The following is a 72,089-nucleotide window of genomic DNA, read 5'->3' as shown; positions in this document are numbered from 1 at the left end:
GGGAGTTAACATCAAAATTACATTTCTCGGCCATATCGCATAGATCTCACTGTGAAAAGGCTTAAATGGCTTTTTTGACCTAAGTTTGAGGATTGCGCTCAAATCAAATGTCCTAGAACCGAATTTCCACATGTAACTACTAGATTGTGATACAATACACTAATGGGTGAAGTTTGGTTGACTTCTGCGCAGCGGTTTGGGAGTTAACATCAAAATTACATTTCTCGGCCATATCGCATAGATCTCACTGTGAAAAGGCTTAAATGACTTTTTTAATTAAGTTTGATGATTGCGCTCAAACAAAATGTCCTAGAACAAAATTTTTAAATGTAACTACTAGATTGTGATACAATACACTATTGGGTGAAGTTTGGTTGACTTCTGCGCAGCGGTTTGGGAGTTAACATCAAAATTACATTTCTCGGCCATATCGCATAGATCTCACTGTGAAAAGGCTTAAATGGCTTTTTTGACCTAAGTTTGAGGATTGCGCTCAAATCAAATGTCCTAGAACCAAATTTCCACATGTAACTACTAGATTGTGATACAATACACTAATGGTTGAAGTTTGGTTGACTTCTGCGCAGCGGTTTGGGAGTGAACATCAAAATTACATTTCTCGGCCATATCGCATAGATCTCACTGTGAAAAGGCTTAAATGACTTTTTTTAATTAAGTTTGAAGATTGCGCTCAAATCAAATGTCCTAGAACTAAATTTCCAAATGTAACTACTAGATTGTGATAAAATACACTATTGGGTGAAGTTTGGTTGACTTCTGCGCAGCGGTTTGGGAGTTAACATCAAAATTACATTTCTCGGCCATATCGCATAGATCTCACTGTGAAAAGGCTTAAATGACTTTTTTAATTAAGTTTGATGATTGCGTTCAAACAAAATGTCCTAGAACAAAATTTTCAAATGTAACTACTAGATTGTGATACAATACACTATTGGGTGAAGTTTGGTTGACTTCTGCGCAGCGGTTTGGGAGTTAACATCAAAATTACATTTCTCGGCCATATCGCATAGATCTCACTGTGAAAAGGCTTAAATGGCTTTTTTGACCTAAGTTTAAAGATTGCGCTCAAACCAAATGTCCTAGAACGAAATTTTCAAATGTAACTACTAGAATGTGATACAATACACTATTGGGTGAAGTTTGGTTGACTTCTGCGCAGCGGTTTGGGAGTTAACATCAAAATTACATTTCTCGGCCATATCGCATAGATCTCACTGTGAAAAGGCTTAAATGGCTTTTTTGACCTTAGTTTAATGATTGCGCTCAAACCAAATGTCCTAGAACGAAATTTTCAAATGTAACTACTAGAATGTGATACAATACACTATTGGGTGAAGTTTGGTTGACTTCTGCGCAGCGGTTTGGGAGTTAACATCAAAATTACATTTCTCGGCCATATCGCATAGATCTCACTGTGAAAAGGCTTAAATGACTTTTTTAATTAAGTTTGATGATTGCGCTCAAACAAAATTTCCTAGAACAAAATTTTCAAATGTAACTACTAGATTGTGATACAATACACTATTGGGTGAAGTTTGGTTGACTTCTGCGCAGCGGTTTGGGAGTTAACATCAAAATTACATTTCTCGGCCATATCGCATAGATCTCACTGTGAAAAGGCTTAAATGGCTTTTTTGACCTAAGTTTGAGGATTGCGCTCAAATCAAATGTCCTAGAACCAAATTTTCACATGTAACTACTAGATTGTGATACAATACACTAATGGGTGAAGTTTGGTTGACTTCTGCGCAGCGGTTTGGGAGTTAACATCAAAATTACATTTCTCGGCCATATCGCATAGATCTCACTGTGAAAGGGCTTAAATGACTTTTTTAATTAAGTTTGATGATTGCGCTCAAACAAAATTTCCTAGAACAAAATTTTCAAATGTAACTACTAGATTGTGATACAATACACTATTGGGTGAAGTTTGGTTGACTTCTGCGCAGCGGTTTGGGAGTTAACATCAAAATTACATTTCTCGGCCATATCGCATAGATCTCACTGTGAAAAGGCTTAAATGGCTTTTTTGACCTAAGTTTAATGATTGCGCTCAAACCAAATGTCCTAGAACGAAATTTTCAAATGTAACTACTAGAATGTGATACAATACACTATTGGGTGAAGTTTGGTTGACTTCTGCGCAGCGGTTTGGGAGTTAACATCAAAATTACATTTCTCGGCCATATCGAATAGATCTCACTGTGAAAAGGCTTAAATGGCTTTTTTGACCTAAGTTTGAGGATTGCGCTCAAATCAAATGTCCTAGAACCAAATTTCCACATGTAACTACTAGATTGTGATACAATACACTAATGGGTGAAGTTTGGTTGACTTCTGCGCAGCGGTTTGGGAGTTAACATCAAAATTACATTTCTCGGCCATATCGCATAGATCTCACTGTGAAAAGGCTTAAATGGCTTTTTTTAATTAAGTTTGAAGATTGCGCTCAAATCAAATGTCCTAGAACTAAATTTCCAAATGTAACTACTAGATTGTGATAAAATACACTATTGGGTGAAGTTTGGTTGACTTCTGCGCAGCGGTTTGGGAGTTAACATCAAAATTACATTTCTCGGCCATATCGCATAGATCTCACTGTGAAAAGGCTTAAATGACTTTTTTAATTAAGTTTGATGATTGCGTTCAAACAAAATGTCCTAGAACAAAATTTTCAAATGTAACTACTAGATTGTGATACAATACACTATTGGGTGAAGTTTGGTTGACTTCTGCGCAGCGGTTTGGGAGTTAACATCAAAATTACATTTCTCGGCCATATCGCATAGATCTCACTGTGAAAAGGCTTAAATGGCTTTTTTGACCTAAGTTTAAAGATTGCGCTCAAACCAAATGTCCTAGAACGAAATTTTCAAATGTAACTACTAGAATGTGATACAATACACTATTGGGTGAAGTTTGGTTGACTTCTGCGCAGCGGTTTGGGAGTTAACATCAAAATTACATTTCTCGGCCATATCGCATAGATCTCACTGTGAAAAGGCTTAAATGGCTTTTTTGACCTTAGTTTAATGATTGCGCTCAAACCAAATGTCCTAGAACGAAATTTTCAAATGTAACTACTAGAATGTGATACAATACACTATTGGGTGAAGTTTGGTTGACTTCTGCGCAGCGGTTTGGGAGTTAACATCAAAATTACATTTCTCGGCCATATCGCATAGATCTCACTGTGAAAAGGCTTAAATGACTTTTTTAATTAAGTTTGATGATTGCGCTCAAACAAAATTTCCTAGAACAAAATTTTCAAATGTAACTACTAGATTGGTATACAATACACTATTGGGTGAAGTTTGGTTGACTTCTGCGCAGCGGTTTGGGAGTTAACATCAAAATTACATTTCTCGGCCATATCGCATAGATCTCACTGTGAAAAGGCTTAAATGGCTTTTTTGACCTAAGTTTGAGGATTGCGCTCAAATCAAATGTCCTAGAACCAAATTTTCACATGTAACTACTAGATTGTGATACAATACACTAATGGGTGAAGTTTGGTTGACTTCTGCGCAGCGGTTTGGGAGTTAACATCAAAATTACATTTCTCGGCCATATCGCATAGATCTCACTGTGAAAAGGCTTAAATGACTTTTTTAATTAAGTTTGATGATTGCGCTCAAACAAAATTTCCTAGAACAAAATTTTCAAATGTAACTACTAGATTGTGATACAATACACTATTGGGTGAAGTTTGGTTGACTTCTGCGCAGCGGTTTGGGAGTTAACATCAAAATTACATTTCTCGGCCATATCGCATAGATCTCACTGTGAAAAGGCTTAAATGGCTTTTTTGACCTAAGTTTAATGATTGCGCTCAAACCAAATGTCCTAGAACGAAATTTTCAAATGTAACTACTAGAATGTGATACAATACACTATTGGGTGAAGTTTGGTTGACTTCTGCGCAGCGGTTTGGGAGTTAACATCAAAATTACATTTCTCGGCCATATCGCATAGATCTCACTGTGAAAAGGCTTAAATGACTTTTTTGACCTAAGTTTGAGGATTGCGCTCAAATCAAATGTCCTAGAACCAAATTTCCACATGTAACTACTAGATTGTGATACAATACACTAATGGGTGAAGTTTGGTTGACTTCTGCGCAGCGGTTTGGGAGTTAACATCAAAATTACATTTCTCGGCCATATCGCATAGATCTCACTGTGAAAAGGCTTAAATGGCTTTTTTGACCTAAGTTTAAAGATTGCGCTCAAACCAAATGTCCTAGAACGAAATTTTCAAATGTAACTACTAGAATGTGATACAATACACTATTGGGTGAAGTTTGGTTGACTTCTGCGCAGCGGTTTTGGAGTTAACATCAAAATTACATTTCTCGGCCATATCGCATAGATCTCACTGTGAAAAGGCTTAAATGGCTTTTTTGACCTTAGTTTAATGATTGCGCTCAAACCAAATGTCCTAGAACGAAATTTTCAAATGTAACTACTAGAATGTGATACAATACACTATTGGGTGAAGTTTGGTTGACTTCTGCGCAGCGGTTTGGGAGTTAACATCAAAATTACATTTCTCGGCCATATCGCATAGATCTCACTGTGAAAAGGCTTAAATGGCTTTTTTGACCTAAGTTTGAGGATTGCGCTCAAATCAAATGTCCTAGAACCAAATTTTCACATGTAACTACTAGATTGTGATACAATACACTAATGGGTGAAGTTTGGTTGACTTCTGCGCAGCGGTTTGGGAGTTAACATCAAAATTACATTTCTCGGCCATATCGCATAGATCTCACTGTGAAAGGGCTTAAATGACTTTTTTAATTAAGTTTGATGATTGCGCTCAAACAAAATTTCCTAGAACAAAATTTTCAAATGTAACTACTAGATTGTGATACAATACACTATTGGGTGAAGTTTGGTTGACTTCTGCGCAGCGGTTTGGGAGTTAACATCAAAATTACATTTCTCGGCCATATCGCATAGATCTCACTGTGAAAAGGCTTAAATGGCTTTTTTGACCTAAGTTTAATGATTGCGCTCAAACCAAATGTCCTAGAACGAAATTTTCAAATGTAACTACTAGAATGTGATACAATACACTATTGGGTGAAGTTTGGTTGACTTCTGCGCAGCGGTTTGGGAGTTAACATCAAAATTACATTTCTCGGCCATATCGAATAGATCTCACTGTGAAAAGGCTTAAATGGCTTTTTTGACCTAAGTTTGAGGATTGCGCTCAAATCAAATGTCCTAGAACCAAATTTCCACATGTAATTACTAGATTGTGATACAATACACTAATGGGTGAAGTTTGGTTGACTTCTGCGCAGCGGTTTGGGAGTTAACATCAAAATTACATTTCTCGGCCATATCGCATAGATCTCACTGTGAAAAGGCTTAAATGACTTTTTTAATTAAGTTTAATGATTGCGCTCAAACCAAATGTCCTAGAACAAAATTTTCAAATGTAACTACTAGAATGTGATACAATACACTATTGGGTGAAGTTTAGTTGACTTCTGCGCAGCGGTTTGGGAGTTAACATCAAAATTACATTTCTCGGCCATATCGCATAGATCTCACTGTGAAAAGGCTTAAATGGCTTTTTTGACCTAAGTTTAATGATTGCGCTCAAACCAAATGTCCTAGAACAAAATTTTCAAATGTAACTACTAGAATGTGATACAATACACTATTGGGTGAAGTTTGGTTGACTTCTGCGCAGCGGTTTGGGAGTTAACATCAAAATTACATTTCTCGGCCATATCGCATAGATCTCACTGTGAAAAGGCTTAAATGGCTTTTTTGACCTAAGTTTGAGGATTGCGCTCAAATCAAATGTCCTAGAACCGAATTTCCACATGTAACTACTAGATTGTGATACAATACACTAATGGGTGAAGTTTGGTTGACTTCTGCGCAGCGGTTTGGGAGTTAACATCAAAATTACATTTCTCGGCCATATCGCATAGATCTCACTGTGAAAAGGCTTAAATGACTTTTTTAATTAAGTTTGATGATTGCGTTCAAACAAAATGTCCTAGAACAAAATTTTCAAATGTAACTACTAGATTGTGATACAATACACTATTGGGTGAAGTTTGGTTGACTTCTGCGCAGCGGTTTGGGAGTTAACATCAAAATTACATTTCTCGGCCATATCGCATAGATCTCACTGTGAAAAGGCTTAAATGGCTTTTTTGACCTAAGTTTAAAGATTGCGCTCAAACCAAATGTCCTAGAACGAAATTTTCAAATGTAACTACTAGAATGTGATACAATACACTATTGGGTGAAGTTTGGTTGACTTCTGCGCAGCGGTTTGGGAGTTAACATCAAAATTACATTTCTCGGCCATATCGCATAGATCTCACTGTGAAAAGGCTTAAATGGCTTTTTTGACCTTAGTTTAATGATTGCGCTCAAACCAAATGTCCTAGAACGAAATTTTCAAATGTAACTACTAGAATGTGATACAATACACTATTGGGTGAAGTTTGGTTGACTTCTGCGCAGCGGTTTGGGAGTTAACATCAAAATTACATTTCTCGGCCATATCGCATAGATCTCACTGTGAAAAGGCTTAAATGACTTTTTTAATTAAGTTTGATGATTGCGCTCAAACAAAATTTCCTAGAACAAAATTTTCAAATGTAACTACTAGATTGGTATACAATACACTATTGGGTGAAGTTTGGTTGACTTCTGCGCAGCGGTTTGGGAGTTAACATCAAAATTACATTTCTCGGCCATATCGCATAGATCTCACTGTGAAAAGGCTTAAATGGCTTTTTTGACCTAAGTTTGAGGATTGCGCTCAAATCAAATGTCCTAGAACCAAATTTTCACATGTAACTACTAGATTGTGATACAATACACTAATGGGTGAAGTTTGGTTGACTTCTGCGCAGCGGTTTGGGAGTTAACATCAAAATTACATTTCTCGGCCATATCGCATAGATCTCACTGTGAAAAGGCTTAAATGACTTTTTTAATTAAGTTTGATGATTGCGCTCAAACAAAATTTCCTAGAACAAAATTTTCAAATGTAACTACTAGATTGTGATACAATACACTATTGGGTGAAGTTTGGTTGACTTCTGCGCAGCGGTTTGGGAGTTAACATCAAAATTACATTTCTCGGCCATATCGCATAGATCTCACTGTGAAAAGGCTTAAATGGCTTTTTTGACCTAAGTTTAATGATTGCGCTCAAACCAAATGTCCTAGAACGAAATTTTCAAATGTAACTACTAGAATGTGATACAATACACTATTGGGTGAAGTTTGGTTGACTTCTGCGCAGCGGTTTGGGAGTTAACATCAAAATTACATTTCTCGGCCATATCGCATAGATCTCACTGTGAAAAGGCTTAAATGACTTTTTTGACCTAAGTTTGAGGATTGCGCTCAAATCAAATGTCCTAGAACCAAATTTCCACATGTAACTACTAGATTGTGATACAATACACTAATGGGTGAAGTTTGGTTGACTTCTGCGCAGCGGTTTGGGAGTTAACATCAAAATTACATTTCTCGGCCATATCGCATAGATCTCACTGTGAAAAGGCTTAAATGGCTTTTTTGACCTAAGTTTAAAGATTGCGCTCAAACCAAATGTCCTAGAACGAAATTTTCAAATGTAACTACTAGAATGTGATACAATACACTATTGGGTGAAGTTTGGTTGACTTCTGCGCAGCGGTTTTGGAGTTAACATCAAAATTACATTTCTCGGCCATATCGCATAGATCTCACTGTGAAAAGGCTTAAATGGCTTTTTTGACCTTAGTTTAATGATTGCGCTCAAACCAAATGTCCTAGAACGAAATTTTCAAATGTAACTACTAGAATGTGATACAATACACTATTGGGTGAAGTTTGGTTGACTTCTGCGCAGCGGTTTGGGAGTTAACATCAAAATTACATTTCTCGGCCATATCGCATAGATCTCACTGTGAAAAGGCTTAAATGGCTTTTTTGACCTAAGTTTGAGGATTGCGCTCAAATCAAATGTCCTAGAACCAAATTTTCACATGTAACTACTAGATTGTGATACAATACACTAATGGGTGAAGTTTGGTTGACTTCTGCGCAGCGGTTTGGGAGTTAACATCAAAATTACATTTCTCGGCCATATCGCATAGATCTCACTGTGAAAGGGCTTAAATGACTTTTTTAATTAAGTTTGATGATTGCGCTCAAACAAAATTTCCTAGAACAAAATTTTCAAATGTAACTACTAGATTGTGATACAATACACTATTGGGTGAAGTTTGGTTGACTTCTGCGCAGCGGTTTGGGAGTTAACATCAAAATTACATTTCTCGGCCATATCGCATAGATCTCACTGTGAAAAGGCTTAAATGGCTTTTTTGACCTAAGTTTAATGATTGCGCTCAAACCAAATGTCCTAGAACGAAATTTTCAAATGTAACTACTAGAATGTGATACAATACACTATTGGGTGAAGTTTGGTTGACTTCTGCGCAGCGGTTTGGGAGTTAACATCAAAATTACATTTCTCGGCCATATCGAATAGATCTCACTGTGAAAAGGCTTAAATGGCTTTTTTGACCTAAGTTTGAGGATTGCGCTCAAATCAAATGTCCTAGAACCAAATTTCCACATGTAATTACTAGATTGTGATACAATACACTAATGGGTGAAGTTTGGTTGACTTCTGCGCAGCGGTTTGGGAGTTAACATCAAAATTACATTTCTCGGCCATATCGCATAGATCTCACTGTGAAAAGGCTTAAATGACTTTTTTAATTAAGTTTAATGATTGCGCTCAAACCAAATGTCCTAGAACAAAATTTTCAAATGTAACTACTAGAATGTGATACAATACACTATTGGGTGAAGTTTAGTTGACTTCTGCGCAGCGGTTTGGGAGTTAACATCAAAATTACATTTCTCGGCCATATCGCATAGATCTCACTGTGAAAAGGCTTAAATGGCTTTTTTGACCTAAGTTTAATGATTGCGCTCAAACCAAATGTCCTAGAACAAAATTTTCAAATGTAACTACTAGAATGTGATACAATACACTATTGGGTGAAGTTTGGTTGACTTCTGCGCAGCGGTTTGGGAGTTAACATCAAAATTACATTTCTCGGCCATATCGCATAGATCTCACTGTGAAAAGGCTTAAATGGCTTTTTTGACCTAAGTTTGAGGATTGCGCTCAAATCAAATGTCCTAGAACCGAATTTCCACATGTAACTACTAGATTGTGATACAATACACTAATGGGTGAAGTTTGGTTGACTTCTGCGCAGCGGTTTGGGAGTTAACATCAAAATTACATTTCTCGGCCATATCGCATAGATCTCACTGTGAAAAGGCTTAAATGACTTTTTTAATTAAGTTTGATGATTGCGCTCAAACAAAATGTCCTAGAACAAAATTTTTAAATGTAACTACTAGATTGTGATACAATACACTATTGGGTGAAGTTTGGTTGACTTCTGCGCAGCGGTTTGGGAGTTAACATCAAAATTACATTTCTCGGCCATATCGCATAGATCTCACTGTGAAAAGGCTTAAATGGCTTTTTTGACCTAAGTTTGAGGATTGCGCTCAAATCAAATGTCCTAGAACCAAATTTCCACATGTAACTACTAGATTGTGATACAATACACTAATGGTTGAAGTTTGGTTGACTTCTGCGCAGCGGTTTGGGAGTGAACATCAAAATTACATTTCTCGGCCATATCGCATAGATCTCACTGTGAAAAGGCTTAAATGACTTTTTTTAATTAAGTTTGAAGATTGCGCTCAAATCAAATGTCCTAGAACTAAATTTCCAAATGTAACTACTAGATTGTGATAAAATACACTATTGGGTGAAGTTTGGTTGACTTCTGCGCAGCGGTTTGGGAGTTAACATCAAAATTACATTTCTCGGCCATATCGCATAGATCTCACTGTGAAAAGGCTTAAATGACTTTTTTAATTAAGTTTGATGATTGCGTTCAAACAAAATGTCCTAGAACAAAATTTTCAAATGTAACTACTAGATTGTGATACAATACACTATTGGGTGAAGTTTGGTTGACTTCTGCGCAGCGGTTTGGGAGTTAACATCAAAATTACATTTCTCGGCCATATCGCATAGATCTCACTGTGAAAAGGCTTAAATGGCTTTTTTGACCTAAGTTTAAAGATTGCGCTCAAACCAAATGTCCTAGAACGAAATTTTCAAATGTAACTACTAGAATGTGATACAATACACTATTGGGTGAAGTTTGGTTGACTTCTGCGCAGCGGTTTGGGAGTTAACATCAAAATTACATTTCTCGGCCATATCGCATAGATCTCACTGTGAAAAGGCTTAAATGGCTTTTTTGACCTTAGTTTAATGATTGCGCTCAAACCAAATGTCCTAGAACGAAATTTTCAAATGTAACTACTAGAATGTGATACAATACACTATTGGGTGAAGTTTGGTTGACTTCTGCGCAGCGGTTTGGGAGTTAACATCAAAATTACATTTCTCGGCCATATCGCATAGATCTCACTGTGAAAAGGCTTAAATGGCTTTTTTGACCTAGGTTTGAGGATTGCGCTCAAATCAAATGTCCTAGAACCAAATTTTCACATGTAACTACTAGATTGTGATACAATACACTAATGGGTGAAGTTTGGTTGACTTCTGCGCAGCGGTTTGGGAGTTAACATCAAAATTACATTTCTCGGCCATATCGCATAGATCTCACTGTGAAAAGGCTTAAATGGCTTTTTTAATTAAGTTTAATGATTGCGCTCAAACCAAATGTCCTAGAACGAAATTTCCACATGTAACTACTAGAATGTGATACAATACACTAATGGGTGAAGTTTGGTTGACTTCTGCGCAGCGGTTTGGGAGTTAACATGAAAATTACATTTCTCGGCCATATCGCATAGATCTCACTGTGAAAAGGCTTAAATGGCTTTTTTGACATAAGTTTGAGGATTACGCTCAAATCAAATGTCCTAGAACCAAATTTCCACATGTAACTACTAGATTGTGAAACAATACACTAATGGTTAAAGTTTGGTTGACTTCTGCGCAGCGGTTTGGGAGTGAACATCAAAATTACATTTCTCGGCCATATCGCATAGATCTCACTGTGAAAAGGCTTAAATGACTTTTTTTAATTAAGTTTGAAGATTGCGCTCAAATCAAATGTCCTAGAACTAAATTTCCAAATGTAACTACTAGATTGTGATAAAATACACTATTGGGTGAAGTTTGGTTGACTTCTGCACAGCGGTTTGGGAGTTAACATCAAAATTACATTTCTCGGCCATATCGCATAGATCTCACTGTGAAAAGGCTTAAATGACTTTTTTAATTAAGTTTGATGATTGCGTTCAAACAAAATGTCCTAGAACAAAATTTTCAAATGTAACTACTAGATTGTGATACAATACACTATTGGGTGAAGTTTGGTTGACTTCTGCGCAGCGGTTTGGGAGTTAACATCAAAATTACATTTCTCGGCCATATCGCATAGATCTCACTGTGAAAAGGCTTAAATGGCTTTTTTGACCTAAGTTTGAGGATTGCGCTCAAATCAAATGTCCTAGAACCAAATTTCCACATGTAACTACTAGATTGTGATACAATACACTAATGGGTGAAGTTTGGTTGACTTCTGCGCAGCGGTTTGGGAGTAAACATCAAAATTACATTTCTCGGCCATATCGCATAGATCTCACTGTGAAAAGGCTTAAATGACTTTTTTAATTAAGTTTGATGATTGCGCTCAAACAAAATGTCCTAGAACAAAATTTTCAAATGTAACTACTAGATTGTGATACAATACACTATTGGGTGAAGTTTGGTTGACTTCTGCGCAGCGGTTTGGGAGTTAACATCAAAATTACATTTCTCGGCCATATCGCATAGATCTCACTGTGAAAAGGCTTAAATGGCTTTTTTGACCTAAGTTTGAGGATTGCGCTCAAATCAAATATCCTAGAACCAAATTTCCACATGTAACTACTAGATTGTGATACAATACACTAATGGGTGAAGTTTGGTTGACTTCTGCGCAGCGGTTTGGGAGTTAACATCAAAATTACATTTCTCGGCCATATCGCATAGATCTCACTGTGAAAAGGCTTAAATGACTTTTTTAATTAAGTTTGATGATTGCGCTCAAACAAAATGTCCTAGAACAAAATTTTCAAATGTAACTACTAGATTGTGATACAATACACTATTGGGTGAAGTTTGGTTGACTTCTGCGCAGCGGTTTGGGAGTTAACATCAAAATTACATTTCTCGGCCATATCGCATAGATCTCACTGTGAAAAGGCTTAAATGGCTTTTTTGACCTAAGTTTGAGGATTGCGCTCAAATCAAATATCCTAGAACCAAATTTCCACATGTAACTACTAGATTGTGATACAATACACTAATGGGTGAAGTTTGGTTGACTTCTGCGCAGCGGTTTGGGAGTTAACATCAAAATTACATTTCTCGGCCATATCGCATAGATCTCACTGTGAAAAGGCTTAAATGACTTTTTTAATTAAGTTTGATGATTGCGCTCAAACCAAATGTCCTAGAACAAAATTTTCAAATGTAACTACTAGATTGTGATACAATACACTATTGGGTGAAGTTTGGTTGACTTCTGCGCAGCGGTTTGGGAGTTAACATCAAAATTACATTTCTCGGCCATATCGCATAGATCTCACTGTGAAAAGGCTTAAATGGCTTTTTTGACCTAAGTTTGAGGATTGCGCTCAAATCAAATGTCCTAGAACCAAATTTCCACATGTAACTACTAGATTGTGATACAATACACTAATGGGTGAAGTTTGGTTGACTTCTGCGCAGCGGTTTGGGAGTTAACATCAAAATTACATTTCTCGGCCATATCGCATAGATCTCACTGTGAAAAGGCTTAAATGACTTTTTTAATTAAGTTTGATGATTGCGTTCAAACAAAATGTCCTAGAACAAAATTTTCAAATGTAACTACTAGATTGTGATACAATACACTATTGGGTGGTTTGGTTGACTTCTGCGCAGCGGTTTGGGAGTTAACATCAAAATTACATTTCTCGGCCATATCGCATAGATCTCACTGTGAAAAGGCTTAAATGACTTTTTTAATTAAGTTTGATGATTGCGTTCAAACAAAATGTCCTAGAACAAAATTTTCAAATGTAACTACTAGATTGTGATACAATACACTATTGGGTGAAGTTTGGTTGACTTCTGCGCAGCGGTTTGGGAGTTAACATCAAAATTACATTTCTCGGCCATATCGCATAGATCTCACTGTGAAAAGGCTTAAATGGCTTTTTTGACCTAAGTTTGAGGATTGCGCTCAAATCAAATGTCCTAGAACCAAATTTCCACATGTAATTACTAGATTGTGATACAATACACTAATGGGTGAAGTTTGGTTGACTTCTGCGCAGCGGTTTGGGAGTTAACATCAAAATTACATTTCTCGGCCATATCGCATAGATCTCACTGTGAAAAGGCTTAAATGACTTTTTTAATTAAGTTTAATGATTGCGCTCAAACCAAATGTCCTAGAACAAAATTTTTAAATGTAACTACTAGATTGTGATACAATACACTATTGGGTGAAGTTTGGTTGACTTCTGCGCAGCGGTTTGGGAGTTAACATCAAAATTACATTTCTCGGCCATATCGCATAGATCTCACTGTGAAAAGGCTTAAATGGCTTTTTTGACCTAAGTTTGAGGATTGCGCTCAAATCAAATGTCCTAGAACCAAATTTCCACATGTAACTACTAGATTGTGATACAATACACTAATGGTTGAAGTTTGGTTGACTTCTGCGCAGCGGTTTGGGAGTGAACATCAAAATTACATTTCTCGGCCATATCGCATAGATCTCACTGTGAAAAGGCTTAAATGACTTTTTTTAATTAAGTTTGAAGATTGCGCTCAAATCAAATGTCCTAGAACTAAATTTCCAAATGTAACTACTAGATTGTGATAAAATACACTATTGGGTGAAGTTTGGTTGACTTCTGCGCAGCGGTTTGGGAGTTAACATCAAAATTACATTTCTCGGCCATATCGCATAGATCTCACTGTGAAAAGGCTTAAATGACTTTTTTAATTAAGTTTGATGATTGCGTTCAAACAAAATGTCCTAGAACAAAATTTTCAAATGTAACTACTAGATTGTGATACAATACACTATTGGATGAAGTTTGGTTGACTTCTGCGCAGCGGTTTGGGAGTTAACATCAAAATTACATTTCTCGGCCATATCGCATAGATCTCACTGTGAAAAGGCTTAAATGGCTTTTTTGACCTAAGTTTAAAGATTGCGCTCAAACCAAATGTCCTAGAACGAAATTTTCAAATGTAACTACTAGAATGTGATACAATACACTATTGGGTGAAGTTTGGTTGACTTCTGCGCAGCGGTTTGGGAGTTAACATCAAAATTACATTTCTCGGCCATATCGCATAGATCTCACTGTGAAAAGGCTTAAATGGCTTTTTTGACCTTAGTTTAATGATTGCGCTCAAACCAAATGTCCTAGAACGAAATTTTCAAATGTAACTACTAGAATGTGATACAATACACTATTGGGTGAAGTTTGGTTGACTTCTGCGCAGCGGTTTGGGAGTTAACATCAAAATTACATTTCTCGGCCATATCGCATAGATCTCACTGTGAAAAGGCTTAAATGGCTTTTTTGACCTAGGTTTGAGGATTGCGCTCAAATCAAATGTCCTAGAACCAAATTTTCACATGTAACTACTAGATTGTGATACAATACACTAATGGGTGAAGTTTGGTTGACTTCTGCGCAGCGGTTTGGGAGTTAACATCAAAATTACATTTCTCGGCCATATCGCATAGATCTCACTGTGAAAAGGCTTAAATGGCTTTTTTAATTAAGTTTAATGATTGCGCTCAAACCAAATGTCCTAGAACGAAATTTCCACATGTAACTACTAGAATGTGATACAATACACTAATGGGTGAAGTTTGGTTGACTTCTGCGCAGCGGTTTGGGAGTTAACATGAAAATTACATTTCTCGGCCATATCGCATAGATCTCACTGTGAAAAGGCTTAAATGGCTTTTTTGACATAAGTTTGAGGATTACGCTCAAATCAAATGTCCTAGAACCAAATTTCCACATGTAACTACTAGATTGTGAAACAATACACTAATGGTTAAAGTTTGGTTGACTTCTGCGCAGCGGTTTGGGAGTGAACATCAAAATTACATTTCTCGGCCATATCGCATAGATCTCACTGTGAAAAGGCTTAAATGACTTTTTTTAATTAAGTTTGAAGATTGCGCTCAAATCAAATGTCCTAGAACTAAATTTCCAAATGTAACTACTAGATTGTGATAAAATACACTATTGGGTGAAGTTTGGTTGACTTCTGCACAGCGGTTTGGGAGTTAACATCAAAATTACATTTCTCGGCCATATCGCATAGATCTCACTGTGAAAAGGCTTAAATGACTTTTTTAATTAAGTTTGATGATTGCGTTCAAACAAAATGTCCTAGAACAAAATTTTCAAATGTAACTACTAGATTGTGATACAATACACTATTGGGTGAAGTTTGGTTGACTTCTGCGCAGCGGTTTGGGAGTTAACATCAAAATTACATTTCTCGGCCATATCGCATAGATCTCACTGTGAAAAGGCTTAAATGGCTTTTTTGACCTAAGTTTGAGGATTGCGCTCAAATCAAATGTCCTAGAACCAAATTTCCACATGTAACTACTAGATTGTGATACAATACACTAATGGGTGAAGTTTGGTTGACTTCTGCGCAGCGGTTTGGGAGTAAACATCAAAATTACATTTCTCGGCCATATCGCATAGATCTCACTGTGAAAAGGCTTAAATGACTTTTTTAATTAAGTTTGATGATTGCGCTCAAACAAAATGTCCTAGAACAAAATTTTCAAATGTAACTACTAGATTGTGATACAATACACTATTGGGTGAAGTTTGGTTGACTTCTGCGCAGCGGTTTGGGAGTTAACATCAAAATTACATTTCTCGGCCATATCGCATAGATCTCACTGTGAAAAGGCTTAAATGGCTTTTTTGACCTAAGTTTGAGGATTGCGCTCAAATCAAATATCCTAGAACCAAATTTCCACATGTAACTACTAGATTGTGATACAATACACTAATGGGTGAAGTTTGGTTGACTTCTGCGCAGCGGTTTGGGAGTTAACATCAAAATTACATTTCTCGGCCATATCGCATTGATCTCACTGTGAAAAGGCTTAAATGACTTTTTTAATTAAGTTTGATGATTGCGCTCAAACCAAATGTCCTAGAACAAAATTTTCAAATGTAACTACTAGATTGTGATACAATACACTATTGGGTGAAGTTTGGTTGACTTCTGCGCAGCGGTTTGGGAGTTAACATCAAAATTACATTTCTCGGCCATATCGCATAGATCTCACTGTGAAAAGGCTTAAATGGCTTTTTTGACCTAAGTTTGAGGATTGCGCTCAAATCAAATGTCCTAGAACCAAATTTCCACATGTAACTACTAGATTGTGATACAATACACTAATGGGTGAAGTTTGGTTGACTTCTGCGCAGCGGTTCGGGAGTTAACATCAAAATTACATTTCTCGGCCATATCGCATAGATCTCACTGTGAAAAGGCTTAAATGACTTTTTTAATTAAGTTTGATGATTGCGCTCAAACAAAATTTCCTAGAACAAAATTTTCAAATGGAACTACTAGATTGTGATACAATACACTATTGGGTGAAGTTTGGTTGACTTCTGCGCAGCGGTTTGGGAGTTAACATCAAAATTACATTTCTCGGCCATATCGCATAGATCTCACTGTGAAAAGGCTTAAATGACTTTTTTAATTAAGTTTGATGATTGCGTTCAAACAAAATGTCCTAGAACAAAATTTTCAAATGTAACTACTAGATTGTGATACAATACACTATTGGGTGGTTTGGTTGACTTCTGCGCAGCGGTTTGGGAGTTAACATCAAAATTACATTTCTCGGCCATATCGCATAGATCTCACTGTGAAAAGGCTTAAATGACTTTTTTAATTAAGTTTGATGATTGCGTTCAAACAAAATGTCCTAGAACAAAATTTTCAAATGTAACTACTAGATTGTGATACAATACACTATTGGGTGAAGTTTGGTTGACTTCTGCGCAGCGGTTTGGGAGTTAACATCAAAATTACATTTCTCGGCCATATCGCATAGATCTCACTGTGAAAAGGCTTAAATGGCTTTTTTGACCTAAGTTTGAGGATTGCGCTCAAATCAAATGTCCTAGAACCAAATTTCCACATGTAATTACTAGATTGTGATACAATACACTAATGGGTGAAGTTTGGTTGACTTCTGCGCAGCGGTTTGGGAGTTAACATCAAAATTACATTTCTCGGCCATATCGCATAGATCTCACTGTGAAAAGGCTTAAATGACTTTTTTAATTAAGTTTAATGATTGCGCTCAAACCAAATGTCCTAGAACAAAATTTTCAAATGTAACTACTAGAATGTGATACAATACACTATTGGATGAAGTTTAGTTGACTTCTGCGCAGCGGTTTGGGAGTTAACATCAAAATTACATTTCTCGGCCATATCGCATAGATCTCACTGTGAAAAGGCTTAAATGGCTTTTTTGACCTAAGTTTAATGATTGCGCTCAAACCAAATGTCCTAGAACGAAATTTTCAAATGTAACTACTAGAATGTGATACAATACACTATTGGGTGAAGTTTGGTTGACTTCTGCGCAGCGGTTTGGGAGTTAACATGAAAATTACATTTCTCGGCCATATCGCATAGATCTCACTGTGAAAAGGCTTAAATGGCTTTTTTGACATAAGTTTGAGGATTACGCTCAAATCAAATGTCCTAGAACCAAATTTCCACATGTAACTACTAGATTGTGAAACAATACACTAATGGGTGAAGTTTGGTTGACTTCTGCGCAGCGGTTTGGGAGTGAACATCAAAATTACATTTCTCGGCCATATCGCATAGATCTCACTGTGAAAAGGCTTAAATGACTTTTTTTAATTAAGTTTGAAGATTGCGCTCAAATCAAATGTCCTAGAACTAAATTTCCAAATGTAACTACTAGATTGTGATAAAATACACTATTGGGTGAAGTTTGGTTGACTTCTGCACAGCGGTTTGGGAGTTAACATCAAAATTACATTTCTCGGCCATATCGCATAGATCTCACTGTGAAAAGGCTTAAATGACTTTTTTAATTAAGTTTGATGATTGCGTTCAAACAAAATGTCCTAGAACAAAATTTTCAAATGTAACTACTAGATTGTGATACAATACACTATTGGGTGAAGTTTGGTTGACTTCTGCGCAGCGGTTTGGGAGTTAACATCAAAATTACATTTCTCGGCCATATCGCATAGATCTCACTGTGAAAAGGCTTAAATGGCTTTTTTGACCTAAGTTTGAGGATTGCGCTCAAATCAAATGTCCTAGAACCAAATTTCCACATGTAACTACTAGATTGTGATACAATACACTAATGGGTGAAGTTTGGTTGACTTCTGCGCAGCGGTTTGGGAGTAAACATCAAAATTACATTTCTCGGCCATATCGCATAGATCTCACTGTGAAAAGGCTTAAATGACTTTTTTAATTAAGTTTGATGATTGCGCTCAAACAAAATGTCCTAGAACAAAATTTTCAAATGTAACTACTAGATTGTGATACAATACACTATTGGGTGAAGTTTGGTTGACTTCTGCGCAGCGGTTTGGGAGTTAACATCAAAATTACATTTCTCGGCCATATCGCATAGATCTCACTGTGAAAAGGCTTAAATGGCTTTTTTGACCTAAGTTTGAGGATTGCGCTCAAATCAAATATCCTAGAACCAAATTTCCACATGTAACTACTAGATTGTGATACAATACACTAATGGGTGAAGTTTGGTTGACTTCTGCGCAGCGGTTTGGGAGTTAACATCAAAATTACATTTCTCGGCCATATCGCATAGATCTCACTGTGAAAAGGCTTAAATGACTTTTTTAATTAAGTTTGATGATTGCGCTCAAACCAAATGTCCTAGAACAAAATTTTCAAATGTAACTACTAGATTGTGATACAATACACTATTGGGTGAAGTTTGGTTGACTTCTGCGCAGCGGTTTGGGAGTTAACATCAAAATTACATTTCTCGGCCATATCGCATAGATCTCACTGTGAAAAGGCTTAAATGGCTTTTTTGACCTAAGTTTGAGGATTGCGCTCAAATCAAATGTCCTAGAACCAAATTTCCACATGTAACTACTAGATTGTGATACAATACACTAATGGGTGAAGTTTGGTTGACTTCTGCGCAGCGGTTCGGGAGTTAACATCAAAATTACATTTCTCGGCCATATCGCATAGATCTCACTGTGAAAAGGCTTAAATGACTTTTTTAATTAAGTTTGATGATTGCGCTCAAACAAAATTTCCTAGAACAAAATTTTCAAATGGAACTACTAGATTGTGATACAATACACTATTGGGTGAAGTTTGGTTGACTTCTGCGCAGCGGTTTGGGAGTTAACATCAAAATTACATTTCTCGGCCATATCGCATAGATCTCACTGTGAAAAGGCTTAAATGACTTTTTTAATTAAGTTTGATGATTGCGTTCAAACAAAATGTCCTAGAACAAAATTTTCAAATGTAACTACTAGATTGTGATACAATACACTATTGGGTGGTTTGGTTGACTTCTGCGCAGCGGTTTGGGAGTTAACATCAAAATTACATTTCTCGGCCATATCGCATAGATCTCACTGTGAAAAGGCTTAAATGACTTTTTTAATTAAGTTTGATGATTGCGTTCAAACAAAATGTCCTAGAACAAAATTTTCAAATGTAACTACTAGATTGTGATACAATACACTATTGGGTGAAGTTTGGTTGACTTCTGCGCAGCGGTTTGGGAGTTAACATCAAAATTACATTTCTCGGCCATATCGCATAGATCTCACTGTGAAAAGGCTTAAATGGCTTTTTTGACCTAAGTTTGAGGATTGCGCTCAAATCAAATGTCCTAGAACCAAATTTCCACATGTAATTACTAGATTGTGATACAATACACTAATGGGTGAAGTTTGGTTGACTTCTGCGCAGCGGTTTGGGAGTTAACATCAAAATTACATTTCTCGGCCATATCGCATAGATCTCACTGTGAAAAGGCTTAAATGACTTTTTTAATTAAGTTTAATGATTGCGCTCAAACCAAATGTCCTAGAACAAAATTTTCAAATGTAACTACTAGAATGTGATACAATACACTATTGGATGAAGTTTAGTTGACTTCTGCGCAGCGGTTTGGGAGTTAACATCAAAATTACATTTCTCGGCCATATCGCATAGATCTCACTGTGAAAAGGCTTAAATGGCTTTTTTGACCTAAGTTTAATGATTGCGCTCAAACCAAATGTCCTAGAACGAAATTTTCAAATGTAACTACTAGAATGTGATACAATACACTATTGGGTGAAGTTTGGTTGACTTCTGCGCAGCGGTTTGGGAGTTAACATGAAAATTACATTTCTCGGCCATATCGCATAGATCTCACTGTGAAAAGGCTTAAATGGCTTTTTTGACATAAGTTTGAGGATTACGCTCAAATCAAATGTCCTAGAACCAAATTTCCACATGTAACTACTAGATTGTGAAACAATACACTAATGGTTGAAGTTTGGTTGACTTCTGCGCAGCGGTTTGGGAGTGAACATCAAAATTACATTTCTCGGCCATATCGCATAGATCTCACTGTGAAAAGGCTTAAATGACTTTTTTTAATTAAGTTTGAAGATTGCGCTCAAATCAAATGTCCTAGAACTAAATTTCCAAATGTAACTACTAGATTGTGATAAAATACACTATTGGGTGAAGTTTGGTTGACTTCTGCACAGCGGTTTGGGAGTTAACATCAAAATTACATTTCTCGGCCATATCGCATAGATCTCACTGTGAAAAGGCTTAAATGACTTTTTTAATTAAGTTTGATGATTGCGTTCAAACAAAATGTCCTAGAACAAAATTTTCAAATGTAACTACTAGATTGTGATACAATACACTATTGGGTGAAGTTTGGTTGACTTCTGCGCAGCGGTTTGGGAGTTAACATCAAAATTACATTTCTCGGCCATATCGCATAGATCTCACTGTGAAAAGGCTTAAATGGCTTTTTTGACCTAAGTTTGAGGATTGCGCTCAAATCAAATGTCCTAGAACCAAATTTCCACATGTAATTACTAGATTGTGATACAATACACTAATGGGTGAAGTTTGGTTGACTTCTGCGCAGCGGTTTGGGAGTTAACATCAAAATTTGATTTCTCGGCCATATCGCATAGATCTCACTGTGAAAAGGCTTAAATGACTTTTTTAATTAAGTTTAATGATTGCGCTCAAACCAAATGTCCTAGAACAAAATTTTCAAATGTAACTACTAGAATGTGATACAATACACTATTGGGTGAAGTTTGGTTGACTTCTGCGCAGCGGTTTGGGAGTTAACATGAAAATTACATTTCTCGGCCATATCGCATAGATCTCACTGTGAAAAGGCTTAAATGGCTTTTTTGACCTAAGTTTGAGGATTGCGCTCAAATCAAATGTCCTAGAACCAAATTTCTACATGTAACTACTAGATTGTGATACAATACACTAATGGGTGAAGTTTAGTTGACTTCTGCGCAGCGGTTTGGGAGTTAACATCAAAATTACATTTCTCGGCCGTATCGCATAGATCTCACTGTGAAAAGGCTTAAATGGCTTTTTTGACCTAAGTTTAATGATTGCGCTCAAACCAAATATCCTAGAACGAAATTTTCAAATGTAACTACTAGAATGTGATACAATACACTATTGGGTGAAGTTTGGTTGACTTCTGCGCAGCGGTTTGAGAGTTAACATGAAATTTACATTTCTCGGCCATATCGCATAGATCTCACTGTGAAAAGGCTTAAATGGCTTTTTTGACCTAAGTTTGAGGATTGCGCTCAAATCAAATGTCCTACAACCAAATTTCCACATGTAACTACTAGATTGTGATACAATACACTAATGGTTGAAGTTTGGTTGACTTCTGCGCAGCGGTTTGGGAGTTAACATCAAAATTACATTTCTCGGCCATATCGCATAGATCTCACTGTGAAAAGGCTTAAATGGCTTTTTTGACCTAAGTTTAATGATTGCGCTCAAGCCAAATGTCCTAGAACGAAATTTTCAAATGTAACTACTAGAATGTGATACAATACACTATTGGGTGAAGTTTGGTTGACTTCTGCGCAGCGGTTTGGGAGTTAACATAAAATTACATTTCTCGGCCATATCGCATAGATCTCACTGTGAAAAGGCTTAAATGGCTTTTTTGACCTAAGTTTGAGGATTGCGCTCAAATCAAATGTCCTAGAACCAAATTTCTACATGTAACTACTAGATTGTGATACAATACACTAATGGGTGAAGTTTGGTTGACTTCTGCGCAGCGGTTTGGGAGTTAACATCAAATTTACATTTCTCGGCCATATCGCATAGATCTCACTGTGAAAAGGCTTAAATGGCTTTTTTGACCTAAGTTTGAGGATTGCGCTCAAATCAAATGTCCAATAACCAAATTTCCACATGTAACTACTAGATTGTGATACAATACACTAATGGGTGAAGTTTGGTTGACTTCTGCGCAGCGGTTTGGGAGTTAACATCAAAATTACATTTCTCGGCCATATCGCATAGATCTCACTGTGAAAAGGCTTAAATGACTTTTTTAATTAAGTTTAATGATTGCGCTCAAACCAAATGTCCTAGAACAACATTTTCAAATGTAACTACTAGAATGTGATACAATACACGATTGGATGAAGTTTAGTTGACTTCTGCGCAGCGGTTTGGGAGTTAACATCAAAATTACATTTCTCGGCCATATCGCATAGATCTCACTGTGAAAAGGCTTAAATGGCTTTTTTGACCTAAGTTTAATGATTGCGCTCAAACCAAATGTCCTAGAACGAAATTTTCAAATGTAACTACTAGAATGTGATACAATACACTATTGGGTGAAGTTTGGTTGACTTCTGCGCAGCGGTTTGGGAGTTAACATGAAAATTACATTTCTCGGCCATATCGCATAGATCTCACTGTGAAAAGGCTTAAATGGCTTTTTTGACCTAAGTTTGAGGATTGCGCTCAAATCAAATGTCCTAGAACCAAATTTCCACATGTAATTACTAGATTGTGATACAATACACTAATGGGTGAAGTTTGGTTGACTTCTGCGCAGCGGTTTGGGAGTTAACATCAAAATTACATTTCTCGGCCATATCGCATAGATCTCACTGTGAAAAGGCTTAAATGACTTTTTTAATTAAGTTTAATGATTGCGCTCAAACCAAATGTCCTAGAACAAAATTTTCAAATGTAACTACTAGAATGTGATACAATACACTATTGGATGAAGTTTAGTTGACTTCTGCGCAGCGGTTTGGGAGTTAACATCAAAATTACATTTCTCGGCCATATCGCATAGATCTCACTGTGAAAAGGCTTAAATGGCTTTTTTGACCTAAGTTTAATGATTGCGCTCAAACTAAATGTCCTAGAACGAAATTTTCAAATGTAACTACTAGAATGTGATACAATACACTATTGGGTGAAGTTTGGTTGACTTCTGCGCAGCGGTTTGGGAGTTAACATGAAAATTACATTTCTCGGCCATATCGCATAGATCTCACTGTGAAAAGGCTTAAATGGCTTTTTTGACATAAGTTTGAGGATTACGCTCAAATCAAATGTCCTAGAACCAAATTTCCACATGTAACTACTAGATTGTGAAACAATACACTAATGGTTGAAGTTTGGTTGACTTCTGCGCAGCGGTTTGGGAGTGAACATCAAAATTACATTTCTCGGCCATATCGCATAGATCTCACTGTGAAAAGGCTTAAATGACTTTTTTTAATTAAGTTTGAAGATTGCGCTCAAATCAAATGTCCTAGAACTAAATTTCCAAATGTAACTACTAGATTGTGATAAAATACACTATTGGGTGAAGTTTGGTTGACTTCTGCACAGCGGTTTGGGAGTTAACATCAAAATTACATTTCTCGGCCATATCGCATAGATCTCACTGTGAAAAGGCTTAAATGACTTTTTTAATTAAGTTTGATGATTGCGTTCAAACAAAATGTCCTAGAACAAAATTTTCAAATGTAACTACTAGATTGTGATACAATACACTATTGGGTGAAGTTTGGTTGACTTCTGCGCAGCGGTTTGGGAGTTAACATCAAAATTACATTTCTCGGCCATATCGCATAGATCTCACTGTGAAAAGGCTTAAATGGCTTTTTTGACCTAAGTTTGAGGATTGCGCTCAAATCAAATGTCCTAGAACCAAATTTCCACATGTAATTACTAGATTGTGATACAATACACTAATGGTTGAAGTTTGGTTGACTTCTGCGCAGCGGTTTGGGAGTGAACATCAAAATTACATTTCTCGGCCATATCGCATAGATCTCACTGTGAAAAGGCTTAAATGACTTTTTTTAATTAAGTTTGAAGATTGCGCTCAAATCAAATGTCCTAGAACTAAATTTCCAAATGTAACTACTAGATTGTGATAAAATACACTATTGGGTGAAGTTTGGTTGACTTCTGCACAGCGGTTTGGGAGTTAACATCAAAATTACATTTCTCGGCCATATCGCATAGATCTCACTGTGAAAAGGCTTAAATGGCTTTTTTGACCTAAGTTTGAGGATTGCGCTCAAATCAAATGTCCAATAACCAAATTTCCACATGTAACTACTAGATTGTGATACAATACACTATTGGGTGAAGTTTGGTTGACTTCTGCGCAGCGGTTTGGGAGTTAACATCAAAATTACATTTCTCGGCCATATCGCATAGATCTCACTGTGAAAAGGCTTAAATGGCTTTTTTGACCTAAGTTTGAGGATTGCGCTCAAATCAAATGTCCTAGAACCAAATTTCCACATGTAACTACTAGATTGTGATACAATACACTATTGGGTGAAGTTTGGTTGACTTCTGCGCAGCGGTTTGAGAGTTAACATGAAATTTACATTTCTCGGCCATATCGCATAGATCTCACTGTGAAAAGGCTTAAATGGCTTTTTTGACCTAAGTTTGAGGATTGCGCTCAAATCAAATGTCCTACAACCAAATTTCCACATGTAACTACTAGATTGTGATACAATACACTAATGGTTGAAGTTTGGTTGACTTCTGCGCAGCGGTTTGGGAGTTAACATCAAAATTACATTTCTCGGCCATATCGCATAGATCTCACTGTGAAAAGGCTTAAATGGCTTTTTTGACCTAAGTTTAATGATTGCGCTCAAGCCAAATGTCCTAGAACGAAATTTTCAAATGTAACTACTAGAATGTGATACAATACACTATTGGGTGAAGTTTGGTTGACTTCTGCGCAGCGGTTTGGGAGTTAACATAAAATTACATTTCTCGGCCATATCGCATAGATCTCACTGTGAAAAGGCTTAAATGGCTTTTTTGACCTAAGTTTGAGGATTGCGCTCAAATCAAATGTCCTAGAACCAAATTTCTACATGTAACTACTAGATTGTGATACAATACACTAATGGGTGAAGTTTGGTTGACTTCTGCGCAGCGGTTTGGGAGTTAACATCAAATTTACATTTCTCGGCCATATCGCATAGATCTCACTGTGAAAAGGCTTAAATGGCTTTTTTGACCTAAGTTTGAGGATTGCGCTCAAATCAAATGTCCAATAACCAAATTTCCACATGTAACTACTAGATTGTGATACAATACACTAATGGGTGAAGTTTGGTTGACTTCTGCGCAGCGGTTTGGGAGTTAACATCAAAATTACATTTCTCGGCCATATCGCATAGATCTCACTGTGAAAAGGCTTAAATGACTTTTTTAATTAAGTTTAATGATTGCGCTCAAACCAAATGTCCTAGAACAACATTTTCAAATGTAACTACTAGAATGTGATACAATACACGATTGGATGAAGTTTAGTTGACTTCTGCGCAGCGGTTTGGGAGTTAACATCAAAATTACATTTCTCGGCCATATCGCATAGATCTCACTGTGAAAAGGCTTAAATGGCTTTTTTGACCTAAGTTTAATGATTGCGCTCAAACCAAATGTCCTAGAACGAAATTTTCAAATGTAACTACTAGAATGTGATACAATACACTATTGGGTGAAGTTTGGTTGACTTCTGCGCAGCGGTTTGGGAGTTAACATGAAAATTACATTTCTCGGCCATATCGCATAGATCTCACTGTGAAAAGGCTTAAATGGCTTTTTTGACCTAAGTTTGAGGATTGCGCTCAAATCAAATGTCCTAGAACCAAATTTCCACATGTAATTACTAGATTGTGATACAATACACTAATGGGTGAAGTTTGGTTGACTTCTGCGCAGCGGTTTGGGAGTTAACATCAAAATTACATTTCTCGGCCATATCGCATAGATCTCACTGTGAAAAGGCTTAAATGACTTTTTTAATTAAGTTTAATGATTGCGCTCAAACCAAATGTCCTAGAACAAAATTTTCAAATGTAACTACTAGAATGTGATACAATACACTATTGGATGAAGTTTAGTTGACTTCTGCGCAGCGGTTTGGGAGTTAACATCAAAATTACATTTCTCGGCCATATCGCATAGATCTCACTGTGAAAAGGCTTAAATGGCTTTTTTGACCTAAGTTTAATGATTGCGCTCAAACTAAATGTCCTAGAACGAAATTTTCAAATGTAACTACTAGAATGTGATACAATACACTATTGGGTGAAGTTTGGTTGACTTCTGCGCAGCGGTTTGGGAGTTAACATGAAAATTACATTTCTCGGCCATATCGCATAGATCTCACTGTGAAAAGGCTTAAATGGCTTTTTTGACATAAGTTTGAGGATTACGCTCAAATCAAATGTCCTAGAACCAAATTTCCACATGTAACTACTAGATTGTGAAACAATACACTAATGGTTGAAGTTTGGTTGACTTCTGCGCAGCGGTTTGGGAGTGAACATCAAAATTACATTTCTCGGCCATATCGCATAGATCTCACTGTGAAAAGGCTTAAATGACTTTTTTTAATTAAGTTTGAAGATTGCGCTCAAATCAAATGTCCTAGAACTAAATTTCCAAATGTAACTACTAGATTGTGATAAAATACACTATTGGGTGAAGTTTGGTTGACTTCTGCACAGCGGTTTGGGAGTTAACATCAAAATTACATTTCTCGGCCATATCGCATAGATCTCACTGTGAAAAGGCTTAAATGACTTTTTTAATTAAGTTTGATGATTGCGTTCAAACAAAATGTCCTAGAACAAAATTTTCAAATGTAACTACTAGATTGTGATACAATACACTATTGGGTGAAGTTTGGTTGACTTCTGCGCAGCGGTTTGGGAGTTAACATCAAAATTACATTTCTCGGCCATATCGCATAGATCTCACTGTGAAAAGGCTTAAATGGCTTTTTTGACCTAAGTTTGAGGATTGCGCTCAAATCAAATGTCCTAGAACCAAATTTCCACATGTAATTACTAGATTGTGATACAATACACTAATGGGTGAAGTTTGGTTGACTTCTGCGCAGCGGTTTGGGAGTTAACATCAAAATTACATTTCTCGGCCATATCGCATAGATCTCACTGTGAAAAGGCTTAAATGACTTTTTTAATTAAGTTTAATGATTGCGCTCAAACCAAATGTCCTAGAACAAAATTTTCAAATGTAACTACTAGAATGTGATACAATACACTTTTGGGTGAAGTTTAGTTGACTTCTGCGCAGCGGTTTGGGAGTTAACATCAAAATTACATTTCTCGGCCATATCGCATAGATCTCACTGTGAAAAGGCTTAAATGGCTTTTTTGACCTAAGTTTGAGGATTGCGCTCAAATCAAATGTCCTAGAACCAAATTTCCACATGTAACTACTAGATTGTGATACAATACACTAATGGGTGAAGTTTGGTTGACTTCTGCGCAGCGGTTTGGGAGTTAACATCAAAATTACATTTCTCGGCCATATCGCATAGATCTCACTGTGAAAAGGCTTAAATGACTTTTTTAATTAAGTTTGATGATTGCGCTCAAACAAAATGTCCTAGAACAAAATTTTCAAATGTAACTACTAGATTGTGATACAATACACTATTGGGTGAAGTTTGGTTGACTTCTGCGCAGCGGTTTGGGAGTTAACATCAAAATTACATTTCTCGGCCATATCGCATAGATCTCACTGTGAAAAGGCTTAAATGGATTTTTTGACCTAAGTTTGAGGATTGCGCTCAAATCAAATGTCCTAGAACCAAATTTCCACATGTAACTACTAGATTGTGATACAATACACTAATGGTTGAAGTTTGGTTGACTTCTGCGCATCGGTTTGGGAGTGAACATCAAAATTACATTTCTCGGCCATATCGCATAGATCTCACTGTGAAAAGGCTTAAATGACTTTTTTTAATTAAGTTTGAAGATTGCGCTCAAATCAAATGTCCTAGAACTAAATTTCCAAATGTAACTACTAGATTGTGATAAAATACACTATTGGGTGAAGTTTGGTTGACTTCTGCACAGCGGTTTGGGAGTTAACATCAAAATTACATTTCTCGGCCATATCGCATAGATCTCACTGTGAAAAGGCTTAAATGACTTTTTTAATTAAGTTTGATGATTGCTTTCAAACAAAATGTCCTAGAACAAAATTTTCAAATATAACTACTAGATTGTGATACAATACACTATTGGGTGAAGTTTGGTTGACTTCTGCGCAGCGGTTTGGGAGTTAACATCAAAATTACATTTCTCGGCCATATCGCATAGATCTCACTGTGAAAAGGCTTAAATGGCTTTTTTGACCTAAGTTTGAGGATTGCGCTCAAATCAAATGTCCTAGAACCAAATTTCCACATGTAATTACTAGATTGTGATACAATACACTAATGGGTGAAGTTTGGTTGACTTCTGCGCAGCGGTTTGGGAGTTAACATCAAAATTACATTTCTCGGCCATATCGCATAGATCTCACTGTGAAAAGGCTTAAATGACTTTTTTAATTAAGTTTAATGATTGCGCTCAAACCAAATGTCCTAGAACAAAATTTTCAAATGTAACTACTAGAATGTGATACAATACACTATTGGGTGAAGTTTAGTTGACTTCTGCGCAGCGGTTTGGGAGTTAACATCAAAATTACATTTCTCGGCCATATCGCATAGATCTCACTGTGAAAAGGCTTAAATGGCTTTTTTGACCTAAGTTTAATGATTGCGCTCAAACCAAATGTCCTAGAACGAAATTTTCAAATGTAACTACTAGAATGTGATACAATACACTATTGGGTGAAGTTTGGTTGACTTCTGCGCAGCGGTTTGGGAGTTAACATGAAAATTACATTTCTCGGCCATATCGCATAGATCTCACTGTGAAAAGGCTTAAATGGCTTTTTTGACCTAAGTTTGAGGATTGCGCTCAAATCAAATGTCCTACAACCAAATTTCCACATGTAACTACTAGATTGTGATACAATACACTAATGGTTGAAGTTTGGTTGACTTCTGCGCAGCGGTTTGGGAGTTAACATCAAAATTACATTTCTCGGCCATATCGCATAGATCTCACTGTGAAAAGGCTTAAATGGCTTTTTTGACCTAAGTTTAATGATTGCGCTCAAGCCAAATGTCCTAGAACGAAATTTTCAAATGTAACTACTAGAATGTGATACAATACACTATTGGGTGAAGTTTGGTTGACTTCTGCGCAGCGGTTTGGGAGTTAACATGAAAATTACATTTCTCGGCCATATCGCATAGATCTCACTGTGAAAAGGCTTAAATGGCTTTTTTGACCTAAGTTTGAGGATTGCGCTCAAATCAAATGTCCTAGAACCAAATTTCTACATGTAACTACTAGATTGTGATACAATACACTAATGGGTGAAGTTTGGTTGACTTCTGCGCAGCGGTTTGGGAGTTAACATGAAAATTACATTTCTCGGCCATATCGCATAGATCTCACTGTGAAAAGGCTTAAATGGCTTTTTTGACCTAAGTTTGAGGATTGCGCTCAAATCAAATGTCCTACAACCAAATTTCCACATGTAACTACTAGATTGTGATACAATACACTAATGGTTGAAGTTTGGTTGACTTCTGCGCAGCGGTTTGGGAGTTAACATCAAAATTACATTTCTCGGCCATATCGCATAGATCTCACTGTGAAAAGGCTTAAATGGCTTTTTTGACCTAAGTTTAATGATTGCGCTCAAGCCAAATGTCCTAGAACGAAATTTTCAAATGTAACTACTAGAATGTGATACAATACACTATTGGGTGAAGTTTGGTTGACTTCTGCGCAGCGGTTTGGGAGTTAACATGAAAATTACATTTCTCGGCCATATCGCATAGATCTCACTGTGAAAAGGCTTAAATGGCTTTTTTGACCTAAGTTTGAGGATTGCGCTCAAATCAAATGTCCTAGAACCAAATTTCTACATGTAACTACTAGATTGTGATACAATACACTAATGGGTGAAGTTTGGTTGACTTCTGCGCAGCGGTTTGGGAGTTAACATCAAAATTACATTTCTCGGCCATATCGCATAGATCTCACTGTGAAAAGGCTTAAATGGCTTTTTTGACCTAAGTTTGAGGATTGCGCTCAAATCAAATGTCCAATAACCAAATTTCCACATGTAACTACTAGATTGTGATACAATACACTAATGGGTGAAGTTTGGTTGACTTCTGCGCAGCGGTTTGGGAGTTAACATCAAAATTACATTTCTCGGCCATATCGCATAGATCTCACTGTGAAAAGGCTTAAATGACTTTTTTAATTAAGTTTAATGATTGCGCTCAAACCAAAGTCCTAGAACAAAATTTTCAAATGTAACTACTAGAATGTGATACAATACACTATTGGATGAAATTTAGTTGACTTCTGCGCAGCGGTTTGGGAGTTAACATCAAAATTACATTTCTCGGCCATATCGCATAGATCTCACTGTGAAAAGGCTTAAATGGCTTTTTTGACCTAAGTTTAATGATTGCGCTCAAACCAAATGTCCTAGAACGAAATTTTCAAATGTAACTACTAGAATGTGATACAATACACTATTGGGTGAAGTTTGGTTGACTTCTGCGCAGCGGTTTGGGAGTTAACATGAAAATTACATTTCTCGGCCATATCGCATAGATCTCACTGTGAAAAGGCTTAAATGGCTTTTTTGACCTAAGTTTGAGGATTGCGCTCAAATCAAATGTCCTAGAACCAAATTTCCACATGTATTTACTAGATTGTGATACAATACACTAATGGGTGAAGTTTGGTTGACTTCTGCGCAGCGGTTTGGGAGTTAACATCAAAATTACATTTCTCGGCCATATCGCATAGATCTCACTGTGAAAAGGCTTAAATGACTTTTTTAATTAAGTTTAATGATTGCGCTCAAACCAAATGTCCTAGAACAAAATTTTCAAATGTAACTACTAGAATGTGATACAATACACTATTGGATGAAGTTTAGTTGACTTCTGCGCAGCGGTTTGGGAGTTAACATCAAAATTACATTTCTCGGCCATATCGCATAGATCTCACTGTGAAAAGGCTTAAATGGCTTTTTTGACCTAAGTTTAATGATTGCGCTCAAACCAAATGTCCTAGAACGAAATTTTCAAATGTAACTACTAGAATGTGATACAATACACTATTGGGTGAAGTTTGGTTGACTTCTGCGCAGCGGTTTGGGAGTTAACATGAAAATTACATTTCTCGGCCATATCGCATAGATCTCACTGTGAAAAGGCTTAAATGGCTTTTTTGACATAAGTTTGAGGATTACGCTCAAATCAAATGTCCTAGAACCAAATTTCCACATGTAACTACTAGATTGTGAAACAATACACTAATGGTTGAAGTTTGGTTGACTTCTGCGCAGCGGTTTGGGAGTGAACATCAAAATTACATTTCTCGGCCATATCGCATAGATCTCACTGTGAAAAGGCTTAAATGACTTTTTTTAATTAAGTTTGAAGATTGCGCTCAAATCAAATGTCCTAGAACTAAATTTCCAAATGTAACTACTAGATTGTGATAAAATACACTATTGGGTGAAGTTTGGTTGACTTCTGCACAGCGGTTTGGGAGTTAACATCAAAATTACATTTCTCGGCCATATCGCATAGATCTCACTGTGAAAAGGCTTAAATGACTTTTTTAATTAAGTTTGATGATTGCGTTCAAACAAAATGTCCTAGAACAAAATTTTCAAATGTAACTACTAGATTGTGATACAATACACTATTGGGTGAAGTTTGGTTGACTTCTGCGCAGCGGTTTGGGAGTTAACATCAAAATTACATTTCTCGGCCATATCGCATAGATCTCACTGTGAAAAGGCTTAAATGGCTTTTTTGACCTAAGTTTGAGGATTGCGCTCAAATCAAATGTCCTAGAACCAAATTTCCACATGTAATTACTAGATTGTGATACAATACACTAATGGGTGAAGTTTGGTTGACTTCTGCGCAGCGGTTTGGGAGTTAACATCAAAATTTGATTTCTCGGCCATATCGCATAGATCTCACTGTGAAAAGGCTTAAATGACTTTTTTAATTAAGTTTAATGATTGCGCTCAAACCAAATGTCCTAGAACAAAATTTTCACATGTAACTACTAGAATGTGATACAATACACTATTGGATGAAGTTTAGTTGACTTCTGCGCAGCGGTTTGGGAGTTAACATCAAAATTACATTTCTCGGCCATATCGCATAGATCTCACTGTGAAAAGGCTTAAATGGCTTTTTTGACCTAAGTTCAATGATTGCGCTCAAACCAAATGTCCTAGAACGAAATTTTCAAATGTAACTACTAGAATGTGATACAATACACTATTGGGTGAAGTTTGGTTGACTTCTGCGCAGCGGTTTGAGAGTTAACATGAAAATTACATTTCTCGGCCATATCGCATATATCTCACTGTGAAAAGGCTTAAATGGCTTTTTTGACCTAAGTTTGAGGATTGCGCTCAAATCAAATGTCCTACAACAGAATTTCCACATGTAACTACTAGATTGTGATACAATACACTAATGGTTGAAGTTTGGTTGACTTCTGCGCAGCGGTTTGGGAGTTAACATCAAAATTACATTTCTCGGCCATATCGCATAGATCTCACTGTGAAAAGGCTTAAATGGCTTTTTTGACCTAAGTTTAATGATTGCGCTCAAGCCAAATGTCCTAGAACGAAATTTTCAAATGTAACTACTAGAATGTGATACAATACACTATTGGGTGAAGTTTGGTTGACTTCTGCGCAGCGGTTTGGGAGTTAACATGAAAATTACATTTCTCGGCCATATCGCATAGATCTCACTGTGAAAAGGCTTAAATGGCTTTTTTGACCTAAGTTTGAGGATTGCGCTCAAATCAAATGTCCTAGAACCAAATTTCTACATGTAACTACTAGATTGTGATACAATACACTAATGGGTGAAGTTTGGTTGACTTCTGCGCAGCGGTTTGGGAGTTAACATCAAAATTACATTTCTCGGCCATATCGCATAGATCTCACTGTGAAAAGGCTTAAATGGCTTTTTTGACCTAAGTTTGAGGATTGCGCTCAAATCAAATGTCCTAGAACCAAATTTCTACATGTAACTACTAGATTGTGATACAATACACTAATGGGTGAAGTTTGGTTGACTTCTGCGCAGCGGTTTGGGAGTTAACATCAAAATTACATTTCTCGGCCATATCGCATAGATCTCACTGTGAAAAGGCTTAAATGGCTTTTTTGACCTAAGTTTGAGGATTGCGCTCAAATCAAATGTCCAATAACCAAATTTCCACATGTAACTACTAGATTGTGATACAATACACTAATGGGTGAAGTTTGGTTGACTTCTGCGCAGCGGTTTGGGAGTTAACATCAAAATTACATTTCTCGGCCATATCGCATAGATCTCACTGTGAAAAGGCTTAAATGACTTTTTTAATTAAGTTTAATGATTGCGCTCAAACCAAATGTCCTAGAACAAAATTTTCAAATGTAACTACTAGAATGTGATACAATACACTATTGGATGAAGTTTAGTTGACTTCTGCGCAGCGGTTTGGGAGTTAACATCAAAATTACATTTCTCGGCCATATCGCATAGATCTCACTGTGAAAAGGCTTAAATGGCTTTTTTGACCTAAGTTTAATGATTGCGCTCAAACCAAATGTCCTAGAACGAAATTTTCAAATGTAACTACTAGAATGTGATACAATACACTATTGGATGAAGTTTAGTTGACTTCTGCGCAGCGGTTTGGGAGTTAACATCAAAATTACATTTCTCGGCCATATCGCATAGATCTCACTGTGAAAAGGCTTAAATGGCTTTTTTGACCTAAGTTTAATGATTGCGCTCAAACCAAATGTCCTAGAACGAAATTTTCAAATGTAACTACTAGAATGTGATACAATACACTATTGGGTGAAGTTTGGTTGACTTCTGCGCAGCGGTTTGGGAGTTAACATGAAAATTACATTTCTCGGCCATATCGCATAGATCTCACTGTGAAAAGGCTTAAATGGCTTTTTTGACATAAGTTTGAGGATTACGCTCAAATCAAATGTCCTAGAACCAAATTTCCACATGTAACTACTAGATTGTGAAACAATACACTAATGGTTGAAGTTTGGTTGACTTCTGCGCAGCGGTTTGGGAGTGAACATCAAAATTACATTTCTCGGCCATATCGCATAGATCTCACTGTGAAAAGGCTTAAATGACTTTTTTTAATAAAGTTTGAAGATTGCGCTCAAATCAAATGTCCTAGAACTAAATTTCCAAATGTAACTACTAGATTGTGATAAAATACACTATTGGGTGAAGTTTGGTTGACTTCTGCACAGCGGTTTGGGAGTTAACATCAAAATTACATTTCTCGGCCATATCGCATAGATCTCACTGTGAAAAGGCTTAAATGACTTTTTTAATTAAGTTTGATGATTGCGTTCAAACAAAATGTCCTAGAACAAAATTTTCAAATGTAACTACTAGATTGTGATACAATACACTATTGGGTGAAGTTTGGTTGACTTCTGCGCAGCGGTTTGGGAGTTAACATCAAAATTACATTTCTCGGCCATATCGCATAGATCTCACTGTGAAAAGGCTTAAATGGCTTTTTTGACCTAAGTTTGAGGATTGCGCTCAAATCAAATGTCCTAGAACCAAATTTCCACATGTAATTACTAGATTGTGATACAATACACTAATGGTTGAAGTTTGGTTGACTTCTGCGCAGCGGTTTGGGAGTGAACATCAAAATTACATTTCTCGGCCATATCGCATAGATCTCACTGTGAAAAGGCTTAAATGACTTTTTTTAATTAAGTTTGAAGATTGCGCTCAAATCAAATGTCCTAGAACTAAATTTCCAAATGTAACTACTAGATTGTGATAAAATACACTATTGGGTGAAGTTTGGTTGACTTCTGCACAGCGGTTTGGGAGTTAACATCAAAATTACATTTCTCGGCCATATCGCATAGATCTCACTGTGAAAAGGCTTAAATGGCTTTTTTGACCTAAGTTTGAGGATTGCGCTCAAATCAAATGTCCAATAACCAAATTTCCACATGTAACTACTAGATTGTGATACAATACACTAATGGGTGAAGTTTGGTTGACTTCTGCGCAGCGGTTTGGGAGTTAACATCAAAATTACATTTCTCGGCCATATCGCATAGATCTCACTGTGAAAAGGCTTAAATGACTTTTTTAATTAAGTTTGATGATTGCGTTCAAACAAAATGTCCTAGAACAAAATTTTCAAATGTAACTACTAGATTGTGATACAATACACTATTGGGTGAAGTTTGGTTGACTTCTGCGCAGCGGTTTGGGAGTTAACATCAAAATTACATTTCTCGGCCATATCGCATAGATCTCACTGTGAAAAGGCTTAAATGGCTTTTTTGACCTAAGTTTGAGGATTGCGCTCAAATCAAATGTCCTAGAACCAAATTTCCACATGTAACTACTAGATTGTGATACAATACACTAATGGGTGAAGTTTGGTTGACTTCTGCGCAGCGGTTTGGGAGTTAACATCAAAATTACATTTCTCGGCCATATCGCATAGATCTCACTGTGAAAAGGCTTAAATGGCTTTTTTGACCTAAGTTTGAGGATTGCGCTCAAATCAAATGTCCTAGAACCAAATTTCCACATGTAACTACTAGATTGTGATACAATACACTAATGGGTGAAGTTTGGTTGACTTCTGCGCAGCGGTTTGGGAGTTAACATCAAAATTACATTTCTCGGCCATATCGCATAGATCTCACTGTGAAAAGGCTTAAATGACTTTTTTAATTAAGTTTGATGATTGCGCTCAAACAAAATGTCCTAGAACAAAATTTTCAAATGTAACTACTAGATTGTGATACAATACACTATTGGGTGAAGTTTGGTTGACTTCTGCGCAGCGGTTTGGGAGTTAACATCAAAATTACATTTCTCGGCCATATCGCATAGATCTCACTGTGAAAAGGCTTAAATGGCTTTTTTGACCTAAGTTTGAGGATTGCGCTCAAATCAAATGTCCTAGAACCAAATTTCCACATGTAACTACTAGATTGTGATACAATACACTATTGGGTGAAGTTTGGTTGACTTCTGCGCAGCGGTTTGGGAGTTAACATGAAAATTACATTTCTCGGCCATATCGCACTGTGAAAAGGCTTAAATGGCTTTTTTGACATAAGTTTGAGGATTACGCTCAAATCAAATGTCCTAGAACCAAATTTCCACATGTAACTACTAGATTGTGAAACAATACACTAATGGTTGAAGTTTGGTTGACTTCTGCGCAGCGGTTTGGGAGTGAACATCAAAATTACATTTCTCGGCCATATCGCATAGATCTCACTGTGAAAAGGCTTAAATGACTTTTTTTAATAAAGTTTGAAGATTGCGCTCAAATCAAATGTCCTAGAACTAAATTTCCAAATGTAACTACTAGATTGTGATAAAATACACTATTGGGTGAAGTTTGGTTGACTTCTGCACAGCGGTTTGGGAGTTAACATCAAAATTACATTTCTCGGCCATATCGCATAGATCTCACTGTGAAAAGGCTTAAATGACTTTTTTAATTAAGTTTGATGATTGCGTTCAAACAAAATGTCCTAGAACAAAATTTTCAAATGTAACTACTAGATTGTGATACAATACACTATTGGGTGAAGTTTGGTTGACTTCTGCGCAGCGGTTTGGGAGTTAACATCAAAATTACATTTCTCGGCCATATCGCATAGATCTCACTGTGAAAAGGCTTAAATGGCTTTTTTGACCTAAGTTTGAGGATTGCGCTCAAATCAAATGTCCTAGAACCAAATTTCCACATGTAATTACTAGATTGTGATACAATACACTAATGGTTGAAGTTTGGTTGACTTCTGCGCAGCGGTTTGGGAGTGAACATCAAAATTACATTTCTCGGCCATATCGCATAGATCTCACTGTGAAAAGGCTTAAATGACTTTTTTTAATTAAGTTTGAAGATTGCGCTCAAATCAAATGTCCTAGAACTAAATTTCCAAATGTAACTACTAGATTGTGATAAAATACACTATTGGGTGAAGTTTGGTTGACTTCTGCACAGCGGTTTGGGAGTTAACATCAAAATTACATTTCTCGGCCATATCGCATAGATCTCACTGTGAAAAGGCTTAAATGGCTTTTTTGACCTAAGTTTGAGGATTGCGCTCAAATCAAATGTCCAATAACCAAATTTCCACATGTAACTACTAGATTGTGATACAATACACTAATGGGTGAAGTTTGGTTGACTTCTGCGCAGCGGTTTGGGAGTTAACATCAAAATTACATTTCTCGGCCATATCGCATAGATCTCACTGTGAAAAGGCTTAAATGACTTTTTTAATTAAGTTTGATGATTGCGTTCAAACAAAATGTCCTAGAACAAAATTTTCAAATGTAACTACTAGATTGTGATACAATACACTATTGGGTGAAGTTTGGTTGACTTCTGCGCAGCGGTTTGGGAGTTAACATCAAAATTACATTTCTCGGCCATATCGCATAGATCTCACTGTGAAAAGGCTTAAATGGCTTTTTTGACCTAAGTTTGAGGATTGCGCTCAAATCAAATGTCCTAGAACCAAATTTCCACATGTAACTACTAGATTGTGATACAATACACTAATGGGTGAAGTTTGGTTGACTTCTGCGCAGCGGTTTGGGAGTTAACATCAAAATTACATTTCTCGGCCATATCGCATAGATCTCACTGTGAAAAGGCTTAAATGATTTTTTAATTAAGTTTGATGATTGCGCTCAAACAAAATGTCCTAGAACAAAATTTTCAAATGTAACTACTAGATTGTGATACAATACACTATTGGGTGAAGTTTGGTTGACTTCTGCGCAGCGGTTTGGGAGTTAACATCAAAATTACATTTCTCGGCCATATCGCATAGATCTCACTGTGAAAAGGCTTAAATGGCTTTTTTGACCTAAGTTTGAGGATTGCGCTCAAATCAAATGTCCTAGAACCAAATTTCCACATGTAACTACTAGATTGTGATACAATACACTAATGGTTGAAGTTTGGTTGACTTCTGCGCAGCGGTTTGGGAGTGAACATCAAAATTACATTTCTCGGCCATATCGCATAGATCTCACTGTGAAAAGGCTTAAATGACTTTTTTTAATTAAGTTTGAAGATTGCGCTCAAATCAAATGTCCTAGAACTAAATTTCCAAATGTAACTACTAGATTGTGATAAAATACACTATTGGGTGAAGTTTGGTTGACTTCTGCACAGCGGTTTGGGAGTTAACATCAAAATTACATTTCTCGGCCATATCGCATAGATCTCACTGTGAAAAGGCTTAAATGACTTTTTTAATTAAGTTTGATGATTGCTTTCAAACAAAATGTCCTAGAACAAAATTTTCAAATATAACTACTAGATTGTGATACAATACACTATTGGGTGAAGTTTGGTTGACTTCTGCGCAGCGGTTTGGGAGTTAACATCAAAATTACATTTCTCGGCCATATCGCATAGATCTCACTGTGAAAAGGCTTAAATGGCTTTTTTGACCTAAGTTTGAGGATTGCGCTCAAATCAAATGTCCTAGAACCAAATTTCCACATGTCATTACTAGATTGTGATACAATACACTAATGGGTGAAGTTTGGTTGACTTCTGCGCAGCGGTTTGGGAGTTAACATCAAAATTACATTTCTCGGCCATATCGCATAGATCTCACTGTGAAAAGGCTTAAATGGCTTTTTTGACCTAAGTTTGAGGATTGCGCTCAAATCAAATGTCCTAGAACCAAATTTCCACATGTAATTACTAGATTGTGATACAATACACTAATGGGTGAAGTTTGGTTGACTTCTGCGCAGCGGTTTGGGAGTTAACATCAAAATTTGATTTCTCGGCCATATCGCATAGATCTCACTGTGAAAAGGCTTAAATGACTTTTTTAATTAAGTTTAATGATTGCGCTCAAACCAAATGTCCTAGAACAAAATTTTCAAATGTAACTACTAGAATGTGATACAATACACTATTGGATGAAGTTTAGTTGACTTCTGCGCAGCGGTTTGGGAGTTAACATCAAAATTACATTTCTCGGCCATATCGCATAGATCTCACTGTGAAAAGGCTTAAATGGCTTTTTTGACCTAAGTTCAATGATTGCGCTCAAACCAAATGTCCTAGAACGAAATTTTCAAATGTAACTACTAGAATGTGATACAATACACTATTGGGTGAAGTTTGGTTGACTTCTGCGCAGCGGTTTGAGAGTTAACATGAAAATTACATTTCTCGGCCATATCGCATAGATCTCACTGTGAAAAGGCTTAAATGGCTTTTTTGACCTAAGTTTGAGGATTGCGCTCAAATCAAATGTCCTACAACCAAATTTCCACATGTAACTACTAGATTGTGATACAATACACTAATGGTTGAAGTTTGGTTGACTTCTGCGCAGCGGTTTGGGAGTTAACATCAAAATTACATTTCTCGGCCATATCGCATAGATCTCACTGTGAAAAGGCTTAAATGGCTTTTTTGACCTAAGTTTAATGATTGCGCTCAAGCCAAATGTCCTAGAACGAAATTTTCAAATGTAACTACTAGAATGTGATACAATACACTATTGGGTGAAGTTTGGTTGACTTCTGCGCAGCGGTTTGGGAGTTAACATGAAAATTACATTTCTCGGCCATATCGCATAGATCTCACTGTGAAAAGGCTTAAATGGCTTTTTTGACCTAAGTTTGAGGATTGCGCTCAAATCAAATGTCCTAGAACCAAATTTCTACATGTAACTACTAGATTGTGATACAATACACTAATTGGTGAAGTTTGGTTGACTTCTGCGCAGCGGTTTGGGAGTTAACATCAAAATTACATTTCTCGGCCATATCGCATAGATCTCACTGTGAAAAGGCTTAAATGGCTTTTTTGACCTAAGTTTGAGGATTGCGCTCAAATCAAATGTCCTAGAACCAAATTTCTACATGTAACTACTAGATTGTGATACAATACACTAATGGGTGAAGTTTGGTTGACTTCTGCGCAGCGGTTTGGGAGTTAACATCAAAATTACATTTCTCGGCCATATCGCATAGATCTCACTGTGAAAAGGCTTAAATGGCTTTTTTGACCTAAGTTTGAGGATTGCGCTCAAATCAAATGTCCAATAACCAAATTTCCACATGTAACTACTAGATTGTGATACAATACACTAATGGGTGAAGTTTGGTTGACTTCTGCGCAGCGGTTTGGGAGTTAACATCAAAATTACATTTCTCGGCCATATCGCATAGATCTCACTGTGAAAAGGCTTAAATGACTTTTTTAATTAAGTTTAATGATTGCGCTCAAACCAAATGTCCTAGAACAAAATTTTCAAATGTAACTACTAGAATGTGATACAATACACTATTGGGTGAAGTTTAGTTGACTTCTGCGCAGCGGTTTGGGAGTTAACATCAAAATTACATTTCTCGGCCATATCGCATAGATCTCACTGTGAAAAGGCTTAAATGGCTTTTTTGACCTAAGTTTAATGATTGCGCTCAAACCAAATGTCCTAGAACGAAATTTTCAAATGTAACTACTAGAATGTGATACAATACACTATTGGGTGAAGTTTGGTTGACTTCTGCGCAGCGGTTTGGGAGTTAACATGAAAATTACATTTCTCGGCCATATCGCATAGATCTCACTGTGAAAAGGCTTAAATGGCTTTTTTGACCTAAGTTTGAGGATTGCGCTCAAATCAAATGTCCTACAACCAAATTTCCACATGTAACTACTAGATTGTGATACAATACACTAATGGTTGAAGTTTGGTTGACTTCTGCGCAGCGGTTTGGGAGTTAACATCAAAATTACATTTCTCGGCCATATCGCATAGATCTCACTGTGAAAAGGCTTAAATGGCTTTTTTTACCTAAGTTTAATGATTGCGCTCAAGCCAAATGTCCTAGAACGAAATTTTCAAATGTAACTACTAGAATGTGATACAATACACTATTGGGTGAAGTTTGGTTGACTTCTGCGCAGCGGTTTGGGAGTTAACATGAAAATTACATTTCTCGGCCATATCGCATAGATCTCACTGTGAAAAGGCTTAAATGGCTTTTTTGACCTAAGTTTGAGGATTGCGCTCAAATCAAATGTCCTAGAACCAAATTTCTACATGTAACTACTAGATTGTGATACAATACACTAATGGGTGAAGTTTGGTTGACTTCTGCGCAGCGGTTTGGGAGTTAACATGAAAATTACATTTCTCGGCCATATCGCATAGATCTCACTGTGAAAAGGCTTAAATGGCTTTTTTGACCTAAGTTTGAGGATTGCGCTCAAATCAAATGTCCTACAACCAAATTTCCACATGTAACTACTAGATTGTGATACAATACACTAATGGTTGAAGTTTGGTTGACTTCTGTGCAGCGGTTTGGGAGTTAACATCAAAATTACATTTCTCGGCCATATCGCATAGATCTCACTGTGAAAAGGCTTAAATGGCTTTTTTGACCTAAGTTTAATGATTGCGCTCAAGCCAAATGTCCTAGAACGAAATTTTCAAATGTAACTACTAGAATGTGATACAATACACTATTGGGTGAAGTTTGGTTGACTTCTGCGCAGCGGTTTGGGAGTTAACATGAAAATTACATTTCTCGGCCATATCGCATAGATCTCACTGTGAAAAGGCTTAAATGGCTTTTTTGACCTAAGTTTGAGGATTGCGCTCAAATCAAATGTCCTAGAACCAAATTTCTACATGTAACTACTAGATTGTGATACAATACACTAATGGGTGAAGTTTGGTTGACTTCTGCGCAGCGGTTTGGGAGTTAACATCAAAATTACATTTCTCGGCCATATCGCATAGATCTCACTGTGAAAAGGCTTAAATGGCTTTTTTGACCTAAGTTTGAGGATTGCGCTTAAATCAAATGTCCAATAACCAAATTTCCACATGTAACTACTAGATTGTGATACAATACACTAATGGGTGAAGTTTGGTTGACTTCTGCGCAGCGGTTTGGGAGTTAACATCAAAATTACATTTCTCGGCCATATCGCATAGATCTCACTGTGAAAAGGCTTAAATGACTTTTTTAATTAAGTTTAATGATTGCGCTCAAACCAAATGTCCTAGAACAAAATTTTCAAATGTAACTACTAGAATGTGATACAATACACTATTGGATGAAGTTTAGTTGACTTCTGCGCAGCGGTTTGGGAGTTAACATCAAAATTACATTTCTCGGCCATATCGCATAGATCTCACTGTGAAAAGGCTTAAATGGCTTTTTTGACCTAAGTTTAATGATTGCGCTCAAACCAAATGTCCTAGAACGAAATTTTCAAATGTAACTACTAGAATGTGATACAATACACTATTGGGTGAAGTTTGGTTGACTTCTGCGCAGCGGTTTGGGAGTTAACATGAAAATTACATTTCTCGGCCATATCGCATAGATCTCACTGTGAAAAGGCTTAAATGGCTTTTTTGACCTAAGTTTGAGGATTGCGCTCAAATCAAATGTCCTAGAACCAAATTTCCACATGTAATTACTAGATTGTGATACAATACACTAATGGGTGAAGTTTGGTTGACTTCTGCGCAGCGGTTTGGGAGTTAACATCAAAATTACATTTCTCGGCCATATCGCATAGATCTCACTGTGAAAAGGCTTAAATGACTTTTTTAATTAAGTTTAATGATTGCGCTCAAACCAAATGTCCTAGAACAAAATTTTCAAATGTAACTACTAGAATGTGATACAATACACTATTGGATGAAGTTTAGTTGACTTCTGCGCAGCGGTTTGGGAGTTAACATCAAAATTACATTTCTCGGCCATATCGCATAGATCTCACTGTGAAAAGGCTTAAATGGCTTTTTTGACATAAGTTTGAGGATTACGCTCAAATCAAATGTCCTAGAACCAAATTTCCACATGTAACTACTAGATTGTGAAACAATACACTAATGGTTGAAGTTTGGTTGACTTCTGCGCAGCGGTTTGGGAGTGAACATCAAAATTACATTTCTCGGCCATATCGCATAGATCTCACTGTGAAAAGGCTTAAATGACTTTTTTTAATTAAGTTTGAAGATTGCGCTCAAATCAAATGTCCTAGAACTAAATTTCCAAATGTAACTACTAGATTGTGATAAAATACACTATTGGGTGAAGTTTGGTTGACTTCTGCATAGCGGTTTGGGAGTTAACATCAAAATTACATTTCTCGGCCATATCGCATAGATCTCACTGTGAAAAGGCTTAAATGACTTTTTTAATTAAGTTTGATGATTGCGTTCAAACAAAATGTCCTAGAACAAAATTTTCAAATGTAACTACTAGATTGTGATACAATACACTATTGGGTGAAGTTTGGTTGACTTCTGCGCAGCGGTTTGGGAGTTAACATCAAAATTACATTTCTCGGCCATATCGCATAGATCTCACTGTGAAAAGGCTTAAATGGCTTTTTTGACCTAAGTTTGAGGATTGCGCTCAAATCAAATGTCCTAGAACCAAATTTCCACATGTAATTACTAGATTGTGATACAATACACTAATGGGTGAAGTTTGGTTGACTTCTGCGCAGCGGTTTGGGAGTTAACATCAAAATTTGATTTCTCGGCCATATCGCATAGATCTCACTGTGAAAAGGCTTAAATGACTTTTTTAATTAAGTTTAATGATTGCGCTCAAACCAAATGTCCTAGAACAAAATTTTCAAATGTAACTACTAGAATGTGATACAATACACTATTGGATGAAGTTTAGTTGACTTCTGCGCAGCGGTTTGGGAGTTAACATCAAAATTACATTTCTCGGCCATATCGCATAGATCTCACTGTGAAAAGGCTTAAATGGCTTTTTTGACCTAAGTTTGAGGATTGCGCTCAAATCAAATGTCCTACAACCAAATTTCCACATGTAACTACTAGATTGTGATACAATACACTAATGGTTGAAGTTTGGTTGACTTCTGCGCAGCGGTTTGGGAGTGAACATCAAAATTACATTTCTCGGCCATATCGCATAGATCTCACTGTGAAAAGGCTTAAATGGCTTTTTTGACCTAAGTTTAATGATTGCGCTCAAGCCAAATGTCCTAGAACGAAATTTTCAAATGTAACTACTAGAATGTGATACAATACACTATTGGGTGAAGTTTGGTTGACTTCTGCGCAGCGGTTTGGGAGTTAACATCAAAATTACATTTCTCGGCCATATCGCATAGATCTCACTGTGAAAAGGCTTAAATGGCTTTTTTGACCTAAGTTTGAGGATTGCGCTCAAATCAAATGTCCTAGAACCAAATTTCTACATGTAACTACTAGATTGTGATACAATACACTAATGGGTGAAGTTTGGTTGACTTCTGCGCAGCGGTTTGGGAGTTAACATCAAAATTACATTTCTCGGCCATATCGCATAGATCTCACTGTGAAAAGGCTTAAATGGCTTTTTTGACCTAAGTTTGAGGATTGCGCTCAAATCAAATGTCCAATAACCAAATTTCCACATGTAACTACTAGATTGTGATACAATACACTAATGGGTGAAGTTTGGTTGACTTCTGCGCAGCGGTTTGGGGGTTTGGGAGTTAACATCAAAATTACATTTCTCGGCCATATCGCATAGATCTCACTGTGAAAAGGCTTAAATGACTTTTTTAATTAAGTTTAATGATTGCGCTCAAACCAAATGTCCTAGAACAAAATTTTCAAATGTAACTACTAGAATGTGATACAATACACTATTGGATGAAGTTTAGTTGACTTCTGCGCAGCGGTTTGGGAGTTAACATCAAAATTACATTTCTCGGCCATATCGCATAGATCTCACTGTGAAAAGGCTTAAATGGCTTTTTTGACCTAAGTTTGAGGATTGCGCTCAAATCAAATGTCCTACAACCAAATTTCCACATGTAACTACTAGATTGTGATACAATACACTAATGGTTGAAGTTTGGTTGACTTCTGCGCAGCGGTTTGGGAGTGAACATCAAAATTACATTTCTCGGCCATATCGCATAGATCTCACTGTGAAAAGGCTTAAATGGCTTTTTTGACCTAAGTTTAATGATTGCGCTCAAGCCAAATGTCCTAGAACGAAATTTTCAAATGTAACTACTAGAATGTGATACAATACACTATTGGGTGAAGTTTGGTTGACTTCTGCGCAGCGGTTTGGGAGTTAACATCAAAATTACATTTCTCGGCCATATCGCATAGATCTCACTGTGAAAAGGCTTAAATGGCTTTTTTGACCTAAGTTTGAGGATTGCGCTCAAATCAAATGTCCTAGAACCAAATTTCTACATGTAACTACTAGATTGTGATACAATACACTAATGGGTGAAGTTTGGTTGACTTCTGCGCAGCGGTTTGGGAGTTAACATCAAAATTACATTTCTCGGCCATATCGCATAGATCTCACTGTGAAAAGGCTTAAATGGCTTTTTTGACCTAAGTTTGAGGATTGCGCTCAAATCAAATGTCCAATAACCAAATTTCCACATGTAACTACTAGATTGTGATACAATACACTAATGGGTGAAGTTTGGTTGACTTCTGCGCAGCGGTTTGGGAGTTAACATCAAAATTACATTTCTCGGCCATATCGCATAGATCTCACTGTGAAAAGGCTTAAATGACTTTTTTAATTAAGTTTAATGATTGCGCTCAAACCAAATGTCCTAGAACAAAATTTTCAAATGTAACTACTAGAATGTGATACAATACACTATTGGATGAAGTTTAGTTGACTTCTGCGCAGCGGTTTGGGAGTTAACATCAAAATTACATTTCTCGGCCATATCGCATAGATCTCACTGTGAAAAGGCTTAAATGGCTTTTTCGACCTAAGTTTGAGGATTGCGCTCAAATCAAATGTCCTACAACCAAATTTCCACATGTAACTACTAGATTTTGATACAATACACTAATGGTTAAGTTTGGTTGACTTCTGCGCAGCGGTTTGGGAGTGAACATCAAAATTACATTTCTCGGCCATATCGCATAGATCTAACTGTGAAAAGGCTTAAATGGCTTTTTTGACCTAAGTTTAATGATTGCGCTCAAGCCAAATGTCCTAGAACGAAATTTTCAAATGTAACTACTAGAATGTGATACAATACACTATTGGGTGAAGTTTGGTTAACTTCTGCGCAGCGGTTTGGGAGTTAACATGAAAATTACATTTCTCGGCCATATCGCATAGATCTCACTGTGAAAAGGCTTAAATGGCTTTTTTGACCTAAGTTTGAGGATTGCGCTCAAATCAAATGTCCTAGAACCAAATTTCTACATGTAACTACTAGATTGTGATATTATACACTAATGGGTGAAGTTTGGTTGACTTCTGCGCAGCGGTTTGGGAGTTAACATCAAAATTACATTTCTCGGCCATATCGCATAGATCTCACTGTGAAAAGGCTTAAATGGCTTTTTTGACCTAAGTTTGAGGATTGCGCTCAAATCAAATGTCCAATAACCAAATTTCCACATGTAACTACTAGATTGTGATACAATACACTAATGGGTGAAGTTTGGTTGACTTCTGCGCAGCGGTTTGGGAGTTAACATCAAAATTACATTTCTCGGCCATATCGCATAGATCTCACTGTGAAAAGGCTTAAATGGCTTTTTTGACCTAAGTTTAATGATTGCGCTCAAACCAAATGTCCTAGAACGAAATTTTCAAATGTAACTACTAGAATGTGATACAATACACTATTGGGTGAAGTTTGGTTGACTTCTGCGCAGCGGTTAGGGAGTTAACATCAAAATTACATTTCTCGGCCATATCGCATAGATCTCACTGTGAAAAGGCTTAAATGGCTTTTTTGACCTAAGTTTGAGGATTGCGCTCAAATCAAATGTCCTAGAACCAAATTTCAGCATGTAACTACTAGATTGTGATACAATACACTAATGGGTGAAGTTTGGTTGACTTCTGCGCAGCGGTTTGGGAGTTAACATCAAAATTACATTTCTCGGCCATATCGCAGAGATCTCACTGTGAAAAGGCTTAAATGGCTTTTTTGACCTAAGTTTAATGATTGCGCTCAAACCAAATGTCCTAGAACGAAATTTTCAAATGTAACTACTAGAATGTGATACAATACACTATTGGGTGAAGTTTGGTTGACTTCTGCGCAGCGGTTTGGGAGTTAACATCAAAATTACATTTCTCGGCCATATCGCATAGATCTCACTGTGAAAAGGCTTAAATGGCTTTTTTGACCTAAGTTTGAGGATTGCGCTCAAATCAAATGTCCTAGAACCAAATTTCCACATGTAACTACTAGATTGTGATACAATACACTAATGGGTGAAGTTTGGTTGACTTCTGCGCAGCGGTTTGGGAGTTAACATCAAAATTACATTTCTCGGCCATATCGCATAGATCTCACTGTGAAAAGGCTTAAATGACTTTTTTGACCTAAGTTTGAGGATTGCGCTCAAATCAAATGTCCAATAACCAAATTTCCACATGTAACTACTAGATTGTGATACAATACACTAATGGGTGAAGTTTGGTTGACTTCTGCGCAGCGGTTTGGGAGTTAACATCAAAATTACATTTCTCGGCCATATCGCATAGATCTCACTGTGAAAAGGCTTAAATGACTTTTTTAATTAAGTTTGATGATTGCGTTCAAACAAAATGTCCTAGAACAAAATTTTCAAATGTAACTACTAGATTGTGATACAATACACTATTGGGTGAAGTTTGGTTGACTTCTGCGCAGCGGTTTGGGAGTTAACATCAAAATTACATTTCTCGGCCATATCGCATAGATCTCACTGTGAAAAGGCTTAAATGGCTTTTTTGACCTAAGTTTGAGGATTGCGCTCAAATCAAATGTCCTAGAACCAAATTTCCACATGTAACTACTAGATTGTGATACAATACACTAATGGGTGAAGTTTGGTTGACTTCTGCGCAGCGGTTTGGGAGTTAACATCAAAATTACATTTCTCGGCTATATCGCATAGATCTCACTGTGAAAAGGCTTAAATGACTTTTTTAATTAAGTTTGATGATTACGCTCAAACAAAATGTCCTAGAACAAAATTTTCAAATGTAACTACTAGATTGTGATACAATACACTATTGGGTGAAGTTTGGTTGACTTCTGCGCAGCGGTTTGGGAGTTAACATCAAAATTACATTTCTCGGCCATATCGCATAGATCTCACTGTGAAAAGGCTTAAATGGCTTTTTTGACCTAAGTTTGAGGATTGCGCTCAAATCAAATGTCCTAGAACCAAATTTCCACATGTAACTACTAGATTGTGATACAATACACTAATGGTTGAAGTTTGGTTGACTTCTGCGCAGCGGTTTGGGAGTGAACATCAAAATTACATTTCTCGGCCATATCGCATAGATCTCACTGTGAAAAGGCTTAAATGACTTTTTTTAATTAAGTTTGAAGATTGCGCTCAAATCAAATGTCCTAGAACTAAATTTCCAAATGTAACTACTAGATTGTGATAAAATACACTATTGGGTGAAGTTTGGTTGACTTCTGCACAGCGGTTTGGGAGTTAACATCAAAATTACATTTCTCGGCCATATCGCATAGATCTCACTGTGAAAAGGCTTAAATGACTTTTTTAATTAAGTTTGATGATTGCTTTCAAACAAAATGTCCTAGAACAAAATTTTCAAATATAACTACTAGATTGTGATACAATACACTATTGGGTGAAGTTTGGTTGACTTCTGCGCAGCGGTTTGGGAGTTAACATCAAAATTACATTTCTCGGCCATATCGCATAGATCTCACTGTGAAAAGGCTTAAATGGCTTTTTTGACCTAAGTTTGAGGATTGCGCTCAAATCAAATGTCCTAGAACCAAATTTCCACATGTAATTACTAGATTGTGATACAATACACTAATGGGTGAAGTTTGGTTGACTTCTGCGCAGCGGTTTGGGAGTTAACATCAAAATTACATTTCTCGGCCATATCGCATAGATCTCACTGTGAAAAGGCTTAAATGACTTTTTTAATTAAGTTTAATGATTGCGCTCAAACCAAATGTCCTAGAACAAAATTTTCAAATGTAACTACTAGAATGTGATACAATACACTATTGGGTGAAGTTTGGTTGACTTCTGCGCAGCGGTTTGGGAGTTAACATCAAAATTACATTTCTCGGCCATATCGCATAGATCTCACTGTGAAAAGGCTTAAATGGCTTTTTTGACCTAAGTTTGAGGATTGCGCTCAAATCAAATGTCCAATAACCAAATTTCCACATGTAACTACTAGATTGTGATACAATACACTAATGGGTGAAGTTTGGTTGACTTCTGCGCAGCGGTTTGGGAGTTAACATCAAAATTACATTTCTCGGCCATATCGCATAGATCTCACTGTGAAAAGGCTTAAATGGCTTTTTTGACCTAAGTTTAATGATTGCGCTCAAACCAAATGTCCTAGAACGAAATTTTCAAATGTAACTACTAGAATGTGATACAATACACTATTGGGTGAAGTTTGGTTGACTTCTGCGCAGCGGTTAGGGAGTTAACATCAAAATTACATTTCTCGGCCATATCGCATAGATCTCACTGTGAAAAGGCTTAAATGGCTTTTTTGACCTAAGTTTGAGGATTGCGCTCAAATCAAATGTCCTAGAACCAAATTTCAGCATGTAACTACTAGATTGTGATACAATACACTAATGGGTGAAGTTTGGTTGACTTCTGCGCAGCGGTTTGGGAGTTAACATCAAAATTACATTTCTCGGCCATATCGCAGAGATCTCACTGTGAAAAGGCTTAAATGGCTTTTTTGACCTAAGTTTAATGATTGCGCTCAAACCAAATGTCCTAGAACGAAATTTTCAAATGTAACTACTAGAATGTGATACAATACACTATTGGGTGAAGTTTGGTTGACTTCTGCGCAGCGGTTTGGGAGTTAACATCAAAATTACATTTCTCGGCCATATCGCATAGATCTCACTGTGAAAAGGCTTAAATGGCTTTTTTGACCTACGTTTGAGGATTGCGCTCAAATCAAATGTCCTAGAACCAAATTTCCACATGTAACTACTAGATTGTGATACAATACACTAATGGGTGAAGTTTGGTTGACTTCTGCGCAGCGGTTTGGGAGTTAACATCAAAATTACATTTCTCGGCCATATCGCATAGATCTCACTGTGAAAAGGCTTAAATGACTTTTTTAATTAAGTTTGATGATTGCGCTCAAACAAAATGTCCTAGAACAAAATTTTCAAATGTAACTACAAGATTGTGATACAATACACTATTGGGTGAAGTTTGGTTGACTTCTGCGCAGCGGTTTGGGAGTTAACATCAAAATTACATTTCTCGGCCATATCGCATAGATCTCACTGTGAAAAGGCTTAAATGACTTTTTTGACCTAAGTTTGAGGATTGCGCTCAAACAAAATGTCCTAGAACAAAATTTTCAAATGTAACTACTAGATTGTGATACAATACACTATTGGGTGAAGTTTGGTTGACTTCTGCGCAGCGGTTTGGGAGTTAACATCAAAATTACATTTCTCGGCCATATCGCATAGATCTCACTGTGAAAAGGCTTAAATGGCTTTTTTGACCTAAGTTTGAGGATTGCGCTCAAATCAAATGTCCTAGAACCAAATTTCCACATGTAACTACTAGATTGTGATACAATACACTAATGGTTGAAGTTTGGTTGACTTCTGCGCAGCGGTTTGGGAGTGAACATCAAAATTACATTTCTCGGCCATATCGCATAGATCTCACTGTGAAAAGGCTTAAATGACTTTTTTTAATTAAGTTTGAAGATTGCGCTCAAATCAAATGTCCTAGAACTAAATTTCCAAATGTAACTACTAGATTGTGATAAAATACACTATTGGGTGAAGTTTGGTTGACTTCTGCACAGCGGTTTGGGAGTTAACATGAAAATTACATTTCTCGGCCATATCGCATAGATCTCACTGTGAAAAGGCTTAAATGGCTTTTTTGACCTAAGTTTGAGGATTGCGCTCAAATCAAATGTCCAATAACCAAATTTCCACATGTAACTACTAGATTGTGATACAATACACTAATGGGTGAAGTTTGGTTGACTTCTGCGCAGCGGTTTGGGAGTTAACATCAAAATTACATTTCTCGGCCATATCGCATAGATCTCACTGTGAAAAGGCTTAAATGACTTTTTTAATTAAGTTTGATGATTGCGTTCAAACAAAATGTCCTAGAACAAAATTTTCAAATGTAACTACTAGATTGTGATACAATACACTATTGGGTGAAGTTTGGTTGACTTCTGCGCAGCGGTTTGGGAGTTAACATCAAAATTACATTTCTCGGCCATATCGCATAGATCTCACTGTGAAAAGGCTTAAATGGCTTTTTTGACCTAAGTTTGAGGATTGCGCTCAAATCAAATGTCCTAGAACCAAATTTCCACATGTAACTACTAGATTGTGATACAATACACTAATGGGTGAAGTTTGGTTAACTTCTGCGCAGCGGTTTGGGAGTTAACATCAAAATTACATTTCTCGGCCATATCGCATAGATCTCACTGTGAAAAGGCTTAAATGGCTTTTTTAATTAAGTTTGATGATTGCGCTCAAACAAAATGTCCTAGAACAAAATTTTCAAATGTAACTACTAGATTGTGATACAATACACTATTGGGTGAAGTTTGGTTGACTTCTGCGCAGCGGTTTGGGAGTTAACATCAAATTTACATTTCTCGGCCATATCGCATAGATCTCACTGTGAAAAGGCTTAAATGGCTTTTTTGACCTAAGTTTGAGGATTGCGCTCAAATCAAATGTCCTAGAACCAAATTTCCACATGTAACTACTAGATTGTGATACAATACACTAATGGTTGAAGTTTGGTTGACTTCTGCGCAGCGGTTTGGGAGTGAACATCAAAATTACATTTCTCGGCCATATCACATAGATCTCACTGTGAAAAGGCTTAAATGACTTTTTTTAATTAAGTTTGAAGATTGCGCTCAAATCAAATGTCCTAGAACTAAATTTCCAAATGTAACTACTAGATTGTGATAAAATACACTATTGGGTGAAGTTTGGTTGACTTCTGCACAGCGGTTTGGGAGTTAACATCAAAATTACATTTCTCGGCCATATCGCATAGATCTCACTGTGAAAAGGCTTAAATGACTTTTTTAATTAAGTTTGATGATTGCTTTCAAACAAAATGTCCTAGAACAAAATTTTCAAATATAACTACTAGATTGTGATACAATACACTATTGGGTGAAGTTTGGTTGACTTCTGCGCAGCGGTTTGGGAGTTAACATCAAAATTACATTTCTCGGCCATATCGCATAGATCTCACTGTGAAAAGGCTTAAATGGCTTTTTTGACCTAAGTTTGAGGATTGCGCTCAAATCAAATGTCCTAGAACAAAATTTTCAAATGTAACTACTAGAATGTGATACAATACACTATTGGGTGAAGTTTATTTGACTTCTGCGCAGCGGTTTGGGAGTTAACATCAAAATTACATTTCTCGGCCATATCGCATAGATCTCACTGTGAAAAGGCTTAAATGGCTTTTTTGACCTAAGTTTAATGATTGCGCTCAAACCAAATGTCCTAGAACGAAATTTTCAAATGTAACTACTAGAATGTGATACAATACACTATTGGGTGAAGTTTGGTTGACTTCTGCGCAGCGGTTTGGGAGTTAACATGAAAATTACATTTCTCGGCCATATCGCATAGATCTCACTGTGAAAAGGCTTAAATGGCTTTTTTGACATAAGTTTGAGGATTGCGCTCAAATCAAATGTCCTAGAACCAAATTTCCACATGTAACTACTAGATTGTGATACAATACACTAATGGTTGAAGTTTGGTTGACTTCTGCGCAGCGGGTTGGGAGTGAACATCAAAATTACATTTCTCGGCCATATCGCATAGATCTCACTGTGAAAAGGCTTAAATGACTTTTTTTAATTAAGTTTGAAGATTGCGCTCAAATCAAATGTCCTAGAACTAAATTTCCAAATGTAACTACTAGATTGTGAAAAAATACACTATTTGGTGAAGTTTGGTTGACTTCTGCACAGCGGTTTGGGAGTTAACATCAAAATTACATTTCTCGGCCATATCGCATAGATCTCACTGTGAAAAGGCTTGAATGACTTTTTTAATTAAGTTTGATGATTGCGTTCAAACAAAATGTCCTAGAACAAAATTTTCAAATGTAACTACTAGATTGTGATACAATACACTATTGGGTGAAGTTTGGTTGACTTCTGCGCAGCGGTTTGGGAGTTAACATCAAAATTACATTTCTCGGCCATATCGCATAGATCTCACTGTGAAAAGGCTTAAATGGCTTTTTTGACCTAAGTTTGAGGATTGCGCTCAAATCAAATGTCCTAGAACCAAATTTCCACATGTAATTACTAGATTGTGATACAATACACTAATGGGTGAAGTTTGGTTGACTTCTGCGCAGCGGTTTGGGAGTTAACATCAAAATTACATTTCTCGGCCATATCGCATAGATCTCACTGTGAAAAGGCTTAAATGACTTTTTTAATTAAGTTTGATGATTGCGTTCAAACAAAATGTCCTAGAACAAAATTTTCAAATGTAACTACTAGATTGTGATACAATACACTATTGGGTGAAGTTTGGTTGACTTCTGCGCAGCGGTTTGGGAGTTAACATCAAAATTACATTTCTCGGCCATATCGCATAGATCTCACTGTGAAAAGGCTTAAATGGCTTTTTTGACCTAAGTTTGAGGATTGCGCTCAAATCAAATGTCCTAGAACCAAATTTCCACATGTAACTACTAGATTGTGATACAATACACTAATGGGTGAAGTTTGGTTGACTTCTGCGCAGCGGTTTGGGAGTTAACATCAAAATTACATTTCTCGGCCATATCGCATAGATCTCACTGTGAAAAGGCTTAAATGACTTTTTTTAATTAAGTTTGAAGATTGCGCTCAAATCAAATGTCCTAGAACTAAATTTCCAAATGTAACTACTAGATTGTGATAAAATACACTATTGGGTGAAGTTTGGTTGACTTCAGCACAGCGGTTTGGGAGTTAACATCAAAATTACATTTCTCGGCCATATCGCATAGATCTCACTGTGAAAAGGCTTAAATGACTTTTTTAATTAAGTTTGATGATTGCTTTCAAACAAAATGTCCTAGAACAAAATTTTCAAATATAACTACTAGATTGTGATACAATACACTATTGGGTGAAGTTTGGTTGACTTCTGCGCAGCGGTTTGGGAGTTAACATCAAAATTACATTTCTCGGCCATATCGCATAGATCTCACTGTGAAAAGGCTTAAATGGCTTTTTTGACCTAAGTTTGAGGATTGCGCTCAAATCAAATGTCCTAGAACCAAATGTCCACATGTAATTACTAGATTGTGATACAATACACTAATGGGTGAAGTTTGGTTGACTTCTGCGCAGCGGTTTGGGAGTTAACATGAAAATTACATTTCTCGGCCATATCGCATAGATCTCACTGTGAAAAGGCTTAAATGGCTTTTTTGACCTAAGTTTGAGGATTGCGCTCAAATCAAATGTCCTAGAACCAAATTTCCACATGTAACTACTAGATTGTGATACAATACACTAATGGGTGAAGTTTGGTTGACTTCTGCGCAGCGGGTTGGGAGTGAACATCAAAATTACATTTCTCGGCCATATCGCATAGATCTCACTGTGAAAAGGCTTAAATGACTTTTTTTAATTAAGTTTGAAGATTGCGCTCAAATCAAATGTCCTAGAACTAAATTTCCAAATGTAACTACTAGATTGTGAAAAAATACACTATTTGGTGAAGTTTGGTTGACTTCTGCACAGCGGTTTGGGAGTTAACATCAAAATTACATTTCTCGGCCATATCGCATAGATCTCACTGTGAAAAGGCTTGAATGACTTTTTTAATTAAGTTTGATGATTGCGTTCAAACAAAATGTCCTAGAACAAAATTTTCAAATGTAACTACTAGATTGTGATACAATACACTATTGGGTGAAGTTTGGTTGACTTCTGCGCAGCGGTTTGGGAGTTAACATCAAAATTACATTTCTCGGCCATATCGCATAGATCTCACTGTGAAAAGGCTTAAATGGCTTTTTTGACCTAAGTTTGAGGATTGCGCTCAAATCAAATGTCCTAGAACCAAATTTCCACATGTAATTACTAGATTGTGATACAATACACTAATGGGTGAAGTTTGGTTGACTTCTGCGCAGCGGTTTGGGAGTTAACATCAAAATTACATTTCTCGGCCATATCGCATAGATCTCACTGTGAAAAGGCTTAAATGACTTTTTTAATTAAGTTTGATGATTGCGTTCAAACAAAATGTCCTAGAACAAAATTTTCAAATGTAACTACTAGATTGTGATACAATACACTATTGGGTGAAGTTTGGTTGACTTCTGCGCAGCGGTTTGGGAGTTAACATCAAAATTACATTTCTCGGCCATATCGCATAGATCTCACTGTGAAAAGGCTTAAATGGCTTTTTTGACCTAAGTTTGAGGATTGCGCTCAAATCAAATGTCCTAGAACCAAATTTCCACATGTAACTACTAGATTGTGATACAATACACTAATGGGTGAAGTTTGGTTGACTTCTGCGCAGCGGTTTGGGAGTTAACATCAAAATTACATTTCTCGGCCATATCGCATAGATCTCACTGTGAAAAGGCTTAAATGACTTTTTTTAATTAAGTTTGAAGATTGCGCTCAAATCAAATGTCCTAGAACTAAATTTCCAAATGTAACTACTAGATTGTGATAAAATACACTATTGGGTGAAGTTTGGTTGACTTCAGCACAGCGGTTTGGGAGTTAACATCAAAATTACATTTCTCGGCCATATCGCATAGATCTCACTGTGAAAAGGCTTAAATGACTTTTTTAATTAAGTTTGATGATTGCTTTCAAACAAAATGTCCTAGAACAAAATTTTCAAATATAACTACTAGATTGTGATACAATACACTATTGGGTGAAGTTTGGTTGACTTCTGCGCAGCGGTTTGGGAGTTAACATCAAAATTACATTTCTCGGCCATATCGCATAGATCTCACTGTGAAAAGGCTTAAATGGCTTTTTTGACCTAAGTTTGAGGATTGCGCTCAAATCAAATGTCCTAGAACCAAATTTCCACATGTAATTACTAGATTGTGATACAATACACTAATGGGTGAAGTTTGGTTGACTTCTGCGCAGCGGTTTGGGAGTTAACATGAAAATTACATTTCTCGGCCATATCGCATAGATCTCACTGTGAAAAGGCTTAAATGGCTTTTTTGACCTAAGTTTGAGGATTGCGCTCAAATCAAATGTCCTATAACCAAATTTCCACATGTAACTACTAGATTGTGATACAATACACTAATGGGTGAAGTTTGGTTGACTTCTGCGCAGCGGTTTGGGAGTTAACATCAAAATTACATTTCTCGGCCATATCGCATAGATCTCACTGTGAAAAGGCTTAAATGACTTTTTTAATTAAGTTTGATGATTGCGTTCAAACAAAATGTCCTAGAACAAAATTTTCAAATGTAACTACTAGATTGTGATACAATACACTATTGGGTGAAGTTTGGTTGACTTCTGCGCAGCGGTTTGGGAGTTAACATCAAAATTACATTTCTCGGCCATATCGCATAGATCTCACTGTGAAAAGGCTTAAATGGCTTTTTTGACCTAAGTTTGAGGATTGCGCTCAAATCAAATGTCCTAGAACCAAATTTCCACATGTAATTACTAGATTGTGATACAATACACTAATGGGTGAAGTTTGGTTGACTTCTGCGCAGCGGTTTGGGAGTTAACATCAAAATTACATTTCTCGGCCATATCGCATAGATCTCACTGTGAAAAGGCTTAAATGACTTTTTTAATTAAGTTTGATGATTGCGTTCAAACAAAATGTCCTAGAACAAAATTTTCAAATGTAACTACTAGATTGTGATACAATACACTATTGGGTGAAGTTTGGTTGACTTCTGCGCAGCGGTTTGGGAGTTAACATCAAAATTACATTTCTCGGCCATATCGCATAGATCTCACTGTGAAAAGGCTTAAATGGCTTTTTTGACCTAAGTTTGAGGATTGCGCTCAAATCAAATGTCCTAGAACCAAATTTCCACATGTAACTACTAGATTGTGATACAATACACTAATGGGTGAAGTTTGGTTGACTTCTGCGCAGCGGTTTGGGAGTTAACATCAAAATTACATTTCTCGGCCATATCGCATAGATCTCACTGTGAAAAGGCTTAAATGACTTTTTTTAATTAAGTTTGAAGATTGCGCTCAAATCAAATGTCCTAGAACTAAATTTCCAAATGTAACTACTAGATTGTGATAAAATACACTATTGGGTGAAGTTTGGTTGACTTCAGCACAGCGGTTTGGGAGTTAACATCAAAATTACATTTCTCGGCCATATCGCATAGATCTCACTGTGAAAAGGCTTAAATGACTTTTTTAATTAAGTTTGATGATTGCTTTCAAACAAAATGTCCTAGAACAAAATTTTCAAATATAACTACTAGATTGTGATACAATACACTATTGGGTGAAGTTTGGTTGACTTCTGCGCAGCGGTTTGGGAGTTAACATCAAAATTACATTTCTCGGCCATATCGCATAGATCTCACTGTGAAAAGGCTTAAATGGCTTTTTTGACCTAAGTTTGAGGATTGCGCTCAAATCAAATGTCCTAGAACCAAATTTCCACATGTAATTACTAGATTGTGATACAATACACTAATGGGTGAAGTTTGGTTGACTTCTGCGCAGCGGTTTGGGAGTTAACATCAAAATTACATTTCTCGGCCATATCGCATAGATCTCACTGTGAAAAGGCTTAAATGGCTTTTTTGACCTAAGTTTGAGGATTGCGCTCAAATCAAATGTCCTATAACCAAATTTCCACATGTAACTACTAGATTGTGATACAATACACTAATGGGTGAAGTTTGGTTGACTTCTGCGCAGCGGTTTGGGAGTTAACATCAAAATTACATTTCTCGGCCATATCGCTTTGATCTCACTGTGAAAAGGCTTAAATGACTTTTTTAATTAAGTTTAATGATTGCGCTCAAACCAAATGTCCTAGAACAAAATTTTCAAATGTAACTACTAGAATGTGATACAATACACTATTGGATGAAGTTTAGTTGACTTCTGCGCAGCGGTTTGGGAGTTAACATCAAAATTACATTTCTCGGCCATATCGCATAGATCTCACTGTGAAAAGGCTTAAATGGCTTTTTTGACCTAAGTTTAATGATTGCGCTCAAACCAAATGTCCTAGAACGAAATTTTCAAATGTAACTACTAGAATGTGATACAATACACTATTGGGTGAAGTTTGGTTGACTTCTGCGCAGCGGTTTGGGAGTTAACATGAAAATTACATTTCTCGGCCATATCGCATAGATCTCACTGTGAAAAGGCTTAAATGGCTTTTTTGACATAAGTTTGAGGATTGCGCTCAAATCAAATGTCCTAGAACCAAATTTCCACATGTAACTACTAGATTGTGATACAATACACTAATGGTTGAAGTTTGGTTGACTTCTGCGCAGCGGTTTGGGAGTGAACATCAAAATTACATTTCTCGGCCATATCGCATAGATCTCACTGTGAAAAGGCTTAAATGACTTTTTTTAATTAAGTTTGAAGATTGCGCTCAAATCAAATGTCCTAGAACTAAATTTCCAAATGTAACTACTAGATTGTGATACAATACACTATTGGATGAAGTTTAGTTGACTTCTGCGCAGCGGTTTGGGAGTGAACATCAAAATTACATTTCTCGGCCATATCGCATAGATCTCACTGTGAAAAGGCTTAAATGACTTTTTTTAATTAAGTTTGAAGATTGCGCTCAAATCAAATGTCCTAGAACTAAATTTCCAAATGTAACTACTAGATTGTGATACAATACACTAATGGTTGAAGTTTGGTTGACTTCTGCGCAGCGGTTTGGGAGTGAACATCAAAATTACATTTCTCGGCCATATCGCATAGATCTCACTGTGAAAAGGCTTAAATGACTTTTTTAATTAAGTTTAATGATTGCGCTCAAACCAAATGTCCTAGAACAAAATTTTCAATTGTAACTACTAGAATGTGATACAATACACTATTGGATGAAGTTTAGTTGACTTCTGCGCAGCGGTTTGGGAGTGAACATGAAAATTACATTTCTCGGCCATATCGCATAGATCTCATTGTGAAAAGGCTTAAATGGCTTTTTTGACCTAAGTTTGAGGATTGCGCTCAAATCAAATGTCCTAGAACCAAATTTCTACATGTAACTACTAGATTGTGATACAATACACTAATGGGTGAAGTTTGGTTGACTTCTGCGCAGCGGTTTGGGAGTTAACATCAAAATTACATTTCTCGGCCATATCGCATAGATCTCACTGTGAAAAGGCTTAAATGACTTTTTTAATTAAGTTTAATGATTGCGCTCAAACCAAATGTCCTAGAACAAAATTTTCAAATGTAACTACTAGAATGTGATAAAATACACTATTGGGTGAAGTTTGGTTGACTTCTGCACAGCGGTTTGGGAGTTAACATCAAAATTACATTTCTCGGCCATGTCGCATAGATCTCACTGTGAAAAGGCTTAAATGACTTTTTTAATTAAGTTTGATGATTGCGCTCAAACAAAATGTCCTAGAACAAAATTTTCAAATGTAACTACTAGATTGTGATACAATACACTATTGGGTGAAGTTTGGTTGACTTCTGCGCAGCGGTTTGGGAGTTAACATCAAAATTACATTTCTCGGCCATATCGCATAGATCTCACTGTGAAAAGGCTTAAATGGCTTTTTTGACCTAAGTTTGAGGATTGCGCTCAAATCAAATGTCCTAGAACCAAATTTCCACATGTAACTACTAGATTGTGATACAATACACTAATGGGTGAAGTTTGGTTGACTTCTGCGCAGCGGTTTGGGAGTTAACATCAAAATTACATTTCTCGGCCATATCGCATAGATCTCACTGTGAAAAGGCTTAAATGACTTTTTTTAATTAAGTTTGAAGATTGCGCTCAAATCAAATGTCCTAGAACTAAATTTCCAAATGTAACTACTAGATTGTGATAAAATACACTATTGGGTGAAGTTTGGTTGACTTCAGCACAGCGGTTTGGTAGTTAACATCAAAATTACATTTCTCGGCCATATCGCATAGATCTCACTGTGAAAAGGCTTAAATGACTTTTTTAATTAAGTTTGATGATTGCTTTCAAACAAAATGTCCTAGAACAAAATGTTCAAATATAACTACTAGATTGTGATACAATACACTATTGGGTGAAGTTTGGTTGACTTCTGCGCAGCGGTTTGGGAGTTAACATCAAAATTACATTTCTCGGCCATATCGCATAGATCTCACTGTGAAAAGGCTTAAATGGCTTTTTTGACCTAAGTTTGAGGATTGCGCTCAAATCAAATGTCCTAGAACCAAATTTCCACATGTAATTACTAGATTGTGATACAATACACTAATGGGTGAAGTTTGGTTGACTTCTGCGCAGCGGTTTGGGAGTTAACATCAAAATTACATTTCTCGGCCATATCGCATAGATCTCACTGTGAAAAGGCTTAAATGGCTTTTTTGACCTAAGTTTGAGGATTGCGCTCAAATCAAATGTCCTATAATCAAATTTCCACATGTAACTACTAGATTGTGATACAATACACTAATGGGTGAAGTTTGGTTGACTTCTGCGCAGCGGTTTGGGAGTTAACATCAAAATTACATTTCTCGGCCATATCGCTTTGATCTCACTGTGAAAAGGCTTAAATGACTTTTTTAATTAAGTTTAATGATTGCGCTCAAACCAAATGTCCTAGAACAAAATTTTCAAATGTAACTACTAGAATGTGATACAATACACTATTGGATGAAGTTTAGTTGACTTCTGCGCAGCGGTTTGGGAGTTAACATCAAAATTACATTTCTCGGCCATATCGCATAGATCTCACTGTGAAAAGGCTTAAATGGCTTTTTTGACCTAAGTTTAATGATTGCGCTCAAACCAAATGTCCTAGAACGAAATTTTCAAATGTAACTACTAGAATGTGATACAATACACTATTGGGTGAAGTTTGGTTGACTTCTGCGCAGCGGTTTGGGAGTTAACATGAAAATTACATTTCTCGGCCATATCGCATAGATCTCACTGTGAAAAGGCTTAAATGGCTTTTTTGACATAAGTTTGAGGATTGCGCTCAAATCAAATGTCCTAGAACCAAATTTCCACATGTAACTACTAGATTGTGATACAATACACTAATGGTTGAAGTTTGGTTGACTTCTGCGCAGCGGTTTGGGAGTGAACATCAAAATTACATTTCTCGGCCATATCGCATAGATCTCACTGTGAAAAGGCTTAAATGACTTTTTTTAATTAAGTTTGAAGATTGCGCTCAAATCAAATATCCTAGAACTAAATTTCCAAATGTAACTACTAGATTGTGATACAATACACTATTGGATGAAGTTTAGTTGACTTCTGCGCAGCGGTTTGGGAGTGAACATCAAAATTACATTTCTCGGCCATATCGCATAGATCTCACTGTGAAAAGGCTTAAATGACTTTTTTTAATTAAGTTTGAAGATTGCGCTCAAATCAAATGTCCTAGAACTAAATTTCCAAATGTAACTACTAGATTGTGATACAATACACTAATGGTTGAAGTTTGGTTGACTTCTGCGCAGCGGTTTGGGAGTGAACATCAAAATTACATTTCTCGGCCATATCGCATAGATCTCACTGTGAAAAGGCTTAAATGACTTTTTTAATTAAGTTTAATGATTGCGCTCAAACCAAATGTCCTAGAACAAAATTTTCAATTGTAACTACTAGAATGTGATACAATACACTATTGGATGAAGTTTAGTTGACTTCTGCGCAGCGGTTTGGGAGTGAACATCAAAATTACATTTCTCGGCCATATCGCATAGATCTCACTGTGAAAAGGCTTAAATGACTTTTTTTAAATTAAGTTTGAAGATTGCGCTCAAATCAAATGTCCTAGAACTAAATTTCCAAATGTAACTACTAGATTGTGATACAATACACTATTGGGTGAAGTTTGGTTGACTTCTGCGCAGCGGTTTGGGAGTTAACATGAAAATTACATTTCTCGGCCATATCGCATAGATCTCATTGTGAAAAGGCTTAAATGGCTTTTTTGACCTAAGTTTGAGGATTGCGCTCAAATCAAATGTCCTAGAACCAAATTTCTACATGTAACTACTAGATTGTGATACAATACACTAATGGGTGAAGTTTGGTTGACTTCTGCGCAGCGGTTTGGGAGTTAACATCAAAATTACATTTCTCGGCCATATCGCATAGATCTCACTGTGAAAAGGCTTAAATGACTTTTTTAATTAAGTTTAATGATTGCGCTCAAACCAAATGTCCTAGAACAAAATTTTCAAATGTAACTACTAGAATGTGATAAAATACACTATTGGGTGAAGTTTGGTTGACTTCTGCACAGCGGTTTGGGAGTTAACATCAAAATTACATTTCTCGGCCATGTCGCATAGATCTCACTGTGAAAAGGCTTAAATGACTTTTTTAATTAAGTTTGATGATTGCGCTCAAACAAAATGTCCTAGAACAAAATTTTCAAATGTAACTACTAGATTGTGATACAATACACTATTGGGTGAAGTTTGGTTGACTTCTGCGCAGCGGTTTGGGAGTTAACATCAAAATTACATTTCTCGGCCATATCGCATAGATCTCACTGTGAAAAGGCTTAAATGGCTTTTTTGACCTAAGTTTGAGGATTGCGCTCAAATCAAATGTCCTAGAACCAAATTTCCACATGTAACTACTAGATTGTGATACAATACACTAATGGTTGAAGTTTGGTTGACTTCTGCGCAGCGGTTTGGGAGTGAACATCAAAATTACATTTCTCGGCCATATCGCATAGATCTCACTGTGAAAAGGCTTAAATGACTTTTTTTAATTAAGTTTGAAGATTGCGCTCAAATCAAATGTCCTAGAACTAAATTTCCAAATGTAACTACTAGATTGTGATAAAATACACTATTGGGTGAAGTTTGGTTGACTTCTGCACAGCGGTTTGGGAGTTAACATCAAAATTACATTTCTCGGCCATATCGCATAGATCTCACTGTGAAAAGGCTTAAATGGCTTTTTTGACCTAAGTTTGAGGATTGCGCTCAAATCAAATGTCCAATAACCAAATTTCCACATGTAACTACTAGATTGTGATACAATACACTAATGGGTGAAGTTTGGTTGACTTCTGCGCAGCGGTTTGGGAGTTAACATCAAAATTACATTTCTCGGCCATATCGCATAGATCTCACTGTGTAAAGGCTTAAATGACTTTTTTAATTAAGTTTGATGATTGCGTTCAAACAAAATGTCCTAGAACAAAATTTTCAAATGTAACTACTAGATTGTGATACAATACACTATTGGGTGAAGTTTGGTTGACTTCTGCGCAGCGGTTTGGGAGTTAACATCAAAATTACATTTCTCGGCCATATCGCATAGATCTCACTGTGAAAAGGCTTAAATGGCTTTTTTGACCTAAGTTTGAGGATTGCGCTCAAATCAAATGTCCTAGAACCAAATTTCCACATGTAACTACTAGATTGTGATACAATACACTAATGGGTGAAGTTTGGTTGACTTCTGCGCAGCGGTTTGGGAGTTAACATCAAAATTACATTTCTCGGCCATATCGCATAGATCTCACTGTGAAAAGGCTTAAATGGCTTTTTTAATTAAGTTTGATGATTGCGCTCAAACAAAATGTCCTAGAACAAAATTTTCAAATGTAACTACTAGATTGTGATACAATACACTATTGGGTGAAGTTTGGTTGACTTCTGCGCAGCGGTTTGGGAGTTAACATCAAATTTACATTTCTCGGCCATATCGCATAGATCTCACTGTGAAAAGGCTTAAATGGCTTTTTTGACCTAAGTTTGAGGATTGCGCTCAAATCAAATGTCCTAGAACCAAATTTCCACATGTAACTACTAGATTGTGATACAATACACTAATGGTTGAAGTTTGGTTGACTTCTGCGCAGCGGTTTGGGAGTGAACATCAAAATTACATTTCTCGGCCATATCGCATAGATCTCACTGTGAAAAGGCTTAAATGACTTTTTTTAATTAAGTTTGAAGATTGCGCTCAAATCAAATGTCCTAGAACTAAATTTCCAAATGTAACTACTAGATTGTGATAAAATACACTATTGGGTGAAGTTTGGTTGACTTCTGCACAGCGGTTTGGGAGTTAACATCAAAATTACATTTCTCGGCCATATCGCATAGATCTCACTGTGAAAAGGCTTAAATGACTTTTTTAATTAAGTTTGATGATTGCTTTCAAACAAAATGTCCTAGAACAAAATTTTCAAATATAACTACTAGATTGTGATACAATACACTATTGGGTGAAGTTTGGTTGACTTCTGCGCAGCGGTTTGGGAGTTAACATCAAAATTACATTTCTCGGCCATATCGCATAGATCTCACTGTGAAAAGGCTTAAATGGCTTTTTTGACCTAAGTTTGAGGATTGCGCTCAAATCAAATGTCCTAGAACCAAATTTCCACATGTAATTACTAGACTGTGATACAATACACTAATGGGTGAAGTTTGGTTGACTTCTGCGCAGCGGTTTGGGAGTTAACATCAAAATTACATTTCTCGGCCATATCGCATAGATCTCACTGTGAAAAGGCTTAAATGACTTTTTTAATTAAGTTTAATGATTGCGCTCAAACCAAATGTCCTAGAACAAAATTTTCAAATGTAACTACTAGAATGTGATACAATACACTATTGGGTGAAGTTTATTTGACTTCTGCGCAGCGGTTTGGGAGTTAACATCAAAATTACATTTCTCGGCCATATCGCATAGATCTCACTGTGAAAAGGCTTAAATGGCTTTTTTGACCTAAGTTTAATGATTGCGCTCAAACCAAATGTCCTAGAACGAAATTTTCAAATGTAACTACTAGAATGTGATACAATACACTATTGGGTGAAGTTTGGTTGACTTCTGCGCAGCGGTTTGGGAGTTAACATGAAAATTACATTTCTCGGCCATATCGCATAGATCTCACTGTGAAAAGGCTTAAATGGCTTTTTTGACATAAGTTTGAGGATTGCGCTCAAATCAAATGTCCTAGAACCAAATTTCCACATGTAACTACTAGATTGTGATACAATACACTAATGGTTGAAGTTTGGTTGACTTCTGCGCAGCGGTTTGGGAGTGAACATCAAAATTACATTTCTCGGCCATATCGCATAGATCTCACTGTGAAAAGGCTTAAATGACTTTTTTTAATTAAGTTTGAAGATTGCGCTCAAATCAAATGTCCTAGAACTAAATTTCCAAATGTAACTACTAGATTGTGATAAAATACACTATTTGGTGAAGTTTGGTTGACTTCTGCACAGCGGTTTGGGAGTTAACATCAAAATTACATTTCTCGGCCATATCGCATAGATCTCACTGTGAAAAGGCTTAAATGACTTTTTTAATTAAGTTTGATGATTGCGTTCAAACAAAATGTCCTAGAACAAAATTTTCAAATGTAACTACTAGATTGTGATACAATACACTATTGGGTGAAGTTTGGTTGACTTCTGCGCAGCGGTTTGGGAGTTAACATCAAAATTACATTTCTCGGCCATATCGCATAGATCTCACTGTGAAAAGGCTTAAATGGCTTTTTTGACCTAAGTTTGAGGATTGCGCTCAAATCAAATGTCCTAGAACCAAATTTCCACATGTAATTACTAGATTGTGATACAATACACTAATGGGTGAAGTTTGGTTGACTTCTGCGCAGCGGTTTGGGAGTTAACATCAAAATTACATTTCTCGGCCATATCGCATAGATCTCACTGTGAAAAGGCTTAAATGACTTTTTTAATTAAGTTTGATGATTGCGTTCAAACAAAATGTCCTAGAACAAAATTTTCAAATGTAACTACTAGATTGTGATACAATACACTATTGGGTGAAGTTTGGTTGACTTCTGCGCAGCGGTTTGGGAGTTAACATCAAAATTACATTTCTCGGCCATATCGCATAGATCTCACTGTGAAAAGGCTTAAATGGCTTTTTTGACCTAAGTTTGAGGATTGCGCTCAAATCAAATGTCCTAGAACCAAATTTCCACATGTAACTACTAGATTGTGATACAATACACTAATGGGTGAAGTTTGGTTGACTTCTGCGCAGCGGTTTGGGAGTTAACATCAAAATTACATTTCTCGGCCATATCGCATAGATCTCACTGTGAAAAGGCTTAAATGACTTTTTTTAATTAAGTTTGAAGATTGCGCTCAAATCAAATGTCCTAGAACTAAATTTCCAAATGTAACTACTAGATTGTGATAAAATACACTATTGGGTGAAGTTTGGTTGACTTCAGCACAGCGGTTTGGGAGTTAACATCAAAATGACATTTCTCGGCCATATCGCATAGATCTCACTGTGAAAAGGCTTAAATGACTTTTTTAATTAAGTTTGATGATTGCTTTCAAACAAAATGTCCTAGAACAAAATTTTCAAATATAACTACTAGATTGTGATACAATACACTATTGGGTGAAGTTTGGTTGACTTCTGCGCAGCGGTTTGGGAGTTAACATCAAAATTACATTTCTCGGCCATATCGCATAGATCTCACTGTGAAAAGGCTTAAATGGCTTTTTTGACCTAAGTTTGAGGATTGCGCTCAAATCAAATGTCCTAGAACCAAATTTCCACATGTAATTACTAGATTGTGATACAATACACTAATGGGTGAAGTTTGGTTGACTTCTGCGCAGCGGTTTGGGAGTTAACATCAAAATTACATTTCTCGGCCATATCGCATAGATCTCACTGTGAAAAGGCTTAAATGGCTTTTTTGACCTAAGTTTGAGGATTGCGCTCAAATCAAATGTCCTATAACCAAATTTCCACATGTAACTACTAGATTGTGATACAATACACTAATGGGTGAAGTTTGGTTGACTTCTGCGCAGCGGTTTGGGAGTTAACATCAAAATTACATTTCTCGGCCATATCGCTTTGATCTCACTGTGAAAAGGCTTAAATGACTTTTTTAATTAAGTTTAATGATTGCGCTCAAACCAAATGTCCTAGAACAAAATTTTCAAATGTAACTACTAGAATGTGATACAATACACTATTGGATGAAGTTTAGTTGACTTCTGCGCAGCGGTTTGGGAGTTAACATCAAAATTACATTTCTCGGCCATATCGCATAGATCTCACTGTGAAAAGGCTTAAATGGCTTTTTTGACCTAAGTTTAATGATTGCGCTCAAACCAAATGTCCTAGAACCAAATTTCCACATGTAACTACTAGATTGTGATACAATACACTAATGGTTGAAGTTTGGTTGACTTCTGCGCAGCGGTTTGGGAGTGAACATCAAAATTACATTTCTCGGCCATATCGCATAGATCTCACTGTGAAAAGGCTTAAATGACTTTTTTTAATTAAGTTTGAAGATTGCGCTCAAATCAAATGTCCTAGAACTAAATTTCCAAATGTAACTACTAGATTGTGATAAAATACACTATTGGGTGAAGTTTGGTTGACTTCTGCACAGCGGTTTGGGAGTTAACATCAAAATTACATTTCTCGGCCATATCGCATAGATCTCACTGTGAAAAGGCTTAAATGACTTTTTTAATTAAGTTTGATGATTGCTTTCAAACAAAATGTCCTAGAACAAAATTTTCAAATATAACTACTAGATTGTGATACAATACACTATTGGGTGAAGTTTGGTTGACTTCTGCGCAGCGGTTTGGGAGTTAACATCAAAATTACATTTCTCGGCCATATCGCATAGATCTCACTGTGAAAAGGCTTAAATGGCTTTTTTGACCTAAGTTTGAGGATTGCGCTCAAATCAAATGTCCTAGAACCAAATTTCCACATGTAATTACTAGACTGTGATACAATACACTAATGGGTGAAGTTTGGTTGACTTCTGCGCAGCGGTTTGGGAGTTAACATCAAAATTACATTTCTCGGCCATATCGCATAGATCTCACTGTGAAAAGGCTTAAATGACTTTTTTAATTAAGTTTAATGATTGCGCTCAAACCAAATGTCCTAGAACAAAATTTTCAAATGTAACTACTAGAATGTGATACAATACACTATTGGGTGAAGTTTATTTGACTTCTGCGCAGCGGTTTGGGAGTTAACATCAAAATTACATTTCTCGGCCATATCGCATAGATCTCACTGTGAAAAGGCTTAAATGGCTTTTTTGACCTAAGTTTAATGATTGCGCTCAAACCAAATGTCCTAGAACGAAATTTTCAAATGTAACTACTAGAATGTGATACAATACACTATTGGGTGAAGTTTGGTTGACTTCTGCGCAGCGGTTTGGGAGTTAACATGAAAATTACATTTCTCGGCCATATCGCATAGATCTCACTGTGAAAAGGCTTAAATGGCTTTTTTGACATAAGTTTGAGGATTGCGCTCAAATCAAATGTCCTAGAACCAAATTTCCACATGTAACTACTAGATTGTGATACAATACACTAATGGTTGAAGTTTGGTTGACTTCTGCGCAGCGGTTTGGGAGTGAACATCAAAATTACATTTCTCGGCCATATCGCATAGATCTCACTGTGAAAAGGCTTAAATGACTTTTTTTAATTAAGTTTGAAGATTGCGCTCAAATCAAATGTCCTAGAACTAAATTTCCAAATGTAACTACTAGATTGTGATAAAATACACTATTTGGTGAAGTTTGGTTGACTTCTGCACAGCGGTTTGGGAGTTAACATCAAAATTACATTTCTCGGCCATATCGCATAGATCTCACTGTGAAAAGGCTTAAATGACTTTTTTAATTAAGTTTGATGATTGCGTTCAAACAAAATGTCCTAGAACAAAATTTTCAAATGTAACTACTAGATTGTGATACAATACACTATTGGGTGAAGTTTGGTTGACTTCTGCGCAGCGGTTTGGGAGTTAACATCAAAATTACATTTCTCGGCCATATCGCATAGATCTCACTGTGAAAAGGCTTAAATGGCTTTTTTGACCTAAGTTTGAGGATTGCGCTCAAATCAAATGTCCTAGAACCAAATTTCCACATGTAATTACTAGATTGTGATACAATACACTAATGGGTGAAGTTTGGTTGACTTCTGCGCAGCGGTTTGGGAGTTAACATCAAAATTACATTTCTCGGCCATATCGCATAGATCTCACTGTGAAAAGGCTTAAATGACTTTTTTAATTAAGTTTGATGATTGCGTTCAAACAAAATGTCCTAGAACAAAATTTTCAAATGTAACTACTAGATTGTGATACAATACACTATTGGGTGAAGTTTGGTTGACTTCTGCGCAGCGGTTTGGGAGTTAACATCAAAATTACATTTCTCGGCCATATCGCATAGATCTCACTGTGAAAAGGCTTAAATGGCTTTTTTGACCTAAGTTTGAGGATTGCGCTCAAATCAAATGTCCTAGAACCAAATTTCCACATGTAACTACTAGATTGTGATACAATACACTAATGGGTGAAGTTTGGTTGACTTCTGCGCAGCGGTTTGGGAGTTAACATCAAAATTACATTTCTCGGCCATATCGCATAGATCTCACTGTGAAAAGGCTTAAATGACTTTTTTTAATTAAGTTTGAAGATTGCGCTCAAATCAAATGTCCTAGAACTAAATTTCCAAATGTAACTACTAGATTGTGATAAAATACACTATTGGGTGAAGTTTGGTTGACTTCAGCACAGCGGTTTGGGAGTTAACATCAAAATGACATTTCTCGGCCATATCGCATAGATCTCACTGTGAAAAGGCTTAAATGACTTTTTTAATTAAGTTTGATGATTGCTTTCAAACAAAATGTCCTAGAACAAAATTTTCAAATATAACTACTAGATTGTGATACAATACACTATTGGGTGAAGTTTGGTTGACTTCTGCGCAGCGGTTTGGGAGTTAACATCAAAATTACATTTCTCGGCCATATCGCATAGATCTCACTGTGAAAAGGCTTAAATGGCTTTTTTGACCTAAGTTTGAGGATTGCGCTCAAATCAAATGTCCTAGAACCAAATTTCCACATGTAATTACTAGATTGTGATACAATACACTAATGGGTGAAGTTTGGTTGACTTCTGCGCAGCGGTTTGGGAGTTAACATCAAAATTACATTTCTCGGCCATATCGCATAGATCTCACTGTGAAAAGGCTTAAATGGCTTTTTTGACCTAAGTTTGAGGATTGCGCTCAAATCAAATGTCCTATAACCAAATTTCCACATGTAACTACTAGATTGTGATACAATACACTAATGGGTGAAGTTTGGTTGACTTCTGCGCAGCGGTTTGGGAGTTAACATCAAAATTACATTTCTCGGCCATATCGCTTTGATCTCACTGTGAAAAGGCTTAAATGACTTTTTTAATTAAGTTTAATGATTGCGCTCAAACCAAATGTCCTAGAACAAAATTTTCAAATGTAACTACTAGAATGTGATACAATACACTATTGGATGAAGTTTAGTTGACTTCTGCGCAGCGGTTTGGGAGTTAACATCAAAATTACATTTCTCGGCCATATCGCATAGATCTCACTGTGAAAAGGCTTAAATGGCTTTTTTGACCTAAGTTTAATGATTGCGCTCAAACCAAATGTCCTAGAACGAAATTTTCAAATGTAACTACTAGAATGTGATACAATACACTATTGGGTGAAGTTTGGTTGACTTCTGCGCAGCGGTTTGGGAGTTAACATGAAAATTACATTTCTCGGCCATATCGCATAGATCTCACTGTGAAAAGGCTTAAATGGCTTTTTTGACATAAGTTTGAGGATTGCGCTCAAATCAAATGTCCTAGAACCAAATTTCCACATGTAACTACTAGATTGTGATACAATACACTAATGGTTGAAGTTTGGTTGACTTCTGCGCAGCGGTTTGGGAGTGAACATCAAAATTACATTTCTCGGCCATATCGCATAGATCTCACTGTGAAAAGGCTTAAATGACTTTTTTTAATTAAGTTTGAAGATTGCGCTCAAATCAAATGTCCTAGAACTAAATTTCCAAATGTAACTACTAGATTGTGATACAATAAACTATTGGATGAAGTTTAGTTGACTTCTGCGCAGCGGTTTGGGAGTGAACATCAAAATTACATTTCTCGGCCATATCGCATAGATCTCACTGTGAAAAGGCTTAAATGACTTTTTTTAATTAAGTTTGAAGATTGCGCTCAAATCAAATGTCCTAGAACTAAATTTCCAAATGTAACTAC

The sequence above is a fragment of the Corythoichthys intestinalis genome, chromosome 3, assembly GCF_030265065.1.
Source record: "Corythoichthys intestinalis isolate RoL2023-P3 chromosome 3, ASM3026506v1, whole genome shotgun sequence".
Classification (NCBI taxonomy): domain Eukaryota; kingdom Metazoa; phylum Chordata; class Actinopteri; order Syngnathiformes; family Syngnathidae; genus Corythoichthys; species Corythoichthys intestinalis.
Note: the sequence above shows the minus strand (reverse complement) of the source record.